Raw genomic sequence first — 55,524 nt, forward strand, 5'->3', positions numbered from 1 at the left:
AATTTTTAAAATTTAAAAATATTATAATAAATATTAATATAAAAATTAAATTTAGGTATTAATTAATATATAAGATTATATTAAATTTTTTCTAATTTTAATAAATACAAACCAATTTTAAAAGATTTCCATTTAAATACTTTTAAAAATATTCTTAACTTTTAAATGATACAAACACAAATACAAAAAATTTTACCAAATCAAATCTAAATATCCTTTTATATATCTTTCCCCAATCTCCTTACATGCATATATGTTTCAATTCCTCTTTAGTTTGCACTCATACACTCTCTCAAAGAAGCAATGAAGCAACAACACATTGTCTTATTTTTCTTTGTTCTCCTTGTTTCCTCTTTCTTAGCTTCTGCTCGTCTCCATTTGGATTCAAAACAAGGTAGACAGCTAACTATATTATAACATATTATATATTTACATTTGTTCATCAATTGATGATTGTTTTAAGGGTAATATATATATATATATATATATATATATATATATATATATATATATATATATATATATATATATATATATATATTTTCTTAATATTTGCGAATTTTTTTAAATATCTCTAATATTTAATTCTATTCAATTCTATCTTTAAAGTTTTCGATTCGTTCGATTTTATTCTTAATACTTTTTTATTTGTCTCAAATTATATCTAAAAGATTTAAATTTTGTCTCTAACATTTTATATAAAACTAACATCTAGAGATAATTTTGACAAAAAAATGTTAAAAGACAAAATTAAATATATATAACTAAACAAAAAATATACTTTATCCTTATTTTAATTTTTATTGTATTTCTTCTTTGAAATCTATTTTAATTTCTCTCTGGTTGCATGGATCAACTTGATATAAAGATGCAAAGGAGGCGAATGTCGTTGAAAACGGTGTTGTTCAGTCACACACTGAATCAAAAGATGATTATATCCATAAAGTAAGTATATATCTATTATTATTTATCAATATTCTTGTTCTTAATCATATATTCTCTTTTGGTTTCAATTTGTTTTAATAACTAATCTAGAAGCATATTACAATTATACCCAAATAATATACAAATTTAATTAGTTGAGTTAGTTTTTGATAATAGAATCTAAAATATTAATTAATAATAACACTCAAACATAATAAAATAATATTTAACTTTATGAATATTTTGGTTATTTAAATTTTTTTATTTATTTAATTTATAATCTTGTATCCTTAATTTTTTCGATTCGATATAGTTATCAGAATCTGAGAAGCGGATGATGGAGGAAGCACATTTGGATTATATCTACACCCAACCCCACTCTCCACCACATGCGAAATAAATCAAATTGGAAATGAAAATAAATTTTGACATTATTTCTATTGTTAAATTTGTGCTTTGACCGTAGTTGCCTAAAGAAATAATGAATTATTGATCGTCACAATATTTGGATTATTACTACTGTTTAATATATATATTAATATTTTAAATTAGATGCGATGTTTTCTCATTTTATATTCTCTCATTTTATTTTTTCAAAACTTTTATTTAACATATTTATAGGAGAAGTTAATAATCTATTGTCTTATGAATTTAAATACTTAATTAAACTTGACAGTGTTAAATTTTTTTACATTGTTAATTCATATATACTCATATTTAGTGTAAATTATTTTTTTATATTTAAAAATTAGTTTGTTAATAGATTTTTTATTTTTATAAATTAAATAAATATAATAATTATCAAAATAAATAATTTTAAAAATATTTATCGAAGTAAATATCTCTTTTATCTCGAGATAATTTTACATGTATTTCATTTACAGTGTAAACGAGACAAGAGAGGGATATGCAACACGTGTTTATCTTGTTTATAGTGTAAACGAGATATATGTATTTTTTTTTGTTTAATTACTCTATTGGTCCCTATAGTTTCACGAAATTTTTAATTAGGTCCCTATACTTTTTTTTCTTTTTAATTGAGTCATTGTACCAAATTTTTTTTTTAATTAGATCCCTACACTTTTTTTTTCTTTTTTTTAGTCCCTATACCAAATCTTTTTTTAGTTGGGTCCTTATAAAATTAAGCTAATTACTACTAAGAAGGACTTAATTGAAAAAAAATTAGTACAGGGACGCGATTAAAAAGAAAAAAAGGTATAGGAACCTAATTGAAAATTTCACGAAACTATAGGGACCAACAGAGTAATTAAACCTATTTTTTAAAAAAAATTCGAAAATAATAAAAATATTAATAATATCAATAATCCAAACTTTTGGCATGCAATTAGTACATAAAAAAGTTGGTAGAAGAGATTAAAATGAATATGTTTGATCAATTTTAGTCCATTTTAAATGATAGGGATTAACACATAGATTTATTTGAAAATTATTAAACTGCCCACTATTAACACATACACGTTATTTATTTAATTTTCCAATGCATGTCACTACTCTATTGATATATAATATAAAATCTATTTTACTTAAATTATATTTCAAAATTTTGTGTACTCCCATACAACAAATAAAATTTATATGTACTCCCTTACAACAAATAAAAAAAGTAAGTGAATATAAAAAAAATAAATATATTAATAATGAATAGTTAAAAATATATTTGTAATTGTCCATTATTAATAGTGTGCTGAAAAAAAATATTTGTACGATCAACAACTAAAAACCATCAACTAAATGCAAAAAAGCAAAAGATTCAGAGACAATTCACAAAAAAGAGAGGCAAGACACACAAGTAAAACAGAGTATAGCGACGTGGAACAGAGCAGCAAAAATAAATGGGGCAGTAGCCACAAATGAGAATCAGAACACCAGAGGCAAAACCACAAGAGAGGCGTCGGTTGTTCGGTAATATAATTTTCATTCTCAAAGTCTGGCTACCGAAACATTTCGACAAGCCAACGGACATGAAGTACGACTAAGAATTTGAGGCCAGGATGAACCTGAAAGGTGTGGGCGATAAGGTGAGATGTCGCGCATTTTCTGTGACCTTGGCGAGACCGTCAATCCGCTGGTTTAACACTCTTCCTCAAGGCTCTGTGATAATTTTTGCGGACATAACCCGCGCTTTTTTTACTCAGCAGTTCACCACAGGCATCGCCAAAGTCAAGCACCCGATCAACTTGATGGAGTGACACAAAGAAGCGAAGAACCGACTAAGAAGTAAGATTTAACGATGAATGCATGGAGATTGACCGACTCGGTTGCCAACTTGTGCTTGACAAACGGACTGTTGAACGAAGACTTCAACAAACACATCACCACCAAGCCGACACCCGACCAACTGAACAATAATGGATAATTATAAATATATTTTCAGTACACTATTAATAATGCGCAGTTACAAACATATTTTTAATTATATATTATTAAAATATTTGTTTCTTCGATATTCACCTATTTTTTCGTTTGTTATACAAGAGTACATATAAATTTTATTTGTTGTACGGGAGTACATAAAAATTTGAAATATAATTTAAGTAAAAAAAATTTCATATTATACACCAATAGAGTAGTGACATGCATTAATTGGTTTATTAAATAAATCACGTGTATTTAAATTATATTTTAAATTTTTAAAAATTGTGTAGTTAGAAAAGAGACAACAGTGTTAACAGTGGACAATTTAATGATTTTCAAGTAAACGTGTTAATCTATATCATTTAAATTGACTAAAATTGATCAAATATATCCATTTTAATCTCGTCTACCAACCTTTTTATGTACTAATTGCATGCCAAAAATTTAGATTATTGATATTATTAATATTTTTTATTATTTTCAAATTTCTTTTTAAAAAAATACATATATCTCGTTTACCGAGATATATGTATATTTCGTTTATACAATAAACCAGATAAACACGTGTCGCATACATCTGTCTTATCTCGTTTACACTGTAAACGAGATACATGCAAAATTATCTCGTTTACTGTGTGAACGAGATAAGAGAGATATTTATTTCGATAAATATTTTAAAATTATTTATTTTGATAATTATTATATTTATTTAATTTATAAAATAAAAAATCCTTATATTAATTGTCTACTACTCTTAAACAGAAAAAACTAATAAAAAATTATAATTATTAAAATTGACGTTATCGTATTAATATAGACAAAAATCAATGATAATATTGTCAATTTTTAATTTAAAATAAACAAAAAAAAATAAAAAATAGACGATGATATTGTTGAAAACTTTAATAATTAAATCGACGGTTAATTTATCAATTTTAATAAATCAAATATCGACAGAAAGATCATTAATTTTAAATAATATTATCGACGATATGAATGTTGTTTTTATTATATATGTAAAAATTTTAATCCTATATTATCAACACAGTAATCATCGATTTTATTAAAAGTTTATCGACAGTATGATAAATCGCCGATTTTATTATATTTTTAAAAAATCAATAAATTTAAAAGCGACCGCTAACGCTATCGATTTTATCATTATTTTTTAATATTATCGACAATAAAACTATTGATTTTAATGGTATTTTTTGTAGTAATTTTCTAATAGATAATATCTCTAAATTATATTTTCACACTAATAAATTTGTTTATAGATAAATTAAAATATTCAATTGATTATGTTTCTACATCAAATATAGGGTTGATTTGGTATAGTTTATTAGAAAATTACTTGTAGTGTTTAAAAATATAGATATCTCACGTTGGATTTAGTTAATTGAAAAATTATATGCTTGTGTTTTTACGTTTTAAAAAAAAAAATATTTATAAAACTATTATTTTTTAAAATTAAAATATCAAATATAATTTTATACATTAATGAATATCTAAATTTAATTTTATTCTTTATTACATTTATATCTATTAATAAATTCATGTTCACTTAAAAGAAAATTATTTTATGTCCAACAGTGTCTATTTAAATGTATATTTTCATAACCTAAATTTGGATTTGGTACCGTAGTTAGCTTATTAGTTTATTTAATTAAGTGTTGTGAATTTAAATTTCGCTTTATTTATGCAGTAATTATTGGTTAGTATTCTAAAAAAAATTGTATATTCCTATAACTAATTTCTATTACGTAGTAAATAATAATGCTACACATCTAAGTCTTTTTGTTATAAATTAAGTTCAATTAAGTTAAGTAATAAAATTTAGAATAATATTATCTATAATTAATTTTTGTTGTATTAGATCAATTTAATTAGACTTACTTAACAAAAAATTTAAATATATAATATTATTCTTACAAAAATATTTGATAACTAAAAAAATTTAATAAAAAATAGTCGGAACTTATTTTATTTAATATTTATTAATTAAATAAAAAAATTCTAATTATTTATTGGTCTCTCTAACATTATCGTTTCCATTATATATTGATTACATTCCTAATTGATTACATTATTTGCATTTTTTCAATCATATCTTGTTCATTTTTAATTTCTTTAAATACATGTGCAGGGAAAGAACTAATTCAAAAGCTCGCACCATAAATCCACTGCTATTCAAATATTTATATCCTTGATTTGATTCTCGGTATATATTGATTAGATTCAAACTAATTAATTCTTTCTAAAATTAAAATTCTTTATTGAAAACAATATAATTTTTTTCAATCATATCTCTGATTAATTAATTCTTCTCATTTTATACAAATATGCATATCTCTTGAAATTAATATTTATCCATAAAGTTTTAATCTATTAATTGATTTTACTAATTCATATTCAAATTTCTATTAATTGATTCTTTCGGAAAATGAATTCATATGCTGGCATCAAGACGAATGCGTTGCGTTAGCAATTTTTCTATCAAACTCTACCCATTATAGAGATAAGATCTCACTATTGATTCTTTTCATATTTTGCAATCAATATTTTTCTTAAATAATATATTGTAAATGAATCTTAGACCTCATTACTGATTCTTTCCAGATTTCATAATTTAGATACTTTCCTTAAAATAATATCCTCATAAATACTAAATAAGACAAATTATATCTATTTTTAGCTAACGGCTTTTTAATTAAATATTTCCATTATTTATCAATATTCTTCTCACTTATTCTCTTAATCAAGATGCATATTACACTTTCAAATTTCAAGTGGCATATGTTTCCCTCTTACTAAGAGGTCTGAGGTTCGAACCTCGTATAATTACAAACTTGACCAAAAAAAAGGGATATCATGTGTGTATGAGTGTGATGTGGAACCTAAGATTGGAAGTTATTCAATCCATCGACAAAAAAAAAAAAGATTGATCACAAAAGGCCAAACACAACCATATTGCATTGGTTTCATACTTTCATGACAATTTTGGTTATCTAATAAATTTTGCCATTTGATTTGTGTTTAATGTCCCTAATTTTTTGCAATGTCATGCAGCTAACAGCGTCAGAGATGAGCATGATGGAAGCAGCACATTTGGATTATATTTACAGCTAGAACGTGAGTATTCATGTGAATGTAATAAAGCTGAGAAATGATTTCATTACTAATCTAGATTATTGCTTTAAAAAGTTATTAATACGGTTTATTGTTGTGTTTAATATATACACAACAATACATAGCAAAGAATTATTTATACCAAATTCAAACATCAATGAACATGTAATTAACTCTAAATGATTTTGAATTGAATTAAAGTTCTCTAGAAATATCTGTAACATATAAACTACGGTTACTTTTTTATAAAAAATACACAACATAAAATTTTTAATCAGTACAATATTTATTTAATGGGTTATGCTAAGTGTACACCAAAATCAGCCACTAAAATTAGCCATTAGTATAAAATACATGTTGAAATACAAATACACATTGAAAATAAACTAAACTACACATGTATTGCTGATTTTAGTAGTTGATTTTAGTGTACAAATAGCATTTTCCTTATTTAAATTAATACTGGTATAATTAATAATTTTTTTTCATATTCCAAGTTAACAATATATTATGTTATAGAATTTAAATACCCGAATGAAAAGGTCAAACTCTTTTTACCCTATCAGTGAATAACCATAAAACTCTTAAACAGAGAGCGCCCTGGCTAAAGAGCAAATAAAGTGCATAATGGTCTAAACTGCATAACTTAAACACAAAATCAATATAACATCCAAAATAGGAGAGTTCTATCTTATTTTCCTTCTTTTTTTAAATTATTTTTATCAACAAATACAACTACAAAAAAAAAAAAAAAAACAAGTTACATAACATGATCCATGATAACTGAAACTGGAATTCAAGTACTAAGAGTCTTCCATTCCACTGTAAATATTTCATAATGATAATGGGGAACGCCACATTTGACATTAATGTTAGTCTTGGTGCTTTGGCCCTCATATTATGACCACATGCTATGCAAAATGCACAAATACCAATTCTTCAGGGTAAAATAAAGGAACACAACCACACAATGAGCAAGTGGAGCTAGCTGCAACTACTATCTCTGCATTTATGTACCTTTTTCAACACTAATTTCCTTTTCTTCTTCTTGAGTACAAGAAAAACAAATATAAATACTAACAAAAAAACAAAAAGCAAGAATGCATGCAAAATTGGTCTGAGAGATCAAGAAACCAATTTGAGTGATATATAAGCATCGAAATAGTATCAAGATTCAGTAAATGCAAAGTAAACCTGTGTTCCCTCAACTTTTTGATGCAGCAAAGCTTTGAAGTTCTAACTTGCATTAATCTTGTTCCTGAAAAGCATTACAGGTTTAGAACAATTACCAGCAATAGAATAACTAAATTTAAAGCAAGTGAATAAGAAGGAAGCTAAACAAAGAAAATGGAAGCAAAGAAATACTTCAGACTTGTTTGGTTTTGTTTTCATTTTTAGTATATTCTATTTTCAAAATTTTGAGATTAAAAAAGTGAAAACAAAAAATATAATTTTATTATCATTATCTCCTTTTTTTTCTTCAACGAATTCTGAAAATAGAAACCCAACCAAAACAGAAAATAGAAACACAGGACTCTTCTACTTTTAACTTGAGAACGGAGAGGCTCTACACCCATAATTTAAATTATCCTGGTAATAACAGGATGAATGCGATTTCTAATGCTAATCTTCCAACCCAATATAACGTACCCTCTCCAGATAGACAGAAACTGCTAGCCCTGGATATCAAACTAGAAAGATACCACTTTGTCACTTAAATCAGATGATAATAAGTCTTACCATCTTGACGAAGCTGGATATAGAGTTTCCTGAGAAGCACCTTGCATGAATAATGGGACCCCTTGTAGTACTAGCATTTCTATTTCCCAACTCACTATCTGAGTTAGTCATGTCAACTGCCCCTTTGAACATCCACTCACCACTTTCTTGACAGTAGAAATCTTCAAATACCTCACCACACAACACACACAAGCATTGGCTTTCATCTGCTTGAACCATTGAGTCCTCTTGAGTGCTTCTTGTTTCCTTGCTGTATGTATCAACAGATCCGGAAAACTCAGACGTGGATGAAGATTCACCCTTGCTAACAATGCAATCAATTGACTTTGGATACCATCCTCTTGATGCCCTAATTAGATCATTTTCCCCCCTTGTGGCATGCCACTCCAAGTGTCTATTAAACTGCTCTTGGAATTTAAGCCTACGGCCACAAATGTCACAATGATGAGGGAGATCATCAAATAATCCTTTAATGACAGGTGGATGCACTTCTCGGATTACATCAGGCTTAAACTCAAAGCCAATGAGGTTTCTGATCTCTGTGCTGGTTGTTTCAGATAAGGATGTTGGGGATTTTGCAGTATCATTTACATCATCTGTGGCAGAAGGTACTGGAACAGCTGCAGAACCAGACACTGAAGCAACAGGCAAAGAGCTACTGGTGGTAATGCTGTCTCTTTCATCTTCCAACCGAGCTGGGAACTCAGATGGCACCTTAGTTTGTGATTCTTTTTCTGCAGATATCAAACCCTTTGCAACTAAAGAGCTTAGAAGGTTTGCAATCGGATTTGAGGTATTACTGCTGGCACTTGTTGTCTGAGCAGAGGCAACACTGACATCAGAGGAAGCCGGTGGTAGAGTTGATGCCCTTGTCAATTGCCCAGCCTTTCTTTCAGGTACTTTTGGCAAAGCAGATAAACTATTATTTGAAGGACCTAATGAAGATGGGGTTGAAATTGCAGACACCAAGGAACTTAATTTGGCAGGGGAAGGCCCAACTGAGCGGGGAGGCTGAACACCTAATTGAGACAGAAGATTCCTTGAATCCAGACGACTTGCATTGGACATGCTGGATAATGTTCCACCGTTTAGAGCAGCAGCTTCCACATTACCTGTGGTTGACTGTTCAAGAGTCTCTTTGGCTAGCGCAACTCTAGACAGGGGAGGAGGTTTCTTGGTAACTTCACTGTGAGACAGGTGAAGCTGCTGCTGAGGCCTTGACTGAAAAGGAGTTGCCGAAGAAAATGAACCTGGCAAATCCTTTTGATGTGGTCTTCGCAAGTTACCAACCTGAAGATTAGGATGAATGGTACGTGAAAAATCTTTTACATCGACCCCGCCTACTCTTTTTTTTTAATAAGAAAAGGAATAAAAGGAATTTTAAGGGATTGGGGATGGTCTTGGTAGGCAAATTTCAAATTTGATGGTGCTGCACACTTACTGGTGGTGGTGAAGATTGTTGTCGCAAGGGTGACTGCCCAGAAGGGGATTCAACTCCAATTGAGTGAAGTTGTTGTTGTCCCACAATTCCTGGCAGTCCTGTTGTTGCATTTGGCAAGAAAGACCGATTCCCCATCCTGACAGCAGAATTTGTATTGGCTTGCAGACCACTAAGAGTGGACATAAATCCTTCCGAGTGACCTGGCTTTTGATTCAACTCTTCAAGTGAGTGCTGCTCCTGCAGTTGCCACGGTACTGATGGATGACGCTGAAATGAGGAAAATCGTTTCTTTTCATTGCCTAGAGTGGCCAATTCTCTATCAAGATTTGCCCCATAGGGGTTTCTTATTTGGACTGGATCTTCAACTTCCTGTGCATGGTAAAAGAAATTAAAAAAAATATAGTAGTACAGTATAAGTATATAAATTAGGAGTATTTTATCAATTGTTGTATCTGTGAGCTATTAGGATTCCATTATCAGAAACTCAGAAGATAGGGGAGAAGTCATTTCTATTGCACTTCCAAGATAACTTATTCAAATATCATAAGGAACTTCATTCATATTTTTAGGGTTGTCTTAGTTACCTATACTAGTATATAATTTATGTCAAGGAATTCAGCCTCTCATAGAGTTCACTCTAAAAAATTAATTTTAATATTGTTCCTTAATCCTAATTCTGTTCTACATCAGTACTCAAGTGACCAAATTTTAGCAAGCTTACAAAATTCTCATCATCCGCTGGCCAAGAATCTTTGCTCAAGTTGTTAGAGACATTTGGTGCACCAAGACCGGTCGATCTAGAATTCATCTCATCCCATATGTACTCCTCTTCCTCAGAATTTTTCCAGCTACGTGACATCACACTGCTCCGAATGCTATTTATGTTTTGTGTTGGCTGATTATATTTTGGTGCTTCAGTATTCGAAAAACTATGCTTCTCACTGAAACCATTTCTTTGGCCAGATATGGTTCCCGGAACTCCACCTGCTTTAAACCAACTTTTGTCACCAGCTCTTACCATACCTAAGCCCAAATTCTGTGAAAGATCAGAACCATATTCATTGCCCCCACAGGTTACACCAACACTCTTTTCCAAAACAGAATCATTAAATGCATCTCTTGGGGTACTAACACTAGGATCCAACCATGGCCGTGCTGTACCCAAAGTTCTATCTGGCCTCTCGGGGTCCTCATTGGAGTTCGCACATGCTCCAGTAATTTCATCAACTCCTTTAATCTTCAAGAAAAGAAGCAGCACATGATAAATTATTTAAGAAATAAATAAAAGCAGTCCATATTTCATGATTAATAAGACCAAAGGAGCTGGAAGTAGTTCATGGGAAAAGTCCACAAGAATATTATGTTGTGTCCCAATAACAAACAAACAATTGAAAATTGATATTTGACAGCCTATACAAAACATGCATGGAATGACTTCATCATTTCAACACTATTAAGGATAAATTTTGAGGTCAACATTTCACTTACCCTGCTGGACTGCTGAAGACGTTGCCTCTCTAAATACTTGGGATTCACATGGATGCCATGAGGAGGACGTGGGGACTGTGAATTGCTCCTGATGGTAGCAGATGAGGCAGCTGAACCATTTACTGGTGGAGTAAAGCCGAGTTCCTTCTCAATAGCCCGAAGGGTCTGAGGAGGAATGAATCCTTCCCAAGTTCCAAAAAGATGTCTCATACTTTGATGGATAGCAGGTTCAACCTGTCTGTATGCCTTGCAGAATACCTAAAATGTGAAGGAAGCATGTAAAATACCAGAAAGACCTCATACTTTGTTAAAAATAAGTGAAAATTAGGAAAATATCTCACAAAAAAAATGCAATGGGGGTGAACTGTCATAAAAGTCAAGTTCTTTATTTACAATGTGAATACAAGAACTTTGCAGATAGCATTATCAATGGAACTACTGAAAGTGAAATACTTGAAGCAAAAATTACATAACCTAAAAATATGAAAAATTCTTGCACACCTTAGTGATACATGGATAAGTATATTCAAAGAATAATTATCTAACCTCGGGTAGTTTGGCAGCAAAGTACTTTGTATAATCCCGCCCAATGTTCTTAACAATACTGTCTAAGAGATAAAGAGATGGCAGCTTTTGATCGTTGGGAACCTGCAAAGTAATGAACCAAGTTATAAGAAAACTGCCAAAAATAATTTCGTCTTTTCAAAATGTCACCCCATTATTTGGTTCTATTTGCCTGTAGCAGCCAAGTTCTCATACTAGAGAGGCAAATGAAACAATTAAAACATACCCTAAAAACAATCCAAACACTAAACTTATAGCAATAATATAGTCAAACAAATAAAACATGGATAGACAGCATAATAAAGTAAAAAGACACCCCGTAGTAAACTTGGAAAACTCAAGAAGCATAAATGTTATTTTTCCAACATGATATGTTGAACTCCCTGATCCAAACTGCATGGACTAACTCAAACTTGAAATGATTTGATTACATTGTCCCTATACAACTTGGATATACAAATTCAATCTAAAAAATAGCCCAAAAGGAATCTACAAAAACAGTATTTCCCCTACAGACATTGTACACAACCTCCTCAAGCCTGAGATGTAAGCTGAAATAATGTTTTGCCTTCTGGTCTATGAAACAGAACTACCCTTCACAATAGGTATGCCAATATACTGTGTGCTTTGACTTGAAATAATGCTTGAAATTGAAAACACTGGACAGATAATTTTCTAGTCTTGAATAATCCCCTCTGTATAACTAGTCCAGAAATTACCAGAACTGAGGTGCTCTATAAGAATAATGATGCTGCTTATTAGTCACATATAAGTTCATTACAATATCATAAGATTGCCAAATATACAAAACTGCCTCATTCTCATGCAGAGAGTAGAACAATACTCTTTCTTTCCTTCTACTTTTAATTAGAAAACTACGTATACTTTTCCCTTCCTGGTTTTTTGTTTAGTTAGGGTGAAATTACACCTCACATGCAAATCCAGAGCCAAAATGCCTGAGTGGACAATGAATGAAGTTGAATGAATCATTGCTTAAATTAAGTCATTTCTCTTCACTTGGAAATTGCAGATCACCCATGTTCATTATAGAACTTCAACGAGGGGTAAAGTACCAACTAAAACTCATATTACAAGAAAAATAAATAAAATAAAATAATGTTTAAAAAAAAAACTATAATCACTGTCTCCTGTACCATTATTGCCAATTTGGCGCACAAGCATTAACCATAACATAACAAACATGAACACAAGAAGGGGGGGAAAATTGGGGTCCATTTTTATTTCAATTCTCTTACAACATTTCAATTCAATTCAGCAATTGGCTACACAACCAAAAAAAAAATCAATTTTGAACACAGATTTTAACAGCTGCACAGTTTAAAACTGGATTCACCTCTAGAATGTTAGCACAAACAGTGGCGGCAATCGCCTTCGCAGCCGATTGATTCTCGCCTGCAATTATAGTCAAATTGTTAATGATCATTTTCGAATTGAAAGTGAGCTCAGCAAGAGCTGTCTTGTACTGATTCACAAGCTCATGGTGCTGCGGCAGCGGCTGCGGCTGGTAACCGCCACCGCCTCGGCCGGATTCACTGCTTTCTGGGTCCCTGTCGTTTGCTCTGAACCTCGTTGACGACATCGTTGTAATCCCTGAAGCCAATTGTCGCTGAGGAAACGGTCTCTGATTCGGGTCTTCCATCAATCGAGGCTTCTTAGGCCCTGGCTCTCTCGATCTATCGAAAGGTCTACGTGAACTCTCCATGCTCATTCAAATCGAAATCTAGAAAGAGAAAATAAGAAAAACCCTAACCCTAAAGTAACCTAATTTACATTCAATTGCATTAAGATAAAAAAAAATTAGAAGAGGAAACTATGTTACAACATGAAAATTTGCATGAATAGTATTACAGCTGAAACTGAAACCTGAGTTGTATTATTATATGAAATATGACTCAAGGAATTAAAAGAAATACAATATTGAAAAGAAAAAAACCTAATTTTTATATTGTACAGTAAACCCTAGCCCCAATTTTCCGTGTGAAGAAGGAAAAAAAGAGGGTTGAGGTGTGTTGAATTGTATGTTATTATAGAGAGAGAGAGTAAGAAGAAGAAGAAGACAGGTTTGGGGATAAAAAGATAGAAAGTGTTGAAAGCAGAGACAGTGAAGCTAGCTCCTCTTCTTCAGAGTTCGGAAACAGAGAAGCTATTTGAGATTTCATGGAGGCATTTTATATATTCATGATTTCACAAGGAAAATAATATAGCTAGATATTTTATATTTTTATTTTTAATAATTAATAATCATTTTATTTATTAAATTAAGATTTTTTATATATTGATAGTATAATTATATCAACCATATTATATTTACACCAAAATTAACAATTATTAGAATAGAATACAGATAAAGATATAAATTATATATTAAAAATTAGTTAAATTATATTTACATTTATATATAAATATATAATAATTAATTTTAGTATGTAAATAATATATTTGTAATTATAATTGTATAAATATTAAATAATCAATTTTAAATTTACAGATTGGTCAGAGACACAACCTTTAAGATTGGATGCCATAGAATTTTTACTATTTCCTCATAATAAATTATACGATAAAAATATAAATTTACAGATTTTTTTTACAAGATAAAAAAGACATTAAAAAACTATGACTCATATTTTAAATAATAATAAAATAATAAAAATTAATTATACAAAAATTTATATTCTCTTTATATAATTTTAATCTGTAGAATAGAATATTCTTTCTTTTATATATTTCACTTAGTTTTCATAGAGATTCTATTGATATTTGTTTTAAATTAATTTTTATTTAGTTTATTTTGAGTGTTAAGCTCCGTTATTTATTAAAAAAAATTAACAATGCTACATGTATCTCAACAATCAACAATTAAATTAGTTACTATATTTTATATATAAATATAATTTATTTCACATAATTTTAATATATACTATATACAAATAATCAATTTACTAATTGGTTTTTTTTAAAATGTGTGAATTATATTATAGTATTTCACTCACTAGTAGGGGTGGCAAAACGGGTCGAGCCCGCCGGGCCGATCTGCAAAACCCGCTAAAAAAGGTGGGTTGGGCTAGGATTTCGAACCCACCAAATTAAAAAAACCCGCCAAACCCGTACCGCCAAATTGGCGGGTTTTGGCGGGACGGGGCGGGCCGGTCCGCCGGGCCGAAGCTTTATATTTTTCTTTTTTTTATTAAATAAAATAGTGGTTACTATTATAAAATTAATAATTATAGAATTTTTAAACACTTTTTTTCATTTTTTGTTTTTATTCTTCTTTTAGTTATTAACTTTATTTATTTTATTTTACAATTTCGTATATATGCTCAAATTATGTGACTTATTTTTTAAAATAAAGATGATTTTATTGACAAATATTATTTTGAACAATTTTATTGAAGTTAAAAATTAAAAAAAATAGTAAACAAATTATATTAAAATTTGACTATTTTTTATTTGTATTTTATTTTTTAATTATTATTTTTTGGTTAATTTTAATGAATTTTGTTTTTCAAAAAAAAAAGAAAAAAGAGTCAAGCGGGCTAGCCCGCCAACCCGCCAATCCGCCATAAAGTGGGGCGGGCTAGCATTTTGAACCCATTTTAGTTGGCGGAGCAGGCCGGTCCGCCCCGTTTATGAGGCGAGCCTAGGCGGGACAGGGCGGGTTGGAGCGGGCCAGCCCGCTTTGCCAGCCCGCTTTGCCACCACTTTACCAAGTTGGGTTGGTCTAGTGGTTAGCTCACTAGTCCGCTTAAGCAAGTGTCGGGGGTTCGAATCCCGCCTTGTGCATGCAGCAACCCATTGGCCAGCGGCAAACCCTTAAATGGAGCTCAATACCGCGGCGGATTAGTCCTTGACCTGTCGGGTTGGGGGATACCGTGGGAAACCAAAAAAAAAAAAAAAAGACATTTAAAAAAAATATTTCTACCTCATCAAATTCTCTAATCACCATGTAATAACATATGAATGTATTAAAAAATCTTCATACTAATGATACTATATGCCTATTCGTGGATTCAATGAGTTACTTAACATAAATTGTTAGAATAAGCTTTATTAAAATAAATTTATTCTTTTCTTGTTGTTTAAATAAATTTTAAGTGTTACTTTAGAGAATTATTTGAAGAATAAAATAAAGTTTAATCCTTAGTGAAACTGTGAAAGAGTGGCAAATTGGGAATATAGGAATTAGGAATTGGGGGAGGAAAAAAAATTGAAAGAAAATTACAAAACCCCTTTGCAGTTTGCAGTTTGCACTCAGCCAACAAAAACCCTAAAACCAAACCAAATTCAGCTCAGTTCAGCTGCGACACTTTCTTCAACAATCTTCGCAAAAATGTTGAGAATCAAAACCGCTAAAACGCGCAGGGGAAAGCGAGAGCTTGAGAAGCGTGCTCCCCAACTCGTAAGTTCATACGATTTTCTCACGTTTGTTTCCCAGGAAAATCCGGTTCAGTTTTCCGGGAAAATTTCCCCCCTTTCTTCAAGTTTCGTTTTTTATGGTTATTTTAACTCTTTCGATTAGATTAGACAAATAGGGGTGTTGCTGATTTTTATTTTATTTTTTGCAGGTTGAATCAGGGAAGAAGACGCTACTACTTCACGGGACTAAGACAAGCTCAGTGTTGAACTCTGTTTTGACGCAGATTTACCATCTGAAGAAGGAAAGTTCGGTGAAATACAGCAGAAAGAATGATAACATTAACCCTTTTGAGAGTGGTGGTGAGGTCCCTTTGGAGTTCTTCTCTCGGAAAACGGATTGCAGCATCTTTGTGGTGAGTCTGCTTTGGAAACTAAACATCATTATTTGTATGTGCCTATTATGTTCTGAATGGATTTTGGAACCATCCTCATTTGGTATATTGCAGTTTGTTTTTTGATTATACTGGTGGATAATAGAGTAGTGCTTGTTTATTAGTAACTTGGGAATTGGAGCATGTTTTCTGTGGCAGTTTTGTTTCATGAGGTTTTGTTGGTTTTACTTATTGATAATAATATTGTCGAAGATTTTGTTGTCTTTCTTAAATGGTGCTTGTATTATGCTGACTTCGTTGTAAATGATGGTTTTTAGTTCCTTTGCTTCTGCTGAACCTTTTTTTCCAGTTTGCTTAAACTCTTATTAGTAAGCCATGGACTTGATGAGCTTTTTTTTTGGGGGGGAGGGGGAGGGGGAGGGGGAGGGGGGAAGATTGAGTTCTCCTTATTTGGTTATCATATTTACAATATTTTGCTCTCACTGTCATTAAGCACTTATATTCCCAAGGTTAAGTATCTGAGAAACTATACGTGTTTCTAAATTTTAAGCTATTCAAATTTGATGTTATTTCATGTGAAGGATATATTTAATAATAATGGAAGATAAATGGCAATTTCTATTGTCTTTCAATCCTTTTTTTGTTAGCCAAACATTTTGATGCGAATACGTATCTTATCAAATTTTAGACAAGTTTTTGCATGCAATAGCAATAGCAATTGACATATTAATATAGGCGCCAAGTTGAATTTCGTTGCGTTCCTTATTCTTGCACATGTCTCAAAGGGATCTCTTAAATGTTTTTTTGCAGTATGGATCTCACTCAAAGAAGCGACCTAACAACCTTGTTATAGGGAGGATGTATGATCACCATATCTATGATCTAGTTGAAGTCGGGGTTGAAAATTTTAAGCCATTGGACTCATTTACTTATGATAAAAAATTAGCTCCAAAAGAAGGGTCAAAACCTTTCATATGTTTTATTGGAGAAGGATTTGAGGCTGTAGAAGAACTAAAACATTTAAAGGAAGTCTTACTTGATCTTTTTCGTGGAGAGGTGCATTTCCGCTTTTTGAACTCTCAGATGTACTGTTTTTTCAAGTGGTGTTATATTAAAAAAATCGTGGATTTGATTTACAGGTTGTGGAGAATATAAATCTTGCTGGAGTGGATCGTGCATATGTAGTTTCTGCGGTGTCTCCAAACAGGGTATTTTTTACACACTGTGCATTACGACTGAAAAAATCAGGCACCGTTGTGCCAAGAATGGAATTGGTCGAAGTTGGCCCTTCCATGGACATGGTAATTCGTCGGCATCGTCCACCTAATGAGAGTTTGAGGAAGGAAGCCTTCAAAACTTCACTGCAGAAGCCAAAGAAAAAGGTTGGTGAATGCCCAAATCTCCTTAGGTTATCTGTTAATATGAAGTTAAGTTGTATCACTAAATTGTGTACTTTGTTGGTCACAGGAGAAGAATGTTAAAGGGGATCCATTACAAGGGAAGATTGGAAGTATTTATATTCCAGATCAGAAGGTAAGAGTTGTGCATATCTATATATTTCTTTAGTCTTGCTCATAACCAAGCCAACTCAATCTTCTTTGCCATTGGATGAGATGTCGGACCCAAATCGACCAAGGTTCCACACCCCATCCAATGATCAAAGGAAGTGAGTTGGCTTAGTGTACAAATATAAGTGAATACAACAAACATTTATCTCTTCCGAGACCATTATCTAATCACTTAGACTAAATTATTGGTTGTTTAGATTGGAGAAATGTCTTTACCTAACAAATCGAAGGGGGTGAAGAGGGAGCGCCGAGAAGCCAAGCAGAACAGGGGCGAGCAACATTCTTCCAAAAGAAGGAAGGAAGATTCTTAATGTTCTAAATTGCACATGTTGGCTTGCTGTGAGTTTTGATAGTAAAGGGTGATCAAATTGTATCAGACTAGATGGTTTAGGTTACATGAATTTTAAGTATTCCCTGTATGTATGGGAGTTTTGTCATGTTATTTCCCTTATTATAGTTTTTGCCCTTAAAATTTTGCCACACCCAAGTGACCTCCATTATCCCAGTTTGTGATTCGGTTGTTTGTTTATTCATATAGGATTAAACTTCAAATATATTTGATTCCAATGAAATTCTATATGATTATAGCATGAATCAATTAAGTTCACCAAAAAAATGTATCAATTTGAGCTAGTAATATGAGCCACAGCCACTAATGCAAGATTTTAATTTGTACAATTCATTTTTTAATAAAAAGATGTCTAAATATAATTTGTCGTCCAATTCTTCATGGATATTTTGAGTGCAAAGAACTGAAGAATCAATGTGTTGTTTCCTCTCCATTTTCTTATTTGTTGTCAATTGTCATCACTAGTGCATTGAAACATCATATTCATGGTGCTTTCGTACCGAAAAAAATCCCAATTGCAAGTTTGCAACATGTGTTCACCCCACCATGGAGGTGCCTTGTATTGGAGCCCCAAGAGTTTATATGCCATAAAACCATAAAATGACCTAATCATGTGCATAATGTTCATATATAAATAGAATAAATCAAAGTAAAATGACATAACAAAGGAGGAAAAATACCAATAATCTATAAACCCTTTTGAATAACAAAAAAAGAAAAGAACAAGTAAGAAATCAACCAAAAACATGTAGACAGCTTACCTTGTATCTGCATTTATTTGATGAAAAAATACCTTGATGGAACACGATCCTGATATTCACTTGAATCATCATAAAATGAGAAACCCCAGCAATTCAGTACCAGTTGGTCAATAGGATGATATGATTTGATTGAATGAAAGTTATTATCAGTAATTGAGCAAACAATTAGATTCTACTCAAGTATAAACAATTATAGAAATAATCTAAAGAATAGAAAAGCTGCAAATGAAGAAAGAATGAAAGCCAGTAAATGAACACTGTTTATAAACCAAACATCAAAATAATATGGCCCCTAGAATTATAATCTAATCATATCAAGTATCCAAGGGCAATAATGCATGCAGAAGCAGCTGAAGCCCTATGGATTAACATTCTTAAGGTCTATCATCTTCTGGCTGGCCACCTTGACTCTCCTTTTTATCCATTGGAGATTCATCAGCTGGCCACTTATCAATTCCTAAACTTCCTGAGCCGATATCCCATATGTCGGACACGCCACTAGTGCCTCCGAATTCTGGTACGCCATGGTTGACAGGATTACCCCACAGCTCATTCCCACAACTTGAAGCAGCAACACTAGCATTGAAGGCAGGGTCCCATGCATCTTCTTGTTTGATAATGCCTTCAGTTCCAACAGGGGGAAACACAGGAAACTCTCTTTCCCTTGACAACTCGTCCGGGAAGGAAACAAAGTATTCTGAAAGAACATCTTGACTTGGGTTGAAGGCATTTTTCCCTTCGGAAAGAGGATCTTCAAGTCCATAGCTTGATGATCCTTCTCCAACAATTCCTGGAGTTGGCATGGCCTCATGCAATGCACCCAATTCATCTGACATGATTTTGTCCAACTGCAAAGTCAGATTTTCTGCACCAACAGAAATTTCTCTTGCCAAGTCCTGTGAGAGATATTGAGGAGACTGTTCAAAGGAAACTGGATTTAGTTCCGGAGTTTCAGAAGAAACTGTTCTATTTTTCCAATCAGGTTGGTACCTCACTACCTGACCTTTGGGAGTTTCGGAATTTCCTGCTTCGTGTTGATGCTTGATAAACTTCCTTCTTGCTTTTGGAGATTCTATCTGTCTTTGTTCCTTCTTATCCCTAAGGCGAGCCAAGAAGGCCGGATTCTGAAATAACTTGGCCAAGAAGGAAACCATTTGTTTCTGCCTTTGCTCTGCAGATTCTAGTCTCTGATTCACTTCTCCAGCATGGTGAACCGTTCTTCGCTGTTGTTGCTGCAAATCAACCACCTCTTGCATTAACATACTTCTCTCCTTCCTCAGTAGCTCTATTTCAACCTCGAGTCCAGGTCTCCCAGCATCAATAGAAGTTCCAATGTGGCTACCAACTTGCTGCGATTGAGTTGACCTGCGCCGTTGGATGTTCTTCAGTAAATGTTTCTTCCCTCGCTGGAAAGCTTCATTGAAAAACTCCCACTTGTCAGTGTCAATCTTGCGGAATCCCTGGATACAAACACCAACTAACCTGAGAATACATGAAGCACAAAGAGAAAGCCCCCAAGGGCAAGGACAATGGGGGAGGAAAAAGAAAACAATTAGCCAAAGGCAAAACAAGTTTTCCTGGCACACCAAGTTATGAGCAGATGAATCTGTATTGGAGAATGCAATCTGTGAATCCAAAATAATCTATATAACAAAAGCATAAGAAGAATCAATCATTCAGAACAAATCTAAATTCTGGCAGAACACAAAAGCAACCTGCCAAAACCCAAGATCACTTACTACCTGCGAAAGACGAAACCCCTTCTTCTATAGAAGGGGAAAATTTCTGCTCTGGCCAGTTCCAGTAGTAGAAGCTTCTCAATCCTAACTACAATGCAACTAGAAAACATATGAACAGGGTTCTTTCCATTAACAATATGGTAATAAAGGCTTATGGCCAGCCTAAGAAGTAATCCTTTAAGAACAATATATAGATATAGGTCCAAAATATGTAAAGGGTGCCTCTAATCACAATTAGGAAAGCACAGAAACAGAAACAAACCATGCTTCACTCTAACTACCTGCATCCAAACACTACAAAATCACAGATATATTTAGAAAATTCATTCAAAGCAAACAATATCTTGTGCAACAAGAAGGGTCAATTCAGAAATAAGGATACAGCAGCAAAAATACCTCAAAAATTTTTCTTTTTTACATTCTTAGTTGATAATAAATACATAAAGTTTCACAATCAAAATATACATAGCTGATCTCCACCAAACCCAATTACAAAGAGAAAAAAAAAAAACAGACATGGGGGGAAGTACAACAAAAAAGAATACACAGAAATGTTAAATGGGTGTCAAAAGAAAAATACATACAGAAAACCAAAATCAAAAACACAAAAAGTTACATACAGATCACACAGCCATTAGAGGCAGTGTTCAAGCAATACCCACGTAAGTATTCAGCTGGCGAACAAAACTGGAGAAATTGTTGTGCTTGAAATTCCGAGGCAACACGAGCCTTGAAAACTCCATAGGGTCCCACACAACGAAGCTAGCACCAGTGGAGCCCCATGAGATGATAGGATCCAAAGAAGGGTCATCCACAAGGTCGAAGGTTTTAGACAAAAAGGGTGGAACAGGATTCCCGTGCAAGCACTCCAATGGCTGAGGCAATGGCCCAACAGCCCCAGTGGTGGTGGTTATTGTTGTAGTTGTAGATGGTGGTTGTGGTGGTGGATGGTTCATAGCTGTTGAGAATGATTCAAACTCCATGAAAGAGGTATCATCAATAATGTCAAAAGAGTCATCAAAAGCTGATGAGAATGGTTGAGAACTAAACTCCAAAGGAGAGAACCCTGTTGTGGACATCCCCAGCTGCTCAATATCAGAAGGAGAATCAGGTGCTGGAGCTTTACCCTTTGGTTCCTCGTTTGGTTTTTTCATCTTTTGGTTCCTAATATATACTAAGAATCAGAAAACAGAGAACACTGTAATGGGTTGGGTTTGGTTTTGGGTTGTGATGTGTGAGGGGTAAATTGGAGTTGAAGGAGAGTGAAATGGAGAAGTGGGGTTGGAATGAAACCTTAAAAGGGTTGAAAGGCGGTGGAATGTAGCCACTGTTGGAGTAGGAGTAGAGCTACGTCGATGGCGGTGGCAGAGTAAGGCCATTGATCAGATGATTTGGGAAATTGTGTGGGGTTGAGAACTTAGAACACTGATGAAGAATGAAAGCACCGACCTTGGGATTTGGGGTTATGAGTAGAAAACAAGGTTGTTTCCTGGTAGTTACGTTGGTTCCAGTTAGTATCTGGTTGTAGATTGTGACGGGGTTTTGTGGGACCAGGTGTGGCATGAGATATTTTTGGTCATAGATGGAAGTTTTGTTCTGTTCTTTGTTGTTTGGTCTCAGATACTGTTTCTGTTCCTAGGTGGATTAGATATTATTGGTGGTCAGAGAGTGTGTGTTTTTGTGGCTTGGATTCTGGTAGGTGCAAGTGCAAGTTGTCTGGTCTAAGGTCTAATGCTTAGTAGAGAAGGGAAAGGTTTCAGCCAAGTTTTTACTGGCCACAAGGGTGTTAGCCAATCATAGAGAAGTATACTTGGTTTTGGTTTTGGGTTCAGATATCTTGTCTGGTAATAATGATTTCATGGACCCAACTAATTTTATTTTAGATATTTTATACTATTTTAAATTTTTTTTCCTTTTAATAATTAAAGTTTGGGTAGACTAGATCTTTTATTTGTTGCAGGTCTAGAAACACGTGAGTTTTTCGTTCTTTACTCACGTCAATATTTTCTTTGATGAAGTGTTGTGCGGATTGAAATCCCAATCACAAAAACGAGAAAAAAGAAAAAGGGAAAGAAAAAGTGGAAAATGTAAATAAGATTTTGTTCTAGTTGCGAGACACGCTTTATTTATTACTGGCCTATTAATTTGCCAATAAAATTCTGACAAATCTTAGTGTATAATATATAACATTGACTTTCATTATTGCTTTTTACAAAACCGAGTTAGAATTTAATTGAACGAAGATTCTAGATCAACGTGCCAGCAAAACCATTTGGAATAGTTAAATTGTGGGGTCATATCTCATGGGCTTTATTTTCACTTGCAAATTGTAACACAAACATTGGATTTTTTAAAACTTAATTTCGTTATGTGGTTAGCGTAAAATTTGTTGGATTTATAATGTGTTGTGACTTATGAACTATGAATAATCCATTACGAAAAGAATAACGAGAGTAAGAATTGTGAAAATGGCAGCCATTAATATTAATAACACAGAAATTATAGGTACAAGCCGTGTGAACCGTGGGAGTGAGTGGTTTGAACTTTGAATAGTGAGGTGATGCAAGTGAAGGAGAGGGACCAATTTGGATTGAAAGGGTTACTAACCACTTTCAAATGGGATTTGTGGTGCCCCCTAATTCTTGTTCACTGCTACTCTCAACTTCAAAAAGAACCAAGTTGTCCTTTGCTGCTGCCGTTTGTTTTGTTGGAAGATTCAGAAAAAGAGAATCTCTACAAAATAAGGAAATGAAGGGACATAGTCAAACAAGATTGACTAGTGAAGCTGCCAGATTCAGTTAATGAAATGAAAAGCTGGCCCAAAAGAATAGTTAAGCATAAATTACCAGCAAAGCTGATTATCATTAAGTGAATGTAATTACAAGGGGAAAATTTTCTTACATACAAAATCATGAAAGAAGAAAAAAAATAATCAAACATTTCTTCGTCAAATTACAAGATCACCTAATCAAACAATTTTGTTGGAACAAAGATGGAGTAACCTTGCATTGGGCTGAAAATCAGTATTCTGAAATCAGAATTAGAACAGAGATGTACAAATTGACCTGCAAATATTAAGATATTAAGCATTAATTATACTAGAAGTTACAAAAACAATTAAGTCACAATCGTTTAGACAAGGATTTGGCAAGATCACAACGGAATTTGACACGTACCTAGGACAATTTAAACAGTGTAATCCTGTTAGACATCAAAACCAATAAAAATCCTGTGGTATGTGCATGGATAACAAAATGGCTTCCAACCATTATGTAAGTAGTGGCATGTTTGGATGACCAGGTTGAGATGAAGGGGCTTTGATCAATGGCCTCAAAGAATCCATAATACTTGAGAAAGAAGGGCGTTTCCAGGGCTCACTGCAGTAAAAAAAAAGTATATCAATATAAGTCATAATATTGAAGCGGGATTCGAAGATAGATGATGTATCTGAACTCACTCAGCCCAACAAGCCTCGATTAGTGCAGCTACGTGGGGATTCAAATCATGTGGAATCTCGAGCCTTTTCCTCTTAAAGCCAACAGCTGCTACAACCTACAAGGAAACAGTATGCACAGTGAAGACTGAAGCAATACAGAAGCACTATATGCAAGTTGAACCAGACCATCATGAAACAGGAAAATGCTCTAAAGTCAACTAAGAACCTGCAATAATAAAATACTTCTATGTACTCCATCAATCCATCCACACTGGCCATTTTGATGAAATTGATAGTCTCGTGTTTTTTATCCTCATGATCACATTATGATCAAGAAGAACAGCCACTAAAATTAGCTTCATAAATTTTAACAGGATCCTAACCATTTGATGTACACTTGTGTGAGTTGTGCCTATCTCTCTATTCACATGACTTGAAATATCCATAAGAAACATGAGATGTTGCATTCTCTCAATTGATACTAGCTTCATCCTATATACATAACTTTCATATTTTTATTAGCACCACTTCAGCAGCATGACATTGTAAACTATATTCTCATGCTTGCAAGTATCAATCTAAATAATCTTCCACATGAACTGCAGCAATATAATCATAACAAAACTCTAAGCACACTATAATTTTATTTATGATGGGTAAACAACAAACCTGTGCTGGATTCAAATTACCCCATGGCTGTTGTAGGGTTGCAAGCTCCCACAAGATTACGCCAAAGCTGTACACATCTGACTTCTCATTTGATGGCTCGTCACGAAGAACTTCTGGAGCCATCCACTCAGGCTAAGGTAGGGAAAGGAGAAAAATTAAATGTGTAACTATAGAAACAAACCTCTTAGACAAAGGATTTAAAAAACAGATATATGTCTGCATCTTACAGTTCCAGCAGCTGACTTGGATGAGAGAAATGTATTGGCCTTTAATCGAGAGAGCCCAAAATCACAAACCTAGAAAAAAAGGTACAAGAAAACTTTTTTTTAAGTAGCAAATTTGACTATTTGGTGTACTAGAGAAATATCCATTATTACCTTCACTGTGTATTTCTTGTCAACAAGAAGGTTTGGAGACTTCAGATCTCTATGAACAATTGGGGGATTACGTTTATGAAGATAGTTCATTCCCTTTGCCTAAAATGAGAAATGATATTGTTACCAAAGAAAACAAGGGTTATGACATGACAAATTTAAAATATTAAAATGAAGCAGAAAAATAATATTTATTTTCTAAATGCATACCACATCATAAGCCATACTAAGCCTACGCCTCTCATCCAGCACCTCTTTGGCACCAGGTCTGTGCAAGAGCCTATATAAGCTACCCCTGCACTCGGTTCAAAATCACTTAGAATCTCATGGTTAAAATATCCTATAGCCATAAAAAAAATTAAAAAAGTTAAAAAAAATAAAAACTCTTTTCAGGAGAGAGGATGAAAGACAGGTAAAGAGGTTTCATAAACCTGGATAAATATTCTGTGACAATAGATAAATTAGGAGGCTGAGTGACCGCGCCCATAAATAAAACAATATTTGGATGCCGCAATCGTTTCATTATTGCAACCTAGCAAAAGAAGTATAACTCAAATCAATGGCAAAAAATTATATTCGAAGAGCAACAGGCATTTCCTCTACATTAAACATGGTCAGAACTTATATTCCTTTGAGCATACCTCCCTCAGGAATTCCTTGAAACGTTCAGCATGAAAATCTTGTTCCATCAAAATCTTAACAGCAACATCCTGCAATTTGTAATGTTTTGGACGAGGTAGACAATTAACAAATTTTGGCATAAGGCTTGAACTAATTTCACTATATTTGTACTTGATATAAGTTTTTCATATAAATATGAACATAATCTTAGTCATTAGTCATTTGTCTCACAATATATCATTTATTTGTTGTTTCATTTTATTGCCTAAATAGATTATCTGATATCTCTTTACATTCAATCCCAATACTTTCAACAGAAACAAGTCAAACAACCGTGTGTGTGTGTGTGAGAGAGAGAGAGACTTACTGAGCCATTCCACTCAGCACGATGTACAGTCCCAAAAGAACCTGAAATATAACAGATCATTTCCAATTAACAAATGCTAATACCAATTACGCAAATAATGGTTCAAGAAGAACCAAGTGATCTTACCTATATTTATTAAATGGTAACTAATGTGTCATTTAGGTCTGTATCAGATCATACTTATAATAAGAGGATTTGTAGGAGCAAGGTAAAATTTTATCATTGCGTGATATTTTCATAGCTCTTTATTTAATTGAAGGATTGTTCTGATGGTTTCCCTATGAACTATGGTGTTCATTCAAATCATAAATTCTTTAAGGGAACCTCCCTGTCAACTATGTAATTGGCTTGGCAACAGTATTGTACTTATGAAGTTATGAGCTTGATTCTTGTATTCTTCTTCTTTTGCCATCACTAACGATGTTATCCATTCTACTTATCCGGGTTATTTTCTCTCTAAGATATGTCTGTTTCGTCACCAGAAAAAATGAAGCTTTCTTTTATAGGGAAAAAATAAAGTATAATTTATAAAGTAGGAGATATACCTGATCCAATTCTCTCTTTTAAAACAAGATCACTCCACGGTATGTCCAAATCCTCCATGTCAAGTGAAAACTCCCGTGGAGGTAATGGGGGTTGTATACCAACTGGACGCTTAAGTTTTACAGGCAGTGGATCCTTGCTACTGTCTAAAATATTCTGCGGGCTACATGATTGGAATGCTTCAGAACCTTGATCACTTGTGCTTGGATGCAAAACATGTGGATGTACAGGTAGGTGAGAACTTATGCTGCTATCATTTGAATTAGGCCTAGGGTTATTCCTGTCCTTGCACTTTCCATCGAACTGTTCTGAAATGGAGAATCCAGAATCTATCAGTACACCTCCTATGATACAAAATTCAGGGTATCCTGTACTAGCAACTGGTTCAGGCGTAACAATAATTATATGTGCATAAGTGCATACCAGATTACGGAATCACGTACAAAACTACAACTAATGTCCACCTCACATAAAGGACTATGTAAAGATATGCTTTTTGGCCTTATTATAGATGTCGAGTAACAAGTTTATCAAAAATTAGGCTACTCATTGTACCGTATGCATGTACTATTTAGAAAAACAATTGAATATATATCACATAAGTGGAAAAAATGAAATGATAATATCAGAAACCCAAATTTAAAGTAGTATGTATATATTGCAAGACATGTGAAACTACCTGCAGAACTGTTTTCAAAAACAAGCTCAAGGGATTGACAGTCAGAGAAATACTGTTGGGCCAGTGACCTGAAATCAATGGTAGGTTCAGCTGGTTTATGTCTGGGAAAGCGCAACGGTGAAGAAAATGAGATGGAAGATGGACCATTGAGCAAGGAATCAGGCTCGCACAAGTATCCTGGCCTCCCAATAAAATCAACAAGATACTCCCTGTAATTAAGTATATCAGAAACCAAGTGTGATTACTATTATATTGGGAAACATCTAATTTAGATGTCAATGAACATTCAGGCTAACCACAGACTTATGCCCTGTCACACCTTTGCACAACCTTCATGATAACCCATGCAAACTAATTTTTGGAATGAAGCTCTAATTATAAACAGAAAAGTATACATGCATAGCAAAAATACCATATACCTCTCAAGCCCAAATCGGACAAGACAAGATGAAGCATCATCCCGTTTGCAATATTTACAGCCCTTTGCAATTCGGCAGGGTAAGTCAATGGCATCGGCTAGTACCTGAAAAATATTAAACAAAAAGCATGTCATTCCAAAAACACTGCTTTAAAAATGGTTAGTGGCACGTGCTATAGAACAAACAAGTCAACTTAGCCAACATACATAATCATAACCTTAAAGCCCCACAGAGAAGTAGAGCCTTACTTTGAATAATATAGCACGATGCCTGCAGAGGCCAACAGATAGACTACCTATGGGAACAACGACAGAGCCTAAGCAATCCTTCAGATCATTACTGCAATCTTTCCAGATGGAAAAGAAGTCATCCTCCCCAACAGAAGCTGAACCCCTTATTATAGCAATAAAATCATGTTAGACTGACAGACCAGACACTGGGCTAACTAGGTCAGGCCAAGAATACCAAGAAGGCTTACCCCATACGACTGCAAACCAGCTTGGAAAGTTGATCGACAACCTCGGTGGGTGTTATGCTGCTAAGAGAAATACTATGTACTCTGTTTAGCAGTTCTTTTAAACTAGGGTCACTACGCCGATCCACCAAAACTACTTCAAGTGAAGAATCACTGCCAGGGTCCACAGACTTAAGTGTATCAACTGATGGAATTCGGCCATTTTCTTGCAGATCAGTGCACACTGTCCATACATAGGAATCCATCCCATAAATTAGGTAAAAGCCATCAGGAACCTTTTCGGAGTATGACAGGCAACCATTCACCTGATGCACACAATTAATAAGACAATAAATCAGCAATTGCGTATCAACCAATAAGTGAAGCAAATTATCCACATGAAAGTCATGAAACAATTTCTAGTTTCCTGCGTCTACTTTCCGAAACACCTTGAAAAAATTTTCAAAAAGAAAAATAGGGTGGGGGAGAGAGAGAGAGAGAGAGAGAGAGAGAGAGAGAGAGAGAGAGAGAGAGAGAGAGAGGGGATATCGTTTACTCTTAAGCATAGTTCAGACAACAATCTAACATTCAGGGTTTAACTTCATCTCTCAATAAACGATTATAATACTTCCTGCTAGCGATTTCCTCAGCACATTCTGATTCTAACCTAATTTGAAACAGTAACAATGCCTAGCCATAATTATTTCCTAGAATTGTTGCCAGAATCCATAAAACTTCATGAAAAGTCACAGTAAGTTAAGAGAGTGAAGAACACTAATCCATTTGAAAGTTACGGATAACAACTCCGGCCAAAAAGTTTGCTTGTTCAATATCTTCCATTTCAATTCAAAAACCAAATATATGTTATGAGAGAGTGCAGAATCAACAAATTACAAACCCAGAATCTATGCGACACCGCCTCGGCGGAGCTCGAAGACCTCATCCCCGATTCATCCGGCGCCGGATCAAGGAAATTCGGATCGTCAGCGCACGTGGCGTCGGAAGAGAGCCGAAGCGCCAGGGCTAGCTGCAGCTGGTAGCTCTCCTCCGTCTGCTGCGCCCAGCTTTTCCCAGACGAACTTCCGCCGCCACCCCCGCCGCCGGCACTCCTTCCTGAAGCCTCCGGCAACCTCGTTCTCAGCTCACCAACCCTAAAACCATCTTCGTGGTAGTATCCAAAACCGTCTACGTCGCTCGCCGCCGCCGTCGACAGCGTCGGAGCATAGAAGTCACCGCCGCCACCGGAGAGCGAGCTCTCGCCGTAGCTACTCCCGCTTGACTGCCTCTGCAGCCCGATCGAGGAGTGAACGTTACCGATCCGGTTGGTCGCCCTCTGATCGCCGACGAGGTCCCAATCGAAGCCTCCTCTGTTCTCAAACTTCCCTCCTCTGCTGTTTTTACCGTCGCCGGAGGACGACGGCGCTGTGCTTCCGCCACCTGCCCCGCCGCCTCCGCTTCCGGAGAAGTGGTCGTCAGGAACTTGGGTTAGTAACGAGTAGTTGGATCTTCGTGCGGGCATTTCCATAAGAGAAGTTTCCGCGAACTCTATTTTCAGATCTTCGTGCGAGTAGTTTGCTCTCTTTGTTTTCTTCTTCTTATCTGTGTTTCTCTCACTACTGTTGAAGCTTTTTTTCCTTCTCTGCTTTTTTGTTTCTCCCTCTAGAATTTGCAGGGTTTGGAGAAGAGAGAGAGAAGGAGAGAGAGTGAAATTGAAACGGTGAAGTTTAATTTAATTTTTTTTTATTTTTTCCGAATTTTCAATTGGTTACGGGTTGTACTTGTCCGGGGTTTGATCCAAAACCCGGACCAATTTAAGTTCCATAAACCTTGAATCATACATCATTATGGCCCAATATTTTATTATATAATTTTAAATATTATAAAAATAATATTATAAATAAATATATATATACTAAATGAGTTGAGTTGGATTTTGAATTAGAATATTTTTAGTTTTGGATATGAGTAAAATATTTTATTTAAAATTATTTTTAACAATTCGGTTTGATTTTTTCTTTTTCTTTTGTTCTCATTTCCCTTATTTAAGTGGAAGAATAATTTTTTCATTATAACTAAAATATTTTGTTTTTTTTTGTGACAACTAAAATATTTTGTTTAAAACCATTTTTAGCAATTTGGTTTGGTTTTTTGTTTTTTTTTTTTTTTTTTTGCTCATTTCCGTTATTTGAGTGGGAAGAACAAATTTGGTTCCTCTGACCTATCCAGTATCCATTCCATCCAACTTCCCTCCCATATTGCATGTTTAGCATTTAATATTTATGATCTATCAAAATGAAATTTATTTTATTATTTATTATATACATACCAAAAAAAAAGTCATACTTCAAAAGTTCACCTATTTCTATTGAATTGCTTTTGAATGTTGTGTAAATTATAATTTATGCAATTGTGAATTAAATTTCAAATTAAAAGAATCACCAAGTATTTTAGAACTCCTCTGATATAAGATTGTATTGTTTAAGGTGTGTAAATCGATCATAGTATAATATTGCATATATTTTATTTAAGAACAAGTATGTACATATTTTTAAAGGTTTAATTACTATATTGATCTTATAATTTTGTGAAATTTTAATTAAATCTTTATATTTTTTTGAGAAAAAATTTTAAATAGTCTCTAACAATTATTTTGAAAGACAACAGAGGCATTTAACAAAAAAAAAACATTTTCGGTCTCTGATTTTTACTTTTATGGGACTGATTAGTCCCTATACAAAGAAAAAGTCAATGTTTTATTTTTTTTCACAGGACTGATAAGTTTCATAAAAATAGAAATCAGGAACCAGAAAGGGTCTTTTTTTGTTAACGGTCTTGTTGTCCCTTTGAGATAATTGTCAGGGTCAGGTTGCGTATTTATTCTATTTTTTTAATTGAATCTTTGTACTAATTTTTTTTAATTAGGTATCTATATTTTTTTTTATTTAGATTTTTGCACTATTTTTTTTTAATTGAGTTCCTATACAATTCAACCAATTACTATTAAAATGAACCTAATTAAAAAAAATGATACAAAGACCCAATTAAAAAAAAATTAAAAATTTTATAAAACTACAAACATAATAAGAGTAATTAAACCCATTTTTAATGATACTTTACATTCTATGTTACGAAATGTTCTTAAATATTTATTGTAAGAAATTTAGATTTGACTCTTAACAACATTTTAAGAAAAATATTCTAGTATTCTTCCTTTAAGCTTTGACTAACAATAATGTATTAAAGAGTAGGAAAACATAATATATTTTTCATATATATAGCATACGATTTAGAAGAACATAAATCTAACTACTAAATAAAATTAACTTATGATGTCGCAAATAAATCAACCATTAAGGAAAGTTTCAAAAGCCAAACATTTTTTTAAGGTTATCTCCTAAATTTATAGGTCAATGATCAATTCGCAGTGAATTTTATTTAAAGATGAAAAATATTATGCATTATCAAAAATTATTATTTTTATTTATCATTTAATCATTAGTTTATTAGATACTAAATAAATAATACATCAAAATATAAAGATAAAAAATTATATATTTGTATAATATAAAAACAATTGAATAATTTTTTATGAAAATTACAACTTTTTTGTATTAAAAAAAAAATATTATAATACTTTTTTTTTTATAAAAGAAGAATATATCTCTCCATATATATAAGAGAAAAATCTCTTAAAAAAATAAAACTCTCTATATATAACTCAATGTTAGTATTGTTCTTATTGGATGATTTGATTGAAAATTTTTTCATTTATAAGCGAATCTTTTACGTAAACTACCTGTAACATGAAGTTACTATTTTTTCTCTCTCTACTATCAAAGTTTGATGGTTATTACGTAGGAGTATTTTTCTTCTTTCATTATTTAGTTTTTCTTTTTTTTTTCTATAATTAGCTTTACTAAACTTACTCCTACTTAAAGTTAATTTTGGTAAATTTTCAAAATTCATGTTACTCATGTATTCGATAGGTCGAATGAAAATCTACACCATTCAAATTTTTTAGTGTTGATTGGTTTTGTCATGGCATTTGCTATGTTATCTTTAGTGTGAATCTAATGCATATCAACACGTCCTTCTTCTACTACTTTCCGAACAAAGTGATATTGTACTCCAATGTGTTTTATTCTTGAATGAAAGACAAGATTCCTTGCGATGTGCAAGGCACTTTGACTGTCACAATACACAAAAATCTTCTATTATTTGTGTCCGAGTTCTTCTATCAACCTCTGGATCCAAATAGCTTCCTTGCATGCTTGGGTAGCTGCCATATATTCAGTTTCTGTAGTAGATAAAACTACAACAGTCTGTAATTTAGATAGCCAACTCACAACTCCTCCTACAAGTGTAAACACATAGCCTATAGTAGATTTTCATTTATCAAGATCACCTGCAAAGTCTGAATCGACATATCCATTAACAATGAATTCCGATCCTCCAAAACATAACGCAACATTCGAGGTCCCTTTGATGTATCTCAGGATCCTCTTAACAACATTCCAATGCTCTTTACTCAGATCTATCATAAATCGACTTACCATCGCAACTACTTGGGCAATATCCGACCTTGTACAGATCATGACATACATAAGGCTTCTCATTGTTGATGCATACGGTACTCGAGACATTTTCATCCTCTCTGTTTCATTACTAGGGCACATACTTGAGGATAATTTAAAATTCATAGGAAGTGGGACTGAAATTGGTTTACATTATTGCATATTAAAGCGTTGTAAGATCTTCTTCAAATAATTCTTTTGCGATAGCCAAATCTTCCTATCCCTTTTGTCTCGGTGGATTTGCATCCTTAAAATCTTGTTTGCTGGTCCCAAGTTATTCATATCAAACTCCCTAGCCAATTATACCTTCAATTCTTGGATTTGATTTTTGTTGGGACCTACCATCAACATGTCATCCACATACAACAGCAGAATGATGAAATCATTATCACCAGACTTTGTGTAACAGGTACAATGATATGAACTAAGTCTGTTATATCCAAGGCTAATAATGAAAGAATCAAATCTCATGCACCAACACTTTGGCGCATGCTTTAGACCGTACAGAAATTTAGTTATCTTTTTCTTGTTCTTCAAAACCTTCTGATTGGAGCATATATATATATATATATATATATATATATATATATATATTCAAGTTCTCTATGAAAAAAAAAAGTAATTTTTACATCTAATTGCGCTATATGTAAATAAAATATAGCATACATAACCAAAACTACTCTAATAGTAGTTAGTCTCACCACTGGAGAAAATATTTCATTTAAGTCATCACCTTCTTTCTGAGCATATCCCTTGACAACCAATCTTGCACAATATCGTTCCACCTAATCATTAGTATCTCGTTTGATCTTGTAAACTCATTTCTTACCAATGGCTTTCCGACCTGCTGGAAGTTCAACAAGTTTTCAGGCATGGTTCCCATGTAATGCTTCAATTTCTTCTTGCATTGTTGTCATCTACGTAGAAGCCTCTGGATTGCGCATAGCCTCCATAAAGTTGTTGGCTTTCCATCTTCTATCAGAAGACAATATGCATCATGGTTTGTCAAAACATAATTTGAGTGCCATGATGGTGTTCTTCTTTGTCGAGTAGATCAATGAACTTCTATGTCATTGGCCTCTGCTTCTTGTTCTTCGTGATGTGATTCCGCTTCAGAAAGATTACCTTCTCTACATTTTTCATATATTTGAACAGTGGTTATTTCTTCAATAATGTTGTCATTTTCTTGTTCTATCTGTAATTCATTTTCTGCAAATATCACATCTCTACTGACAACTACCTTGCGGATAGTTGGATTCCACAAACGATACCCTTAAACTCCGTCAACATAACCCAAGAATATACATTTTCTAGACTTTGGGTCCAACTTTGTTCTTTTCTGAAAATTGTACATCACGTATACAGGACAACCAAATATATGTAAAGAAGAATAATTAGGTGACTTACTTTACCACATCTCCATTGGTGTCTTCAATCCAATTGTAGTTGATGGTGACCGATTTATCACGTAACAGGTAGTTTTAACAGCTTCTACACGAAAAGATTTGGCTAAACCTGCAGTTTGCAACATAACTCGTGTTCTTTCTAGGAGAGTCATATTCATTCGCTCTGCTACACCATTTTGCTGAGGCATATATGCAATTGTAAATTGCCGTTGAATACCTGCTTGCTTGCAAAATATTTGAAAATCACCACCGACATATTCCTCTCCATTATCTGTCCTTAAACACTTGATCTTATTTCCAGATTCAAGCTTTAACTTTGCTTTGAACTCTTTGAACATCGCAAATTGTCGGACTTCTTCTTGATCGGGTACACCCATAGCCTCCTAGAGTAATCATCAATAAATGATACAAGATATTATGCTTCTCCTATGTACATCTCTGGTGATTCTCACACATTAGAATGAATCAACTCCAATATATGTTTGCTCCGAGCAGTTGATCTACCAAACTTCAATCTATGTTGCTTGCTTGTAATGTAGTACTTACAAAACGGTAAGTTTACCGATTTGATCAGGGGAATGAAATTACGTTCTACGAGAATCTTCAAGCCTCATTCTGACACGTGGCCCAGTTTACAATGCCATATCATCATCATTTCTTATTGGCTTGCTAAAGTAACCGATGCCTCTACCTCTTGCAAAGTATCTCCCATAAGCATGTATAGATTTGCGGCAATCTTTTATGCTTTTATTACCACAAGAGCACCTTTAACAACTTTCAAGATCCTACCTTCAATATGGGTCTTGCAACCAAGTTCATCCAGTTGTCCAATCGACAACAAATTCTTCTTCAAGCCCTTCACATGTCTTATCCCTTAAAGTGAACGAATAAAACCATCAAACATTCTTATTTTGACAATACCTATTCCAACAATTTCTAAGGCATAATTGTTTTTCATAAACATAGGTCCTTCTAAGATAGGTTCATAAGTACAAAACCAATCATGATGAGGAGTCATGTGCCAGGTTACTCCTGAATCAATAATCCAGACATTTGTGAACTGTTTGCTGCTTTTAGAACCAATTGTTGCTTCGCCATATAGGATTTCTCCATCATCAGAGGTACTCACAACACATCTTTGATAACTTGATCATTCTGAAACCTTCTCTATACTCTTCTTATTCTGACAATCTTTATTGAAGTGCTCTCTTTTGTCATAATTGTAGCATTTGAATTGCTTCTTTCCTTGTGACTATGGTCTACTTTGGCTCCCATTGGAACCACGCTCCATTGATCTTCCTCTCGTCATCAACAATACCTCTGCTTGTTTTGAGCTCTCTAATCTATCTTCCTTATTCTTGCCCCTGGATTCTTCTTCAAGAATCGTAGAAGCCATATCATCAAAAGAAAGATAGTCTATCAAAATATTATTAGTTAAGTTAATGATGAGTTGATTATATGAATCTGGTAGACTTTGAAGTAAGAGCTCTGCACGTTTATTTTCTGCTATGGTATATTCCAACTACGAGAGTTGGAAAAATAACGATTTAGATTATTGATGTGATCTGTTGCCGATGTGGACTCACTTATTCAAAGAGTATAAAGTCTTCTCTTCAAGAATATTTTGTTGTGAAGTGACTTGACTTCATATAATTTGGTGAGAGCATCCTAAATTCCCTTTGCTATTTTTTCCTCTACTACACTTGATAAAACTGAGTCAGCTAGTGCCAAGTGTAAGTTTGCAACAGCATTGTTGTTCGTCTCCTTCCATTTTTCATCTGTAATTTCAGTGGGTCTACCTTCAATTGCTATCACGCAATTATCTTTACTCATAATGGCTTTTATCTTCAATTTTCATATGAAAAAATTACTTCCACTAAATTTTGAAATTTCATACTTTGCTACCATTTTTTTAGACGGTAACTCGCAGCAAAAAATATTAATCAGCAACCTTTGGCTCTGATACCATTGTTAGGTACCATACAAATGACACAGCAAAATATAGAGACAAAATTAGATATTTGTATAAAATATGAAAATAATTGAATAACTTTCTTTGAGAATTACAATTTCTTTCTATCACAAGGAAATTACCATAACACTCTCTCTTGATAAAAGAAGAATATACCTCCATCTATATATAGAAAAAAAATCTCTCAAAGAAATAAAACTCTATATGTAACTCAATGTTACTATTATTCTTGTTGGATGACTTGATTGAAAACAAAATGAAAATATTTTCAATTTATAAACGAACCTCTATTACATAAATCACCCGTAACATGAGGTTACTATTCTTTCTCTCTCCACCATCAAAGTTTGATGGCTATTAAGTAGGAGTATTTTTCTTCTTTCATTATTTACTTTTTTTTCTTTTTTATAATTAGCTTTACTAAACTTACACAACTCAATTTCTTTGGTCTAATTTTTTTAGTCTAATAATCTAACAACATATGTTGTCCCATATTTTTAAACATTGATACTAAATAATGGTCGAAACTAATAAATTATGATAGCTTTCTGGCATTTCTCTTTAAAATTTTATCGCTGGCCAATAAGACTGTGTTTGTTTTGTATATCCCTTAAAATATAGACATAGAGACATAAATACTAAAGACATAGACATAACAAAAGATACAAATTTTTTAACTTATTTGATATACAAGCACAAGACAGAACATACAAATCACAATGTCATTATTACTTTTATTACAAACTATTATCGCCATTATCTCAAGTTTTCAACCAAACCATTAACAGTCTAAACTAAATAACAAATTTAATCAAACAAATATCATCGAAAAAAAAAGTCCTATCCAACAAAATCAATACAAAATTATTTTAACAAAATAAAATCAAAATCTAAATAAATAAAAAATTAAAATATACAAAAAAGAACTAGAAGACACAAAAGAAGAACAGAAATGAATGAAGATGGTGACGAAAAAAAAAAGAGAAGAAAAACATATATATAAATAAAAGAGTAGGCGGAGACAGATTGAGAAATAAAAAGAATGAACGGTGCGCTGATCTGAAAACACATCAATGAGATGTAAAACAGAGAAAACCACAACAAAAAGTGACAGCAACAGAGAGATAATTATGAAGAGGAAAAAAAAGAGACGAAAGAAGAAGAAAGAAAAGAATAAGGAGTGACAACGGTGGCTTGGGTGAAAGAAATGGAGGAGAAGCAATGGTGGTCTATTAACATGAAAGAAAGAGTAATAGTAGTGATTTGGGTGAAAAAACAAAGAAAGAGAGATGGGAGTAGGCAGGAAGGGAAGAGAAACAGTGGACTAACGGCACAGAGGGAAGAGAGGCAGTGATGGCTTGAGTAGCAAGTAAAAAAGAGGAGAAGTTAAACCGACAATGTTTTATGAATGAGAGGGAGAAAAGGAGAGGAAAGAAAAAGAATTGAAGAATAGTCTAAAGAATAGTTTTGGATTTATAAATTTAGAGTAAAGTATCGTTTTTGTCCTCAACGATTGGGGGTAAATCTTATTTGTGTCCCTAACATTTAAATCGTCATGTTTGTATTCCTAACGTTTGTAAAAGTGATTCAATGTTATTCTGCCGTGAATTACACATCTTGAACGCTTTAGTTTGAATTTTAAAAATCTCTTCTTGAAGTTAGAATATAAATGTCTGGGATAGGATCGATGATCCATTCCGAAAAATAGCTCATCAAAAGTTGAAACTAATTCCTATAAAATTTACATAATTCACTTTTTTAGAGACATAATTGAATCTAAACACAAATAGTTGGTATAATATTAAAATCGAACACATCCAAGTGAGACCTAATTGAGAATTAATACATTCAAGTGAGAATAATTAAAAAATATAATCTGATTTGTTAGTATAATTGATAGTAGGATAACATTGAATCACTTTTATAAATGTTAGGGATATAAATATGACGATTTAAACGTTAGAGATACAAATATGACTTAACTCAAACGTTGGGAATAAAAATAAGGTTATAATTAAAAAAATGATGTTAAAAATATTGTATCTATGCCTTAAGATTAGTGTTCCACCCCTTATTTTGTTATACATAAATTTTGTGTCTTTGTGTATCTTTATGTCTTTTCGTATCTATTAAAATTTTGTCTCATTAACCGAATGATAAATGTGTGTATCACTCTATATGTATCTTGAGGAGACACACCTATCAACCAAATACATGCTAAATTATTATGTACACAAGACATTATTCAAATTTTTAACATTTATTTAAATAAATAAGTGAACTAATTACCAACTCAAATTAATCTCAAAAGTCAAATTTAATTGTTTAGGAACCATTAATAATAAAAAAACAATCATTTTTACCCATAAATGTTTAAAATATTTACAAAACTACATATAAATAACAAAATTTATGTTACACATATAAAAAATTATTCGTGTGACAAAAACACCCCAAACTTGTATTTTATTGACTTCTTAACAAAAATTAAGCAAAATTTTTAATTATCCTTACCATTCATCTTTAACACCAGACTTTCACAATCTTTTACAATCATCATTTTTTTTTTTTTTTTGCTATTCCAACAGACCACCACCATTATCATTTTTCTTCTCCTTCACTTTTTTTTTTCTATCTTATTATTCTTCGGCACAAGTAAGTAAAACTATGTAATATCCACCTCTTAATTTTTTTATTTTAATTTTTTATGTTGCTTCGTAGACTTTTTATTGAAATTCTTTTACAATTATCTGTGTTCTTTTATTTTTGCGTTTCTAATTTTTAACTAAGATATACATCTTTATTTCTCTTATTTTTAATCCCTATTTTTGTTTCAGTAATAGATTGTTGAAAAAATTGTCAAACTTCTTTTTCTTTTTTTATCCTTTTTCTATTTTTTTTTCAGTGCACTATTAGCACGTATCGTGCTCACTAGTTTTTGTTATTTCTATTTCTTCCATTGACTTTTTTTTTCGCTTTCTCTTTTTCTATTTTTTGGTATACAAATAATGGTAGTAGTGATAGTAGTAATGGTGGAGGTGAAGAAATGATAGAAAAGAGAAAAAATGATAATAATAAAAAATCTAAAAATTTAAAATTTAAAAAAAATGTTGACGTCTAAAGTTGAAGATGAACCGTAAAAACAAAGTTTAATTATTCTATTTGTCTTTATAGTTTCATTAAATTTTTAATTAAGTTTTTATACTTTTTTCTTTTTAATTGGGTTCTTACCTGCTTTAATTTTATAATTAAGTCTTTCCTAGTGTAAAAAAATATTAGAGTTAACTGAATATTTTTTCGCAAATTAAAAGTATTTATATTTAAAATTTTAATTAAATCTTTGACCGTATTGTCCGTATATATTTTAATAAAAATATTATGTTAATTTTAACATTTTTAACATGAAAAGGACGTAATTACAAAATTAAAAGTAATGTACATATCCAATTGAAAGACAAAAAATATAGAAATCTAATTAAAAATTTAGTAAAACTATAGAGACCAACAACATAATTAAATCTAAAAATAATTTTAAAATTTACTTAACATTTTTAAAATATCAACAAAAATATAAATTTTAGGTATTTTTATTACATAAAATTTATCTATCATGAATATAACATTAATTTTGTTTTTGTATGGATAATTTTTTTAATATTTGAAATATTTATAAATAAAAATAGTTGTTTTTTATTAATAATATATGAATGAGCACACCTATTTGGTAGGCCTAAATATTCTTAATATTTAATTTGATTCAAAAAATTAATGTAAAAAATAAAATTGAACTGTATTTTAAACATTAAAAATAAAATTGAATCAAATAATTAAACGTTAAAAAGATTTTTTTTAATTTTTTTTAAAATATTAAAAATAAAAGATATATTTTACCTTTATAAAAATTAATGAAATACTTTAAACTCAAAAAGCAAATGCGATACTTTAACCATACAATGAAATATTTTATTTTTTCTTTTTATGATTTGATTTTGTTGTTAGAATGGTAGACAACGATCCAGTCATTGGCTTTATGATTAAAATTGGAGACCAATTCAAATCTTACAACTATGCGTATTGTTTCACCTTATAACATATTCCAAATGCACTTATTATCCTTAGTTCAAGCATGAATTTTTAAAATATATAAAAAGTTAAAATAACTAAAATACACAAATAGTGACGAACATGAAACTGAAAGAAACCCTATAAGATAATTAATTTAGAAGTCGTCTATTATGTGAATTCCTATATGCATTTATTTTATCATCTATAAGTTTGCTTAAAAAAAATAGAGTATATTTGATTTACAATTACATTTTTATTTATTTATTTATATTTTAAATTTGACAAAGAAAAATAAAAAATAACGAATAAAAACATAAAACATCATTTTATTTTTTTACAAAATTATAAAAATAAAAATACAAAACAAACATCTTTTATAGACCCAAAGAACAAACACTTGATAGAATTTAACTACTTTTGACTTTTGAATTATGAAAAAGTTATAGTACGCGTGTTTGGCACTATTTAAAAAAAAATTAACTTTTCAAAAAGTTAATTCACAGTTTTTTGAAGAAGTAAAAATATATGACTTATCCTCTTCGATAAGTCATTCTATCATTTTCGTAAAAAAGACCTCAAAACAAAAAAAAAATTTACTTTCATTCTTAGTTGTACAAAAAAATACTGTAAATACTGGCCCTCACCACTATTTTCATCCAAGGTTCCATCTGTTAGAAGCATTGACCTTCTTCCATTATTTTCACGTAATAATTTATCTGCTGAAAATATTAACCCTCCACCACCATTTTAAAACAATGTTCTATTTGAATCACCTATTGTATATATTCTTTCCCGTTTTTTTTTATTATTTTATCACTATATTTTTATTATTAAATTTGTATTTAATATTGTGTGTGGTATAAAATCTCACTTTTAATTTTATTTTTTTCATGTGATTTTATTTTTACATAGCTGCTATTATTTTTATAGTTAGTTATAGCAAGTTATTGACCCCAATAAAAGAGGAAGAAATTCTAATAGAAGTGAAAAAAATAAAAAACAGCAACAAAATATACATGGACACACATTTCACATTTATTTTTTATTTTTATCTACCATATCATACACAATAAAACAACAAACACTAACTACACAATCATTGTTTTGGCATTGCCATCAAAATTATTGTAAATTAAATTTTTATTACTATTTACCACATACAAGAACATGGTTATAAGTGAAGATGAAATAGAAGAACCCGTTTCTACCTAAAAAGTGGAACTAATAAGAGAGCAAATAAATAATTAATTACCTAAACAATTGTAATCTTAGTAATTAGGTTATAGAAAATCAACATTTAATATTGAAAAGTATTTGTTATTATTGTTGTTTTAATATTCATTTTTCCGTGAATTTTTTTTTGTATTTTTTGAGTTATTTATCTAAACGCTACAACTTTAAAATAAATACTTCTATAACTAAAAATTCAAACATAAACTAACTTATTTATAAGTTGCTATTAATAAAAGTCCTTATATTTTAAACTCTTTTTTCAAAAGAAATTATTTAAGTTGTTTATCTAAATAAGATCTAAATATTTGATAAATAATTCACACTATTTTATTTCATTTAATTGTTCTCATGATTTAGATGAAGAATTAGGACAATATTTTATAGTTAAGTAGTAATAATATTTCCCTTTAGCTAATTTTCTTAAAGAGCTTTTTAAAAGTGAAATTAGCTAATCAATTATTGATATTAATATTACTATTTGATTTGACTTTGATATTACTATTATGGTTGGCCAAATAAATCTCCAATGAGTCAATATTCTCATCAAATTGACAAGTTAAAAAGATCCCACCATGCTTCTTATTGTTATGGCACATTAAATAGAACCATTGAATGGTCATAAGCATAAGAAGCCGACCCTCACCAATAGTAACTTTTACTATCTTTATGAAAAAAGAAAAAAGTAATATTTGAGTTTAATAAGGGAAGGGGGGACCTAACTCGACAACTATGTATGTGCTACTGTTTATTCATTAAGAAAAAGCCTTTTTAATTAGTGATTGAGCATCATATTTGCATTGATATGATAATGTATGATTAAATATTTAGTTAAAATATCTTTTACATTAATAATATGTGTGAATTATCTATTAAAAATTTTCAAATTGATCCTACCATTTTTTTCATTAACAATGTCGCAAAAAATTATAATATTCACTAAAATGACTATTTTTAAATAAACTGAATTTCTTTTTTGTTTGTCACTTTAATTTTTTATATAATATTTGTTTTTTTTTTTGGCAAAATTAATTATTAAAACATCAACTATATCATTAATATATGAAATACTATATTATTCTCTTTGTTTTTTCTTGTTGCATATAGTATCTCCCGATTTGATAAACAAAAGATTAATCCGTCGCGAATTTTACTTTATTTAAATGTTTGTCGTTGGTCTACGATAACTTATATGCACAAGACGAAATTCGAATATCTGACATTTACTTAAGTAAACGAATAAGCTAGATCAATCAAACTTAATTTTCTCTTTAGTTACTAATTACTAAGAATTATTACTAGTATATGTTACAGGTTGACCAACCAAACCAATAAGGATAAAAACTCGGCCTAATCATGCCAAGCTTAGGATAATAACTTGGCAATATTCAAACCATGACCTAACAAAGATTTATCAGGAGCGAAGTCAAGAATTCTCTAAATAGGAAAATATTTGATTCAATTACATGGCGAGATTACTCTTGAGTCATCTAAGAGCTTACTATTTAATGGGAAGCTTATGATACGTTAACCCTAAATTTAGTATTTTTTTTACTCTTTTAATTTCGATGTCGAATTGTTTTTGCAGATATACACCCTATCATTTTTTATTAGAGACCATCTTGCTCGCTTAGCTCATAACTCTTCTCAACCTCAACCTCTTAGAGTAACTCCAACGCTCCAGTTCTAATAACATTTTTTCTGACAAATAGAGAAACCAACGGTTGGAAAGAAGAAAAGAAGGGTTCTTGCACGGTTTTCGAAAGAAGAGAATTCCTCTAAATGGAAACTTATGATAACCAATAATAACTTGTCAATGACAAGTTATTATAAAAATAAAATAATTATATAAAATATTAATTAATTAAATAATTATATTTTTATTTAATTAATAATTTATATTAATTATTTAAATAATAATTAATATAATTAAATAATTTTATTTTTATTTAATTAATAATTTATATTAATTATTTATATCATAATAAATATTGAATATTATTTATATTATTATATTAAATTATAATTAATTAAATTTGTTTACATAAAAAAATAATTTAATTTTTAAACCTTATAAAATAATTTTTGGTTGGGTTGTTTATTTTTATCAACTATAGAACTTAATTATATTTTTCTTTGTATTAAGTAATTTTACAAATTAGTGTAATCTCGAATTATATATTGTGTATTATTGTTATATATTAATTTTTTAATATTAATATCTTTTAATGGTGAATTATTTTTGAATTTATAAGTTTAAATAATATTATTAAAAAAATTAAATTAATTTTAATTATTTTAATTAATTAATTAAATGGGATCTATCACAACATAGATTAAAATTAGTTCCTTCTAATAAAAAAGAAAGAGATGCTTAGAGTTCCTATTTACTATTTATGATGCAAAAATTGATGTAAAATTACTTTTTATGATACGTGGGCCATAAATAAGAATTAGAATGAATTCCTTATTAGAGATAGTACCATCTTCACAATACTATTTTAAACTTTAGTTATTATATAAGAAACTAAGGTAACAGATAAAAGTAAAAAAAAAAAAAAAGAGAGAGAGAGAATATAATACAAGTTGGGAATTATTGTATGATTGAATAGGAAAGGGAGACGCTTACATCACAGCCTTTTGATTTTAGATTGTAGGATTGTTAAGTGTTATGAGCTATATAGTAATCAATTATAGTAATCCATTTATCCCCAATTAAGAAAACGAAGGTGTATCTTTCCAAAGTCACACGAACATGGATTATATTATATGAATTTTATAAGCTCGTAGATTATTATAAGAACAGAAAGAGGGTAGTGTTCGATGAATCTTCAAGCTGTACCCGTCATGGAAGTGATTACTCTCTTAATTCTTTGTCTTTATTGTGATTATTTTAAGTCAAATTGGGGTTACACTTAATAATAATTTAATAAAACCCATGAAACAAGAAAAGTGAGATTAGACCTAAGGTGCGGGACCATAACGAAAAACAAGTACCGAGTAGCAAATTGTGTGTGCATTTTTTCTCACTTTTCAATTTTTTTTAGTATTTTATAAAAAAATTATAAAAGTACTTACATTTTATTTTCCGTTTTTATTTTTTACAAAATAAAAAATTACAAATAAAAATAAAAAGATAAAATGCAAACCAAAAATCATAATTTACTAAACTACTTTTTTTTTTGGACTTGAAATTTTTATTTCTTAAACCACTTATAATGATGTTACGGAGTGGGCCGGCCCAATCGCTTTGGACCCTGCATCGATCTGGTTCAATAATCCAAGATAAGGCCTATAGACAACGACTTGAGGGTATTCGAGGTCTGGCCCAAATGAATTCCTCTAGTGCCTCAAGGATCTTCCAGAAAAGAAAAGATTTGATCTCTAACAAAGAGGAGATCATTTTCTAATTCACCATGACTCATGCTACATAATGGGGAGTTTGTACCTTTTCTGGTATGAAATTCCAACCCTAAACTTAGTACTTCTTTGATTTCTTAAATTTAAGTGTTGAAGTGTTTTTACAGGTATTACTCTCATCATTTCAATCCGAAAACCACCTCATTCAAACACGTCAAATTCTTTTTTTTTTACTGTTTTTTTATGGTATCTTTCAATCCGTCAAGTCAATTAATTCGTCACAGTTCTAAGTTCTATTTAAGGATTTATTATCAATGATCAATGGATTGCTACATGTACAAGACAATATTTAAACATCCAACATTTACTTAAATGAACGAATGAACTAATCACTCGACCAACTCAAGTTAGTTTCTCTATCAACCTTATTAATTCCACTCAACGAGCTATATATATATGATCATACTCCAAGTTTTTTCTTTTGGGATTGTTTATGAGTACTATTTAAAGGGCCTTGTGCAACAAAAAAAGCCAATATTTTACAATAAAAACGTAAAATATTTATTCATATGTTTGTGCACTTCGGTAATGATTACACCAAAAATATGTTTCTCTTTACTATAGAATTAACTTTACAAAGTGATGTATAAATAAGGTTTTTTTTCCCCCTTTTATTTGCACAGAGGGAAGTACCTTTTGTACAATAATTCAAGAAATATAAAAATTGAATTTAATTCAAAATATATCTCATGGCCAATTTTTTTTGTCAATGGGGTTGCTTGATATTTGGTCATGGTCATCTTGTTTTTTTTGTACACTGGAGGCCCTAAGGCTACTCATAGTGTTTCCAAATTCAGAAAAATTTGGACGCGAAAATTGTGCCTCTTCCAAGATAACAAACCATTGGGCCTGAGCTTTATTTTAAAGCCCAAAGAGTAAGAAAAAGCCCAATAATTTGCCGCAAAGAGTTGGAGGGAGCACGAAAAGCATATGAAAATGGCGGTATGGCGCCAACATGCTACGATTTGCGAAACGCAAGCCATACAATGCGACTCTATCACTCTCTAGATCTCAAAATTTTTCTCTTACGCTGCTATAGTGCTATTGATATTGATATATGATGAAGATTTCGGGGTTTCGATTTTGATTCGCTTTGTTCATGCGCGTTTAGATCAGATCTGAAAGGTAAGCTCCGCAAATCTATCTCCTAACACTGTAGTCTGTACTCTCTCTGTTTCTAGTTCAATGCTTGAATCGCACTGTTACTTTCTTCAATGGCCTGAGAACTCATTTGATGACTATCCCACTGTTATTTGCTTTTGATGCTTGAATAGCACTGTTTATATTATAGTTTTTAATGGTTTGGATTGAATTTTCTGTTCTTTCATGTTAGTGTAATTAGCTAAATATTGATGGTACACATACTTGCGCAAGAGGTTCAAATTCAATGTTGGATTGATGAAATTCATCTCATAAGAAATTATACACATACATGAAAGTTTGAAATTCAATAGTTGGATTTATGAAATTCATCTGTATATGAAGTTATTCAATGGCATAAGTCAATATATATCCTGGCCAACCCTCCTGGGCCGGCACCCTAGCTGACCAGTTTTGGCCACAGGGACATATACATGAATATACATATGTATGTATACATATGTATTTTTTTGGTGTTGAGATACATGTGTATGCGTATACATAAAATAATTCTTTTGGTTAGTGTGGGAATGTTTTAGTTCCTATTGGAACTAAGAGTTTGGTATTGTGAACTAGTATAGAGATTAAGATCGATTGAATTGAAGTTTTCGTTCCCCGTTTGCTGTAATTTGTTAGCCCCTTTTCTTTTCCATTTGAATTGCATGTTTTTTCTGCTAATGTAAGAAAGCATAGAGTCCAATTCCAGAAGTTGCCATTAGAACTGGTAAATTATTAGACTTTGGAGTTAACAGATAGTCCATCAGGTATGCATATATTTGTTTTGTAATTATCTCTCACTCAAGAAGTGATTGTAATAGAACGCTGAGGATTGAAAATTTGGTTGTTGAATGCTAAAATGAAAGCGAAAAGCATAAAATTCAAATTCGAATATTTCTAAGCCTGTCTTTGCAGGAGTTGGGAGGAGAATCCTCAGCTCCCGTTTCTCTGCTTTGGCATCACCCGGCTCACATTCTCCCTTCAAGTATAGAGCCTAGGTACTACCATTGACTCATTATTGGTCCTAATTTTTTTTCTTGTTTTTGTTTAAAGAAAAAATTGCTCACTCTGAGTATGACAGGAACATGTTAAAGTTCATTTTAAACAAAGAAAATTGTCACTGTTGGTACATATATTTTACAGAACAAGATAAATTTTACAGAACAAGATAATTATGACATGAACAAGGATGGATTTTCTTTGGGTTTTCCCCCCTCCTGAAGACTTTGGCTCCCAGAAACCACTTCTGGTTGTTCTGGGTTTGTTTTTGCCCCTTCTGATTTTGTGGCAGTCGACTTTTTCCTTGTAGTCCCTGTGGCCTTCTCCATCTTGCTTGCTGGGAAATGCAGTCTCGCTTTTAGAGGACGCGGTGCTCGAGTTGCTCTATCAAATCCCCGCACACAGACATACCCTGCAAAGCAATTTTCCACTATCTGTTTAGAGAGGATAGGTTGTATATCTGATGCATGCTTTTTTTCTTATTTAATTATTATGTGTTATTCCTATTAGGGAAGAACTTCATCATTTCATTTCAAACTAATAAATAAAGCAGGTCGAGAGATTATTGAATTATGCAAAGCAGGATACATTTTGGGAACTGAATCTTACCTCTCCAGAAGCATTGTTGAATTTCAGGCGTTGTTAAACCTGATGAACAAAAATCATAAACTCAACTTCAATTTACATTTATTTATTTATTGCTTGATATATCTATCTATATAAATTTGATGTCTCCACCTTTAAATATTGATGTTACAGAGGTTCCAAAATATACTGTTCGCCTGTTCAGGTTCCAGATCCAACTTCGCGGAACGCTGATTGGATTTTTACTCGATTCATGGTCAGCAAATACCTGCATTAAAAACTTCATCTTATTAATGCTGAAATTGCAAAGAATAATTGCAATATATGATTACACACTATTTTACCTCATTGACTTGGAAATAGGTGCCATTTAGCGGAAATCTTCCTCGCATAGCTGTTCGACACGGTATCTGTATATATTCATCATCAATTCAAGTGAGTACATTTTATATTTTGCAAATTTCTCCTTCCTATATAATAGATAGTAACTAAGAAACATGTTAAAATCATTAATTTGGCAAGCATTTATACCAGGATTGTCCCTCTAACTGTTTGCGAATCTGCTTCCCGAACACTGTTGCAGGAAAGGCATTCTTTCTCATTACAGAGTTGGCCACTTTCTTGATAGCTGCATTTTCTTTCAGGTGGTTGTATAGAATTTGCTGTCTCCCCTATGTAATCATTGATGTATTTGGCAAATTGAATTAAAAAAAGAAAAGCAGAAAACTGTACATGCTGCAAATTTTCTTGCCTTATTGTGCAGCATAGTGCCATGTATAAGCCTATTTAAATTAATCCGAAACGAAGTTGAAGTTGCTATTTTGTTTACCTGGAGCCCATATAGCAAGAAGATATTTGCCTGGATCATCTGCCTCTCGTTTGTCCCACTATAACAAAAAAGCAGTTAATGAAAGTTGCACAGAGGAAAAAAAACTAAAACATAAATTTGATGAACAGATGCAGCAATATCTAACCCCTTCCAGAAGAGGATGCGTATCTGGGAGTTCATAACTGCATGAAAGTGAACACAATTAGTTACAATGCTATAACACTCTCATTATGGGGGGTGGACATGGCATGTGTTGCAACTCTCTCATTGATGTTATCGGTTTAAAGTTAATTAGTGGAAGAGTTAGTTATTTTACTTACACGCAATGCTCTGTCCGTAATCGGTTCACATTCTTTAACTTAGGCATAGGAATGTTAGCAGCTTTTGGAGTCAAAGCTACCAATGCCCTTGACATTTCCGCTTCTTGAAGTTCCATATTTCCTTGCATATAATTTTTTAAATTCAGGGTAAACTCCTCTAGATCAAGGTCGATGGGAGGAATTTCCCGTGGCTCCCAGAAGGCATCCTCAATATCATGAATTGGTACTTGTGAGCATTCTGCCTCTGGGGTTGTTGGCTCTTCAATAATAGGATGGCAGATATTCTTTTCAGATATTGATTTTAGCTGTTTGGCAACTTCTGCTTGTAGAATTTCTGCTCCTTGGTTTGGATTCTCAAGAAGGGGCAAGTGCAACTGAGCGATGTTTACCGCCGGATTCTGATCCATCGGGTTCTGATCCATCGGATTTTGATCCGTTGGATTCTGATCTGTCGGATTGTTTCCGGAGGTACTGACTATACTTGTCTGCGCTGGCCCTGGTAAGGCAAGTCTTGCACTGCATACAAAATAGATTATATGCAATTGATCTATCAAATGCATGTTTTTGGATTGTGAGTGGTAAGAGATCATTTTCAGCTTCCAGTATAATGCAGTATTTAATACAGTATTTATGCTAATATGAACTTCCTAATATTGTCTTTGAAATCCCAATTTTGTTATCTATATAGCCAACAATTTAACTTGAAATAACTTCTACTTTTATTGTTCATATGTATGAGAAAGAAGTTTTATATGATCCTGCATAATCGTTTTTTCTGCAAATAATTTTTAATATATTGTGAACATACCTTGCAAAAGCACTAGCAAAGTGTCTACACTCCCCTTTCAATGGACATGCATTGCAATTTGGTTTGTGTTTTGTGCAGAAGACCTGCATTCATTTTCGTGTTTCTTGGTATCACATCAAAGCTTTGGTAGGTAGGATCACTGACTTTTAAGTATCAAGGAAAGAAAAATAAGAAAAGATCACCAACTTTATGCACAACATGATGCAATTACCTTTCCAAATGTAATCATCTGGTAATGTAGCTCGTATCTGCATCATAATTTAACAGAAGACCAAAGAAATAAGTCAATATATTCATTTTTTGTTCATGTGATGCAGTAAATTGAAATGAAATCCTTACAATGTTTTTTGATCTAGTTTGCACAGACGAGGCCACAGATATTTTTGTACGGTCTCCAAAATGGGGTACCTACATAGGATAATTACATTAGCACTTCTTAAATAATTTGCTAATCATGCTTAACATCATTTACAAAGTAGGTACTTACAGTTCCAGGAGATGCAACTGTAGTGTCTCAGGAAGTGGCTGCAGCGGTACCCATCCAAGTCTTACTGCTATTCTTCCAACATTGGTATCCACCTGTAATATAGCCATAGCATTAGATACTCAGATTTATTTATTTATTTTTCATTTATTTATTTATTTATTTTTCATTTATTTATTTATTCATTTATTTATTTTTTTATTCATTTATTTATCTATTTTACAACTATATATAGAACTTACAGGAAAGGCAAGGTGGTGCAGGGTTAGGAGCCTCACACACTCCACACTTTTCAGTCCCAGTCCCTTTATACTGAGCAGAAACTCCCTGTATTGAGAAATGAATATTTATCATACACATATGTTTGCTGATATGTAATTCATCTCACACTTTGTGGTTTCTAAACCACAAAGTGGAGATATGGTAAAAAACATTTGAATGATGTATTTTCTTTTAGTTCAGTAGGTGTATTTTCTTTTTATAGAGTAGTTTATTTACTGCTGGCCTTACTTTGCTTTGTCCGGGGCGACGTCTCTCAGCCACTCTAGGTCAATATCACCGTGATCTTCAACCAGCCGATTCAGGAAGAGCTGCACAGTGAATCATATTATGAGAAGCAATTCAACAGAAAGGAAAAAATGATATTTCATTTTGTGGAAGTTCAACTGTACCTGAATGCGTTCAGCGAGCCTGTTGTTCATGCCCCTTTCTTTGATCACATCTGAGATTGTGCTAACATCTGCACATCTCACAGCATCCCAGTCGAGAGAATCCATGGTGTTCCATGTCTTCTCTCTCTTCCCTGCTATAGCTTGCGCGGCTGTTCGCAAGCTATCCCAGTTGATTTCGTCCTTTTGCTCTTTTCCTTTGCCCTTGCTGTCTTTTTTTGCTGAACTTGTCTCTCGGGCCTCATTGCTTGCTTCACTTTTGTGGGCACCAGCAGTTGCCTGTGCTGGAGCCACAATCCTTTGAGAGTGAGACCTTTGAGACATTTCAGCTCCGTTGTCTGGGCAGCAAGGCATGCTCTTTTCATTTTCTGAGCTGAGGACGGATTCCTGGGTTGGGAAGGTGGATGCTCTGAGGGGGACCTGAGTATTTTCTTTGGGGCTGCCATTCTTCAGGTCCCCAGATGTTAGCTTCTCAGTTGCTTCATCTCTTTTTGTGTCAGCTTCTTCCTGAACCTTGGTTGAATTTTCTGCCTGCTGGGTGATATTGACAGAAGTGTTCTTCTCCACTTCTGAGTGGCCCCCCGAACAGGATCCCATCTTCTCATCGTTCTGCCCATTTGAAGCTTCGCCAGTTTGGGAAACCCCAGAGCTTCGGGATGCCACCATATCATTAAACCCCGTTCTCTGAGTCATTTCTGGGACACTCCACTGTGTTATCTTGTGTCCAGAATGCTCAGTGGCGTCATGAACGGATGGATTCAACGGCGCATCCCCCTCTGAGATCTCTACTGGCGCCCCAACATTTACTTGTGATTTGTTGGGGAATCGAGCCGCCAGGGCCATGAATGCAGAACTGTTAAAGGAAAAAGAACAAACAATGTTACTATGGCATCTGGTAAAGCTTGCTTTCAAATGATACTGCAGAATACATACCTTGAGAGATGGTCTGAGACATTTTGGGTGAGGAAGACCCCCACCACCGAATCCACCACTGATCCTTTCCAGCGAGAGAAGCGTCTGTCTCCTGTTGTTGATTATGAGTCGTATAAATAGTGTTATGAGTGCAATTAGTGTACTAATGCTAAGCTCTTGTAAACTTTAAGTTCTTGTTTTTGTTATGTAATTTGGTTTTAATGTTAATTGTTGTTTGAATTTAATATTTTCCCTAAGTAAATTTGCAATCAGTTTATTTTCTTCTAAGTTCTAATAATATATTAATGATTTTATTAATAATTTTTATTTTATATTATTATGAATAAGTGAATAAGTGATAATTATTCGGGAATAATTGGTTGATACCTTGTACACGATGCATTTTTGCAATAAACGAGTCTGCCCTCCCTCGAAATACATTTCGCTCTTCTTCCCACCATTTGGACTTGTCTTCATCTTCTCCATCAATTCCATGGCTGTTTATATCCAACATCAAAAGCTTCCACACTCTATTAGTTTCTTCATCAAGGTTAACCCTAGCGCGTGGATATTGTTTCTTGAAAGGAACAACTTGGCCTTCAAACGGAATGATGGCGCCATCAAGACGCTTTTGCTTTTGTTTTTGTTTTTTTTGTTTATACCTTATTATTGCATCCTCTTGTGTTTTGATTTTCAATTTTTTAAATTGCGTTGTTATAGCATCTACATCAGAAATATCTGCAATGCAAAAATTTTTTGGTGAGAATATATTTTTTATATGTATATAATGTTGACACAAATCAATAATTCAATTGAAATACCTAATGATTTGTCCACTGCTTCCCAACTTCGCACCATTGAGATGAACTTGTAAAACTTGTCGCAATCAGAATTACATTCAGAGTTGTCAGAACTGGATGCGTAATCAAGTCTGCGCGCATCTTGCGGAGAAATTATCATTTCTACTTCATTTTGATTAGTTGCGGCAGAAGTACTCGCTGTTTTAGATTTCGTTCTGTACAAAGACAAATCATTATGATGTACCCCAATGATATTCCTGCCACTCGTATTTGGACTCTCTGCATTTTCAGTTGTCTGATCTCTTTTGTTTTTGTTATCTTTAAAACTGCAATTGACAATGGGCTTTGTCTCCTGCGAAGTGCTTTCTGGAGAAAATATACTTGACGTTTTGATATCTTCAGTTGATCGCTCATGATCATATGATACCTGATTAATGAAACAATTTTGATTATAATCAAATGCATTAATGTTATAATTTTGATTATAAGTGCTGTATATAATTTTGATTATAAGTGCTGTCGGAGTACTAACCTTATTTGTTGCATTTGTTCTGCTATATCTCATCCTCTTAGCGGATGTGTTATGATCTTGTGTGCCGATGGGTAATTCTATGTAAAAATTTCCACTTGTAGAGCTTTCTTCTTTGGATTTCTTATTACTTCTTGATCTTGTGTTAGGTACACGTCTTAATGCTTCACTGAATTCTACTGTGGTCTCTGTTGGATAAGACATGTTGGGCGTTTTCTTCTTCCGACCCCTCTTCTTGATCGTCTTTTCTATTGGTTGTGCTACGGGAGGATTGCTTTGCGACGGATCTTGTGCTTCTTTGTCACAACTTGCTGTCCCTTCTGCTGTTGCATTTTCAGTGCCAGTAAATCCATCAAATAAAGTCTTTTTACAAGACTTTTTTGTAGAGTCTGGCGTCAAGTCTTTAATTGTTTCTTCTGCTGGAGTAGTAGGGGTCTTGTTTATTCCTTTTCTTCTCACGTATTTTCTTTTGCCAGTTGAATTTTCTTTGAGCTGAACATTCTTTTCTTCAGCTAGCTTTCGAGTTCGTTTTGGCTTGCCTTCTACAATGACCTTGGGACGGTGCTTTCTTCTCTTTTGTTTTGATTGTGGTGTGTTTTCTATCTGGATGGCATCCATCTTTACTGGTGTGCAAGCAACATCAAATTCTTCCGCAGGATTATTTTTTTCCATATTCATTGACAATGATGCAATTTGTGAGCAACCAACTGACGATGTGCCTGTAGTGACAAAAGATGATAAAAAAAATATAAGGTATCTAGAAATGCAAATAAATTTGTACTCATATGGATGCATCTGTACTCATGCAAATAAAAATTAACTTCGTACATAAATAGAAAAAGAACTAAAGAAGTATTCACCATAGAATCTACAGAATAAACACTAATAAACTACTAAATAATCTATCTAGTTGTCATTATCATTATTAGTTTACATTGTGTTATAATGCAACTACTAAATTTAACAGGACCAATTGTAAATAAAATATGTTGACTTACCCTGAAGATTTCCGGTGTTATTCATGGCTGCTCTGTTGTAGTTGATCTGTGAATCCAACGAAGAAAAAGCTGGATTCATCGATCCATTGCCTGATTGGGTTGCATTCAAATTAGCTGATGTTGCATTCTCTTGCATGGTCGCTATAAGTTGAGAAAAACTCATATGACCAAGTCCAGGAAGATCACCAGATACTGTCTTTGCACAAGCTTCACTATTTTCACCAACAATGTTTTTCATTCTACCTTCATTTACTGACCCAATACAGGACCTTTCCATAAAACCTGTGAATTTGGAACATGCAACTGCTCCATCACCATGAGTGGGTATCTGGGGCTGATCTTCCTGTTCTGGTGCGTAGATCGGCATTGTTTGAAGAGTGGGTTTTATGGGAGTAGTGGGAACCCAACGAGTCTCAACTTGTTGATCTTTTTTATTATTCATTTCTCTGATATCCATTCTTAATTCCTCAATCTGATTGAAAATCACCAACAAAAAAAGTAAAAAAAAAAGTTGTAAGTGAGTTTGTCTCAAATCCTAAGCAAAGCTCATGTCTACTGTTACCTCATTTTTTTCGATGAACACAAATAAAAGATTAATCCAAATGAAAACAAATGAGATTCAATGATATAATAATCTAGTTCATATATCGAAAAAACATACTCAGCATTGGGAGAGATATACAGTTGTAGTTACCTTTTTCTAAACAACTGGGGGTATTTTGTAAATGGGGAAGAAAAGTGTGTTCTTGAGTGAAAATGAAAACGATAGTGACTGATTATTGCTTCCTTTGAAACTTCCGCTTCGTCTGCTTGAATTGGATTTCTTCTGTTGTTTTACCAACTAGTTAACCAAAAGCTAACCAGAGAAAGGAATACCAGAAAAAAGAGGAAAGATTCGTGCTAACGGTAGTTACAGTGAGTCAATGCTGGAAATCTATATATCACGTTTATAGGAGCAACATCACACTAATTAACATGTAGAATTTCACATGCATTCTGCTAGGTCAATTTTAATTTATATGTTTTATCTGAATAAAACAAACAAATGAATTTTTAAATATGTAATTTCTTTTTTCTCTTTCTATGCTAAATCTTTGGTTGACTATCACTGTCTCACTCAATTTAAATAAAAGAAAGAATAAGTAATGTTATTTAAACATACTAAGATTTTGTGCATACGTACTTGCATGCATGAATAAATATTTTAAGAGTTTAATTTTGATTCATTAAAATTCGTTGTCGCAAGACTATATGCTGATGTTACTGTAATAGAATAGAAGATATTTTTTTTTTTAATTATTCTATTATTCTTTATAATTTTATAAAATTTTTAATTAGGTTTTTTTATTTTTTTTGTTAAATTGAGTCTTTACATTAA

General features: G+C 32.5%; 5 protein-coding genes across 7 annotated transcripts; 1 reads left to right on the plus strand and 4 right to left on the minus strand.

Annotated features, from left to right (window-relative positions):
* Positions 1–7,093: 7,093 nt before the first annotated feature.
* LOC112728873 (polyadenylation and cleavage factor homolog 4-like) lies at positions 7,094–13,873 on the minus strand. Its single transcript, XM_025779195.3, has 7 exons — positions 13,017–13,873; positions 11,645–11,746; positions 11,099–11,356; positions 10,332–10,847; positions 9,611–9,979; positions 8,170–9,459; positions 7,094–7,687 (listed from the first exon to the last, which is right to left on the minus strand). Exons 1-7 carry the CDS (start codon positions 13,389–13,391, stop codon positions 7,676–7,678), a joined length of 2,922 nt encoding a protein of 973 aa, XP_025634980.1. The 5' UTR covers positions 13,392–13,873; the 3' UTR covers positions 7,094–7,675.
* A 1,833-nt stretch (positions 13,874–15,706) lies between these two features.
* Positions 15,707–18,326, plus strand: LOC112728876 (ribosome production factor 2 homolog). The gene is made up of 6 exons (XM_025779202.2): positions 15,707–16,082; positions 16,249–16,452; positions 17,242–17,487; positions 17,571–17,813; positions 17,899–17,964; positions 18,197–18,326. The coding sequence occupies exons 1-6, from the start codon at positions 16,014–16,016 to the stop codon at positions 18,308–18,310; spliced, it is 942 nt and encodes a 313-aa protein (XP_025634987.1). The 5' UTR covers positions 15,707–16,013; the 3' UTR covers positions 18,311–18,326.
* An 886-nt stretch (positions 18,327–19,212) lies between these two features.
* LOC112728875 (heat stress transcription factor A-3-like) lies at positions 19,213–22,285 on the minus strand. Of its 2 annotated transcripts, XM_025779201.3 has the most exons (3): positions 21,511–22,002; positions 20,108–20,569; positions 19,213–20,026 (listed from the first exon to the last, which is right to left on the minus strand). In XM_025779201.3, the coding sequence occupies exons 1-3, from the start codon at positions 22,000–22,002 to the stop codon at positions 19,484–19,486; spliced, it is 1,497 nt and encodes a 498-aa protein (XP_025634986.1). In that variant the 3' UTR covers positions 19,213–19,483. The 2 variants fall into 2 exon arrangements, with proteins under 2 accessions (XP_025634986.1, XP_025634985.1); XM_025779200.3 differs by having other exon boundaries at positions 19,213–20,569; positions 21,511–22,285.
* LOC112728874 (serine/threonine-protein kinase CTR1-like) lies at positions 21,242–30,213 on the minus strand. Of its 2 annotated transcripts, none has more exons than XM_025779197.3 (17): positions 29,309–30,213; positions 28,435–28,736; positions 28,205–28,349; positions 27,957–28,060; positions 27,538–27,746; positions 26,861–27,166; positions 26,316–26,356; positions 25,969–26,037; positions 25,759–25,859; positions 25,538–25,622; positions 25,331–25,429; positions 25,181–25,249; positions 24,954–25,085; positions 24,306–24,400; positions 24,025–24,225; positions 23,813–23,913; positions 21,242–23,581 (listed from the first exon to the last, which is right to left on the minus strand). In XM_025779197.3, the coding sequence occupies exons 1-15, from the start codon at positions 29,933–29,935 to the stop codon at positions 24,117–24,119; spliced, it is 2,493 nt and encodes an 830-aa protein (XP_025634982.1). In that variant the 5' UTR covers positions 29,936–30,213; the 3' UTR covers positions 21,242–23,581; positions 23,813–23,913; positions 24,025–24,116. The 2 variants fall into 2 exon arrangements, with proteins under 2 accessions (XP_025634982.1, XP_025634984.1); XM_025779199.3 differs by having other exon boundaries at positions 23,309–23,581; positions 23,851–23,913.
* A 17,076-nt stretch (positions 30,214–47,289) lies between these two features.
* On the minus strand, positions 47,290–55,200 carry LOC112728877 (DNA glycosylase/AP lyase ROS1-like). Its single transcript, XM_025779203.2, has 21 exons — positions 54,841–55,200; positions 54,147–54,618; positions 53,152–53,867; positions 52,641–53,046; positions 52,207–52,557; positions 51,841–51,931; positions 50,911–51,760; positions 50,750–50,829; positions 50,482–50,566; positions 50,243–50,334; positions 50,095–50,163; positions 49,967–50,003; positions 49,756–49,838; positions 48,948–49,463; positions 48,773–48,809; positions 48,628–48,685; positions 48,330–48,469; positions 48,143–48,208; positions 47,952–48,066; positions 47,823–47,861; positions 47,290–47,625 (listed from the first exon to the last, which is right to left on the minus strand). Exons 2-21 carry the CDS (start codon positions 54,601–54,603, stop codon positions 47,387–47,389), a joined length of 4,527 nt encoding a protein of 1,508 aa, XP_025634988.1. The 5' UTR covers positions 54,604–54,618; positions 54,841–55,200; the 3' UTR covers positions 47,290–47,386.
* Positions 55,201–55,524: the final 324 nt, after the last annotated feature.

Source organism: Arachis hypogaea, chromosome 12, assembly GCF_003086295.3.
Source record: "Arachis hypogaea cultivar Tifrunner chromosome 12, arahy.Tifrunner.gnm2.J5K5, whole genome shotgun sequence".
Lineage (NCBI taxonomy): Eukaryota > Viridiplantae > Streptophyta > Magnoliopsida > Fabales > Fabaceae > Arachis > Arachis hypogaea.

What these genes read in the sequence shown, in the direction of transcription:
- LOC112728873 (XM_025779195.3), bottom strand. Translation starts at nt 13,391, where the DNA reads ATGAGCATGGAGAGTTCACGTAGACCTTTCGATAGATCGAGAGAGCCA. An exon ending in TTGCTGCCAAACTACCCGAG is followed by an intron (nt 11,357 to 11,644) that starts GTTAGATAATTA and finishes TTCACATTTTAG; the next exon opens with GTATTCTGCAAGGCATACAG. An exon ending in CAGCGGATGATGAGAATTTT is followed by an intron (nt 9,980 to 10,331) that starts GTAAGCTTGCTA and finishes TACCATGCACAG; the next exon opens with GAAGTTGAAGATCCAGTCCA.
- LOC112728876 (XM_025779202.2), top strand. Translation starts at nt 16,014, where the DNA reads ATGTTGAGAATCAAAACCGCTAAAACGCGCAGGGGAAAGCGAGAGCTT. An exon ending in TGCAGAAGCCAAAGAAAAAG is followed by an intron (nt 17,814 to 17,898) that starts GTTGGTGAATGC and finishes TGTTGGTCACAG; the next exon opens with GAGAAGAATGTTAAAGGGGA. An exon ending in TTTATATTCCAGATCAGAAG is followed by an intron (nt 17,965 to 18,196) that starts GTAAGAGTTGTG and finishes TTGGTTGTTTAG; the next exon opens with ATTGGAGAAATGTCTTTACC.
- LOC112728875 (XM_025779200.3), bottom strand. Translation starts at nt 22,002, where the DNA reads ATGAAAAAACCAAACGAGGAACCAAAGGGTAAAGCTCCAGCACCTGAT. An exon ending in TTCGCCAGCTGAATACTTAC is followed by an intron (nt 20,570 to 21,510) that starts GTGGGTATTGCT and finishes GTTTGTATCCAG; the next exon opens with GGATTCCGCAAGATTGACAC.
- LOC112728874 (XM_025779197.3), bottom strand. Translation starts at nt 29,935, where the DNA reads ATGGAAATGCCCGCACGAAGATCCAACTACTCGTTACTAACCCAAGTT. An exon ending in GTCCGATTTGGGCTTGAGAG is followed by an intron (nt 27,747 to 27,956) that starts GTATATGGTATT and finishes ACTTAATTACAG; the next exon opens with GGAGTATCTTGTTGATTTTA. An exon ending in ACAAGAAATACACAGTGAAG is followed by an intron (nt 25,250 to 25,330) that starts GTAATAATGGAT and finishes CTTTTTTTCTAG; the next exon opens with GTTTGTGATTTTGGGCTCTC.
- LOC112728877 (XM_025779203.2), bottom strand. Translation starts at nt 54,603, where the DNA reads ATGGATATCAGAGAAATGAATAATAAAAAAGATCAACAAGTTGAGACT. An exon ending in GGCTCGCTGAACGCATTCAG is followed by an intron (nt 50,830 to 50,910) that starts GTACAGTTGAAC and finishes TTCACTGTGCAG; the next exon opens with CTCTTCCTGAATCGGCTGGT. An exon ending in AGATGATTACATTTGGAAAG is followed by an intron (nt 49,839 to 49,966) that starts GTAATTGCATCA and finishes AAATGAATGCAG; the next exon opens with GTCTTCTGCACAAAACACAA.